The sequence below is a fragment of the Dermacentor albipictus genome, chromosome 3 (assembly GCF_038994185.2).
Source record: "Dermacentor albipictus isolate Rhodes 1998 colony chromosome 3, USDA_Dalb.pri_finalv2, whole genome shotgun sequence".
Classification (NCBI taxonomy): domain Eukaryota; kingdom Metazoa; phylum Arthropoda; class Arachnida; order Ixodida; family Ixodidae; genus Dermacentor; species Dermacentor albipictus.
In genome coordinates, this window is record NC_091823.1 from 11,349,159 (window position 1) to 11,412,998 (window position 63,840).

Consider the following 63,840-nt stretch of genomic DNA (forward strand, 5'->3'; position numbering starts at 1 on the left):
GATGCGAGCGTTTGAGACCATAACTAGAGTAAATCTTCACTCTTCGACAAATCGCATTACCGCTAAAAATTAAAACATTTTCGCAAGGTAAAAAAAAAAAACATATACTTATGGGACACCGTAGTTGTGTGGCAGGTTTCCTTCTATTGACGAGTTCTGCAAGCTGTGTGCAAGAGTAACTCCTTTCCTGCTCGAAAAGTAGATGCGCGATCTCCTTTCCCGCAGAGGAACTTTGCCTTAAGGGAGATACTCCTTTATCATGTGTCACTGCGCTTGAACGCCTTTCCAGTAGATGTCCCCTTACCTAAAGGACTCTAGAGTGCCCGTGTGACAGGGGTATAATTTAGTAAACGCAAAGAGTGGACATTTCCGTGTGCGCCTGCGGTTGAGTTTGGTTCTCCGCGCACCTAGCGGAATCAGCGAGACGCATCACCCTTCAAGATGTCGCCGCACGCCGTCGAATCTCGGAGGCCATAATATCAGTTTTGCTTCTTTTATTCTTTGTTTTGCGACTCATACCGTTGCTTCTTTCTTTTTCTTTCGTGGCATTTATTACAGTAGCATTCAACCCCACATTCAACAGTTCTGCATAATTAGAGAACGGAGGGCATAATGAAAGTCCCACATAGAAAAGGCAGCGTCATACGCCGTGGTTGCTCAGTGGCTATGATGTTGGGCTGCTGAGCACGAGGTCACGGGATCGAATCCCGGCCACGGCGGCCGCATTTCGATGGGGGCGAAATGCGAAAACACCCGTGTACTTAGATTTAGGTGGACGTTAAAGAACCTTAGGTGGTCAAAATTTCCGGAGTCCCCCACTACGGCGTGCCTCATAATCGGAAAGTCGTTTTGGCACGTAAAACCCCACAATTTAATTTTTAAAAGGCAGCGTTCACACTCCGAGCAGAAACGTTGGTTTCACTTTAGAAGGGCGATAAGGATAAGCACCTCCCCAAAATAGGGTACCGGCCTGGTTGTATATCGAGTCCACCATAAACATGTTTAGGTGTAGTGTCATTTGGTTGAAATGTACCCTTTTAGGTTTCAGCGTTTCGGTCCATTATTGACGTTTTCCACAAACTGTGCATTCCCATGAGAAAAAAACATATTGAAGGTGCACTATTATCAGATGTCGGCAGCATATATTTCACACTATAAACATTAATCTCAGTCTTTCTTTAAAGTCCGTTGGAGGACATCCCAAAATAGGATGGTGTCGGTGTAGCTAATAAAACAATGTTCAATTGTCTCTGGCACATCATAAAGGCGACAGTTAACAGAATAGACAAATATACCCTTCTTCAGTAGCTATGTTTTTACCGGGATGGTTTCACTATGAAGTTTATAGAATAATGTTTTGCAGCAAGGGTTTAAATACATTTTGTGAACTTGCTTTAGTACATCGTGGCCTGGCCATTTAATGTATAGTGATCGGTAAAATGTAGGCGGAAATAGCATGGACAGTAAATTTTTGAATAACGTTTTATGCTATAGAGAGTACAAGTATACAGTTGCTCAATCATGCCAACTGTTGAGGAAGTAGAACGTTATCGCTTGTGATATTCTACGTCTAATAACTCGCGCCAAGAGGAGTATCGTAAATAAACGTGCCATGTTCCTTAATTATAAATCAGCTTGCTGCAGAGCCAAGAACACGAAAATAGCAGACAGCAATTTATTGCAGCAAGATTGTAACAGGCAAATACATGAAAATGGCAAGAAACTGCGAAATGCAAGTAATACTGGTGTCACACGGCGCACTTTAAATCGCGATCAAGCCCGATCCGATTTGAATTTCTCGGTCGCGATTGGTTCTCTTGCGCAAGCTGGGCGAGGGAGCCAATCACAGTAGAGAATTTAGACCCGCTCGCAATCGAAAGTGCTCGTCTAGCACAGGCATAATGGAGAATGGTCAGAAATTAATATCGTGATGGCAATAACTATACACAAGCGAAACACATACAAGACGTGTTGAAACTATCCACATAGTGAAAAAAAAACTGCACAGACACGCCAGCAATTAATTTGCCCAAAACACACACACACACACACACATACACACACACACACGCACACACACACGCACACACACACACACACACACACACACACCCACCCACACATATATATGTATATATACATATATATATATATATATATATATATATATATATATATATATATATATATATATATATATATATATATATATATATATATATATATATATATGTGTGTGTGTGTGTGTCATTCTTCCCCCACAGCGACGTGGGCCAGTGGCGAGAATTATATACAGAGAAATGTACGACACAGATGCACTGCGTCAATCCAAGTGCATTTGCAGACTTCACCGCTGTGTTTGCTGCCCTCTTCGTCTTTTTCTCTGGTGTCTAAAAATATCCTTTCCACAAATTGCGCTGAATATTCAATAAAATGCTATTGCGTTTCATAGGAAGAGCCGTTAGATTTGATGAGCAAATGCCAGTGGTTTGGATATCTGTTTCATTCAAAGAAGTTGTGTTTGCGCCGGAGCTAACTCGATGGTGTGGGATGGCAGTTATTACGCTATCATTGACATTTCCAGTGGCCAGGACATTATCACTGACACAAATTTAGCCCGTTGACGCCATGGCACTTTCTATCGTTGAGATTTGCTTGGGATAGTTGAAATGCATGACTCTAAAAGCAAGGAAAGCAAATTAGCCTACGCGAATGTCTGATAAACCGCTTTCTTTTCTTGAGCGGCAAAAAATCTAATAAAGTGAACGCTGGTAAAGCAGAGTCTGATGACACGGAATCGCTCGGCGTCTACGCAAGTTGAGCTTTATGGCACCACATCATCCTTGATCTAGTCACCGTTATAGAGCGAGGCAATATACTTCAGTTGCGATTAACAATTTTTATTACAGGGGGTGTCATATACGAGAATAATACAAAAGCAGCGCCCAATGCCAGTTTCTAATGATGTTTTGATGATAGTAGTCTGTAAATGTAGTGTCTTAGAAGGTATGTGCTTTCATAAATATGGATGGGCTGAATAGCTGTAAGGCGCCGTTATCGACTACAAAATTGTTCGCACACACACAGGTGAGAGTTTGTATCATGAATATTGTTCCTTATACATTTTTTCTCACTCCTTTGTTTTCTCTGCTTATACTGTCCAATTTTTGCCTTTTATGCGTACAGTCAATAAAGAAAAACGCGGGAAGGTCTCGAAGACATCATCGTGGCGCACGCAGCGCGAAATAAAGTGGCGCGTTTCTGAACATTGATTCAAATGATGTTCTTTATTATGTTACAAGTATTAGGTGTCAATATTTTGCTTTTATTTTTATTCGTTACTGTGGCCATTATAGGTTGCTCACCTTTTGAGTCGTTCTGAGGTTCGTGATTTTAAGCCTCTAGACATAGCAGACCTATTTCCCGCCGATAATTCGATTGAAAGTGTATTTCTTGACTTTGTTTATCTCGGCAGCACTTCTGAACACTCTTTCTTTTTTACGGAAAAGGGCAACAGCGTTTCACCCAGTAAATCGCATGCTATAAAGCCTGCGCGATCAAGATAGCTTTCTCTAGCCGGTCCATTGATATGTCATCCTCTGATATGCATGGAGCTATCTATATCCTTCAAGCTCCATTAACTTTTCTTTAGTTAGCATCAATTGGGCACACCTTCTTAAAGCTGTGTGTGCATGGATCAGACAGGGGAATGCGTAGAGTATGGCGCAGTCAGTCCTGAGTTAATAACGCATCTTAAATTTTCGTGCCTTCGCCTTGCTGATACAAAGATTTACGACTTGATAAAATTAACCCCTCCCGCTCTATTTATTAGAACGAGAGGCCATGTAGGTGTTGGTAGAAGACGAAGGATGTTTGCAATTTGCGCGGGAGTGCCGACTATCAAGTACTTTTTCTACTGCTTTCTAATCAACTGCCTCTTGCTTAACTGATTGAGAGAGACCTCAGTTTGGTCAAGGAGAGTTGAGAAATGGCCCATGATCAGACGTTCCCTTTCGGTTTTGTGGCCACAGTAGACGGACAATGATACCATTTTCTGGTATTGGTTCATGCGTGCAAAGTGTCAAAAACAGTGCGTTTGCTTCGAGGGAGCAGATACTTCGCGCTGCACTTTGATTTGCGGTATCTAGCATCATTTGAAACGTCACATTTCCCGCGTATCACACCTGGTCGTCGACAACAAAAGGGTGTCACAAGTGCTATTCCACCATTTTTTTACGACGTTGGTGGTGACGAAGCCATTGACTATTAATGCACAACGTTACGTGTTTCTAGCTGGTACAAGAATCGGTACACGTGTGCGTGAACAGGACCCTTTTCGAAGCACAATATTTTCTTACAGGTCGCCAATGGTGTAAGGCCTTCTTTATCGGCTACCATGTGGTTCTGGATCGCAATTGGAGTGCTCCTTACTGTCACTTTGCTCACCGCTTTGAGGAATGGTGACAAAGACAAGCGTTTGCCGCCTGGTCCGAGTGGCTTGCCGATACTCGGCTATCTTCCGTTCATCAAGGGACCGTATCACGTTGCTTTCAAACAACTGAGCGAACAATATGGACCCCTTGTAAGGTGAGCGCCTTCAACTTGTCAAAACAGAGCAGCAATGACTGAGTGTAGCACTGTGTTGGACGATTCATCGTACTTTGCAATTATTGTCGGCACTGTTACTATTTTAGGGTGAAAACGTATCCCTTGCATGTACATGATTTCCATTTGAATAAATTTACTCTGTGCTCATTTGTACAGCGATTTCTTTTCGCTTGCGTGAGCATATTGCAGTGTCAGTGTCGTGTATTGAATTACAGATATAAAGCAAGAAAGGAAAATGAGAAGCTATATAAGCTCTGAAATGCAGTTCAATTTTCCTAAATTTTATATCATAAACTATCTGCTTTTATTGAAGACGTAGGACAATCAACTTTCGTTAGCAATGACGTTTCTTTTTATGTTTTCTTTACTTCTGAATGAAGACGTCATTTAAGAATACAAGCACAACTTTTTCGCCAAGGATGCCACAATTTAACGAGCAGTAAATCTATCATGAAGCCTCATTTCATTACACAAGGTGCTCTGTTTGATTAGTAGCGCTAACATTTCGGTGTTCGCAGGCTCAGGCTCGGATTAAAGGATGTGGTTGTGCTTAACGACCTTCCTTCAATACGGGAGGCGCTTGCAAATCCTGACGTGCTCTATCGCCCCGACAATTTCATCTTCAGAGAACTTGGATACATTGGTAAGATGTTTCATCAATTTAATGCAACTTAGACCGCAATTGCCCACACGCTAGCGCAGCTTCTAGTTAAAAAGTTGTGGCTCGTGTGTCTGAAGCCAGTAATCGTATTTTGATAACATTGCATTTCAGCGCAAAATGGCGTCTTATGGCGTGCTTGTTTATCCAAAATCATGAGAACCAACCCCGGCAGACAACATTTGATTAACTTTGTGTTAAGGACAAAATAATTTAAGGATGTAGTTCACTGGTCGATTGGGAGTTATTTTACTCTGGAGTGCTGTTGACAACGCATGTTTGTTTGGCGAATATGGTGCAAGGTTGCAAGTCTCGTCGACAAATATTTGAAGAGCTTTACTCTCAATCTATCAATAAGGCATTGCGTCTAATGTTCGTTTAATAAAGAAGATATGCTTTCTTACCAGTGGAGTGTACAAAAGCTGATCCAAGTGAATAAAAGGAACTCATCCCTAAACTTCACCTCTGTGGAGCACTCGCCTAAAGTCATCATCGGAGCGTGGTTATATACCATGCAAAATGGTAGATATGGCCAGGGAATGGCCCTTCTAGCCCTCACTCGTGATATCGGAGATTTTAGACCCGATATCCCGATGATTGATGCGATGCTCGATGCGATGTTCGATGCTTCAGCACACGCATTCAGCGCAGCTGCATTTGAATTGTCACCATTAAAAACGAGGGGAGAGAGAGAGAGAAATGCCGGCAAGTTAACCAAGGACATGCCTGGTTAGCTATCCTACACTTGTGGAGGGCGAAGGGAGAAGATCAGATAGGAAGTAAGGATAAAAATACAATAGCAAGGAAAGTATAGTAAAATGCATGTATTTAGAGAGTGCCGCTGTGAGACTTAAGTTGGGCGTGCACTTTGATGAGTAAAAGAATGAAGATGCATACTAATGTTCCCATAATGACCTCATGAGAATATGAATGGCGAGTGCAGTGGTCGCTTTTTTACCTCGATCACATTATTTAAGTACAAGTTCTTTTGATCTCGTATATCATAACTCTGGTGGTGGTCAATTCGAAGAAAAGAGGGAACGAAATAAAGCAACCATATAAAGACTCGACAGCAAGGACACGCATTCCGAACTGTAAGCAAGGAACGTATACGAACGAAACACAAAAGAAGTTGTTTCGAAATTGTGATAACGCCAAGACGCCTTTCCAGGATGGTGCTTTGAAGAGCCAGCTATGGCGGATGTGAACATTTTATTCGTGCTTGAGCTGTTGCTGGTTTTGGCAATGGATATTAACTCACCATGCACATGTTGATCTGACGGTGGAGTTCTTGAATTTCCTTGATACAGGCATCTTAGCAATGAATGGAGAGCAATGGCAAGTGAATCGGAGATATTGCTTTCATGCATTACGAAACCTTGGCTTTGCGAGTAGACCTATGGAGAAACATATTCAGGTAAGTTAATGTAGAATGCGGCAGAAAAATATTTCGACATTGTGGCTAAGGCGAGATATATATTCGTTAATGGGTGCTAGAGATGTATGCCTGGCCATACGCCTAGCATGCTACTCCTGATGACAAAGGTGATGCATGTAATGATCCAATCACGAACAATGCACACGAAACAACATGCACGACAAACGAAACAAAACAAACAAAACAAACACAACAAGCACAAGCACACACGGTGACAAGCAACTAAAGCGTGTGGTTCAGTGCAGTCTCTGACAGGACTAACGACGCCTCTGTTGCACGCAAAGCATTCGCAAAGCTGCTCCAAAGTCTAAGAATATGTTGCATGTCGAAGGAGCTGCCGCGTAAACTTCAAGCAGGTTTGAGAACTGCTCTTTTGGGGTCGGAAAGCATGTTCAGACGCAAAAAAACTTGATATAGGTCATTGCACACATTACACCCGCTACACTACGTCGATCGCGTCAATTGTAGGTTGTAAACCATAGATTGGGTAGGCAACGTTTAAACGAATGCCATGTAGAGGTGTGGCTAAACTTTCTTTAGGACACACATCACGATCATAACCTGAGGACATATCAAAAGTTAAACTGTGGAAACATCACTAGGCAAAAACATAGTTACCATTTCGGTTAGGTATATAGTAAGGAATTATATGTTTGACTTCCGCCTGGTTCCGCATGGTTCCGGAACAGCGTAGCCTTCGTTGTATTGGATTTGAACCAAGTGAGATCAACATGACCTTTAGGGGACAAAGCATGTTAGTGCAAAAGAGATAAAGAAAGAAAGAGTTAAGAAAAAAGGAAGGAAGGAAGGAACGAAAGACGGAAAGGAAGAAATGCTAAGTACAATGAGGGGAGATGCTTTTCTTTTTTTGAAGTACCACTTATCATTGTGACAATTGTAACGCGTGGGTCACGAAATTCTTCCATTTACTAAATTCATTCTGGTTGCTCTCGTTCACTCAAAGTTACCGGTTGAGAGAGCTAAATGCTGAAACATTTTTATTCACTTAGTTGAATTGTAAATATGGTTAGCTTGGGCATGATTTCTGGCTTTCTTAGGTTTTGCGCAATATAGCATTTCCCTAGTCACATTCGGATTTGCAATATTCTCTTTCTGAACAAGAACAGGTACTTTACACTGAGGAGAGCTTACTTTCTACCAATACAAGGCATTCATCGTAAGCGCCTTCTTTTCTTTATTGTGTTTTTTGCGTTTCGATTCACAAGTTTTCACCGTAATCTGCCACATGTACACTATTTTTGTGCCCCTTTCTCTGAGAGCAGCTGCGATCATTCTCATTTCTCTGACACTGGCGAGGCAGCAGAAAATTGCTTTTATATACATGGCAGATGGTAAGAAAAGACGCGAGGGAAGACTACGAACAACTGAAACGGTTGCCAATTAAGCGCAGGAAAGAATGCATAAATTGCCCTTTAAACTTCGAAATCTAAACAAATTTGGACGTTTTTCTCTTTTGACGCGATTACAGGCGGAAGTGCTACATCTGGTTGATCTTCTCTCCTCCCAAAACGGAAAGCCTACTATGGTGGCCCTACATCTTGGGTCAAGCTTGGCCAACGTGATTTCGGCACTGATGTTCGGACAGCGCTTTCACTCTGAGGAACCCGGGGGTCGTTTCCTCGAGCGGCTATCCACCAAACTCATGCATAGCGAAAGCTTCTTCTCATTCATGGACTTCTTTCCAGGGATTCGGGCTTTGCTGGCTACAATCCCTAAGACAAGAGTTCACACTATGAAGTGCGTAATGAAGGAGATGGCACAGCTTGTGAAGTGAGTGTTTTGTTGCTATACATTTAGTATAATCGCCTCGTTATGGGGGGGGGGGGGGAGAGAGAGAAAGGATGTATAGAAAGGTTAACCAGACGTAGTTACAGTTGGCTACCCTGCACAGTGTTTATTTATGCCGGCTGGTTTAGACATGGAAAAGGTGAAACAAGTCGTACCTTGGACAAAAAGGAATAGTTGTAGAGACCAATACAAAGAACGGTACAGATATGTTGCAATAGAACTTTGGTTCGGGATAGTTCGTTCATTTTGTAAGTGTACACAGGGCTGCGCGTAAAAAAAAGAACGTACACATAAAAAACACGTAAAGGAGTAAGATATACAGGGTGTCGCAGCAAACTATAACCAGAGTTTAAAAATGTGCAAATAGCACGTAGCTTGATAGAACAAAGGTCTTTGCCATAGCTTGGAGATACTGAAACAAATTTTTTTCACTCCACCTATGTAGATAATTAGTCTTAATTAGTCAACTTCTCACATATTATAATTCGATGAAAAGTATCAATGACAAAATGGCAGAGTGACATGAAAAACTCCCGATACAGTTTTCTGTTCCTCCATACGTGCCACATAAAAGTGTTTTTCCGAGCGTGAAAGAAGAAAGCGAACACACGCAAAGTGCCTCGAGCGGCAGCCGCGCGGTACTTTCGCGTGCATGCAAATATATATATATATATATATATATATATATATATGCACCTTCATAATATAGCATATTCTTGCTTCAAGATGGCCCTGTTACACAGCGTCAACGTTCGTGTCTTAACATGAATTTTGCATGCCGTTTTAAGTATATGTTGCGGCGAAGTCTGCATTGGCGTCTTATTTCTTTTTTGCAGGGATGAAGTAACAAAGCGGGAGGGAAAATTAAACAAGCACGTCGATGTGGACTTCATTGACGGATACTTAAAGACGATTCAAGGAGAAAGCACTGATCGTCGTTACACTCGTGAGGAACATTATAGTCGCCCCTGTTAAGTTAGATTATGGGGTTTTACATGCCAAAACCACTTTCTGATTATGAGGCACGCCGTAGTGGAGGACTCCGGAAATTTCGACCACCTGGGGTTCTTTAACGTGCACCTAAATCTAAGTACACGGGTGTTTTCGCATTTCGCCCCCATCGAAATGCGGCCGCCGTGGCCGACCGCCCCTGTTAAGTGCAAGAAACGATTCACTGTTCAACTGTCGCTATTCGTTGGCGCGCTTTCAATGTGCTTCCAGGAATTACTGAAAGCACCATGTGGCACTGGTCCCCAAAAGTTGTCTGGTTAAGAATTTCACGGAAGCTGCATTAGTCCGTCGCCAAATTAGCGATATACATTATCTAGAGGGTTCAAATAAAATACGCTAATGTGCCGAGGGCTGGATTGGGAAAAGAAAGAATCTCAATGTTGGGGCGACAAGGGGGGGGGGGGGCATTCGGTTATATAAAATTCTGAAAGAATCTTTAACTCGTGTAACTACCAGCGCATCATATAAAGTGCGCCGAGTTTGATAACTGAAAATTTCGATTAAAGGCCTGGAAACTTAACGCATTGCTTGTAGTAACGTTTCTCATAAGAATCGAAGTTTCCAGTTGTGAAAACCGAAGAAAAGCTGTAAATTATGAATTACTATATTAATTAGGTTTTCACACAAATAAACTTTCATTGCAGTTTTTCGTATAAATACACACCGCAAGACCAGTAATAAAGGGATCAAGCTGTAACTTTCTTGATGTTAAACAGGGGGCTTGACGGGGTTATTGGAGAATCTGCCACCGCCCCTTTCTTGTTACCGTGCTAGTGGCAGAGTATGTGAATGGGTGGGGGGTGAGTTGTGGAGGGAACGTGCATTCTCTGCATTCAGAGGTGTGATGCAGAGCCGCTGCTATCTTGAAAGATGATTAGCTTAGATAATTTGTAACATACCAGTTTACTTCGCGAATAATCCGTATGGCTCCACTCCAGTGCAAAACCTTCAAGGAAATGTGGCCAACATCTATGGAGCATCGACAAACCCGGTGCGCAGAACCATCCTGTGGTGCCTGTACATCGCAGCCGCGGATCCGGATGGTTACCAGGCCACTCTGCAACGTGAGATCGACGCCATTGTGGGTAGCGAGAGGACGCCGCAATGGGAATACCGGCACCGCATGCCATTGACAATGGCTTTCATACTGGAGACGCTGCGCTGGAGGACTATCTCACCAATCAGCGTGCACAGAGTGTGAGTTCGCGGACAGCTGCATGTGCTAGGGATAGAGAACAGAACATTCCTAAATCTATTTTAAAGGGGCAGTAGCTTTAGTTTTGGTTAAAGGTAGACATGAAGGCGCAAGGGCAGCTACACCTCGAGCTGCGGCGCCTAAGTGAGAGAATAGAAAGTGCTTCACGTTGCAGAGAAATAACTGCTTGTAGTGCGAGTATACGTAACCATTGCTAAATGTTCCTCCACACGAAATTGATTGCTTTCTTTCAACAAGTCGCGTGCAAGTAAGACGTCGTAGGAATGATACCATGAATGCTTCCAACAACAGAAGTGAGAACAAAAATTGGAAACAGAACGATGATTTTTGGAGTGTGTGAATAGCTGAAATGCGTCACGTATAAGGCGTGTGAACGCATCCGGGCTCCTCCCTCGCGCTTTCCCGCCATCTGGCGGGGCCGCCGGGAAGACCGTCCATACCCTGTGTCACCCAAGTTAGCATCAAAGACGTACATTAAAGAGCGGCGCGTACCCCGTGGCACATGTCCAATGGCACGTAGCCACGCGGCTGGCTCACATATTTACACTGCCCTACATTCGGGGTCGGCTCACATTGTTAAGCTGCAGTATATCGGGGATCGACAATTATTTTTGGTGGGATAGTTGGATATTTAGATAACTGGATAGCCGAAAGGAAAACTGGGCTGATGATATTCACATTAAAGGATAATATTCACATTAAGAGTATGCGAGAAGCAGCTCATAACCTGTTTACCGCGCATGTTCTGTCCCAAGACTTTCATCTGTTATTGCTGGATTAAGCTTAAATGTTTTTGCTACTCTTTTACATCACAGCGCAGGTAGGGACACCATCCTGAGTGGGTACCACATTCCCGCTGGTACCTTTGTGGTGCCCAACTTGTGGAGCATTCACAACGACTCTACTCATTGGCGAAGGCCATACATGTTTGATCCAGTTCGATTCCTGAAAGCTGACGGCACTGAGATAGAGCAAAAGCCACAGGCGTTCCTGCCTTTCAGCCTTGGTGAGATGACGTTGAGTTTTTATGAAAATGAAACAGCATGTCGTATTCGGATAACAGTGCAGGATATAAAACTCTCTGCTCTCACTGTTAAAAGAACGAGAGAGAGAGAGAGAGAGAGAAAGAGAGAGAAAGAGAGAGAGAACAAATCGCGAATACAGCAAAATTTACCTCTTACTTATCAAAATGGTTTTCAGGGCATACGAGATTAGAGAATGTGGTTTTCATACGAACGTCGTTTGATAGAAGGGTGAACTGCATTCTCTACGCTAGTACAGAGCTTTTTTCTACCAAATAAACGCATATGAACTTTTGAAAGAATACACCTTCACTGTAAGCTGACCTTGTGCCGATGATTTGTGTCTCTAAGGCAACAGGGGGGAACATAGGCGATCCCTTACTTATTTCTTTTTGCACAATGAGAACAGAGAGTACTATACCGTGCGCTATTTAAATACTGTAACTAACTTAAGCGATCACCAGAATTTCAAGTTTCTCTGCAAGCTCCAGTGTGTTACATTCATAACAAAAGCATCAAGCATATACATCTTGGCCACTGTTTTGGTTAGCTCCCTGTTACCTTTGTGTGCCCATACATTATAAATTTCTTCTCCTGCGGACGGTAAAAGGAGTTGGAATAAATGAAGTAACATCACTTTCTACAAAAAATTCTGAGAAGTGTACTGAGATGACCCTGTGTGTTCGTCAATTGTGCTGCGGCTTAGTGGGAGCATTACGGCCAATTTTAAAACAAATTCGGTAACCAGCATTCCTTTCTGTTACTCCAGTGGCACCACTGTTACTCCACGCGTACTCAGAACTTCCTTGTCACTTATCTACTTATTCTTGTTTTGCGTGAATATTTCTTTCACTTTTGCAGATTTTTTTACTTGGTACTTTAGTTGCGAAACCCTAAGTTAGTAGGCAGCACCCGTTTCTCATATGCCCTTAATCTCTTGTCTTATTTTTGCGCTGTTAGCCATATTACGTCATCCTACCACAAGCCCAGCTAACGTTCATTTTCCAGCACGACTTCAAGTTACGGTGTGACATTAAATTTTGGATAATTTGTTTATTAACAACCATTTATCTACGCAAAGTGAGTGCTGCTTTACAGTGAAAATATTCTCGGATCCTTTAAGCTCTTTCTTAAACTGCACTATCCACATATTAAGCACGCAACACTCATAGTCGGTGCCAGTGAGGTTTCGGCAAAGCTACCGTGAGTCTGGACCAATTAAAGAGACCTTGTGATGTCCGCCAAACGCCGTTGATCAGTTGTCATCCAAGTACAAAGAAAATAAAACAAAAAGTCCTGACCTGCATAAACCCTTGGCAGTAGCAACAAAGTCACAGCGGCAGCTGTGACGGTGCCGTGTAAACTGTTATACTTAAGAAAGGTTGGCAAAGCGTATGCAGTGCGTCTACCATGCGCACCGCGTTTTCGAAACAACAACAACATCAACAAAAAAGGATCCTTCTACATTTCAAATTTGTAGGAACACCACTGTGACCACAGTGTCTCCCTTGAGTGCGACGTTTAAATTTTGTTCAAGCTGAATTTCTTCCGCAGTGCCCCAACCGTCACATAGACGTGAATGGTATGTGAAGGGAAATGAAGTTCTCACCGGCTCGGTTGAGGTTTGCCAAGTTTGGGGGCATCCAGCACTACCGACTTGGAAATTCTTTGCGGGCAGGCGCTGTTTCCTTACAATACTGGTCTGTACATACTGTATATTCAGAAAGAAGGCACATCTTCATCGAGAAATACATAGCATTCAGAATCTACAATACGAACTCAGTCATTGAAAGAATGTCATTTTCGAACCACACACGATTGCAGGTATTGTAAAGAGTGCCAAACATGGTCAACAACGCTCCACCGAAGTGCATTGATATTTTGCCAGCGGTGGTATGCGCGCATTGCGGGAACTCAAAGGCGATGAGCTTTTTTTGTCTATTCACTGCAAAAGCAGAGCACAAAACCTTCTCTTTCGCATTGTGTTTCTGCATGCCAGGCTTTCTTTTTTCCTTGAAGCGAACTCCCCTAAACCGCGCGTTTGGGGCCCTATGCAAAGCGATTGCTATACGAGGAATGACAATGTCGGTTTACTACGGGTATCACACGCTCGCCTCTATCCGATGCTCTACTCAACATATCCTGCTGTCAACGTAGAAATAAAATGTAGAGAGAGAGAGAGAGAGAGAGAGAGAGAGAGAGAATGAAGAGGAAAGGCAGGGAGGTTAACCAGATATGAGTCTCCGGTTTGCTACCCTACACTGGGGATGGGGGATAGGGGTTAGAAAGATGACAGAGAGGAAAACGCTAAAAAAAGGAAAAAAAAACACGCACACATGGAGGCACACACACAAAAAGGCGTTCCAGTTAAAGTCGTTCACTCAGGCCGGTAGATCGCAAAAAGCGCAATAGCGCTTGCACGGCCTTCTTCTGTGACGGTAGGTCCTTTCGATGTTGTAGAATTCTGTTTTCGGATAGCGCTTGGTCGTCCAGTTTGTCAAGTTCGTGGCGAAGGCATGCCCTCTGTGTACTGTACTGCGGGCAGGCACACAGAATATGGCCAATTGATTCTTCATGGCCGCAGTGGTCACAGGTTGGGCTGTCGGTCATCCCTATGCGGAATGCATAGGCTTGAGTAAAGGCGACGCCCAACCAAAGTCGATATAAAAGCGTGGCGTCTCTACGGCGAAGCTGTGATGGCGCTCGAAGACTTAATGTTGGGTCAAGTGAGTACAGTCGCGTGTTTCTTAAATGTGGCTCATTCCATTGCGACGCGGTGCACTGCCGAGCAAGTAGGCGGAGCTTCCGTGCTGCGTCAGGTCTAGAATGAGGAATCGGGACGCAGCGCTCCTCAGTATGGGCTGAGCGGGCAGCGTGATCCGCCCGTTCATTGCCGATAATCCCGCAGTACTTGGAAGCCACTGAAAGGTTATCTCATGGCCTGCTTCACTTATATGTTGCAAAGTCTCTGTAATATGGAATATTAGTTGCTCGTGTGGTCCACGTCGTAGAGGTGACAGTAGAGACTGCAGTGCCGCCTTCGAATCACAGAATATTGTCCATTTATGTGGTGGTTCATCACCAATGTGATGAAGGGCAGTAAAGAGCGCTGCGAGCTCTGCTTCCGTCGATGTTGTCGCGTGGGTCGTCTTAAACTTGATTGTTGTAGCTTTCGCCGGTATGACGATTGCCGCCGCGGTGCTACTTGGAAGGACAGATCCATCAGTGTAAATATGCGTAGAATCACGGTAGTTCTCGTACAAATGTAGTAGCGTGAGTTGTCTAAGGGCTGGCGATGATAGATCAGCTTTTTTCGAGATACCAGGTATTGTGAGGTTGATTTTTGGTTGAGCGAGGCACCATGGAGGAATCGAAGGTCTCGCAGCCGGGGTAAAACAAGCTGGCAATGATTCGTCATATGCGTTTATCGTGCGGCTGAAAGATGTGTGTGGTCTGTCCGCTGTTAGGGAGGCCAAGTGGTGACGAGGAGTCCTGGTCAGATGCCTTATATGGGTCCTGAGCACTTCAATTTCAATGTGGGTCTTGACAAGGTGATCTCCAGCGATTGCTATCGTAGCCACTGTTGAAGCACTCTGAGGCAGGCCTAGACAGATCCGGAGCACTTGACCCTGAAGACTTTGTATTGTGCGTAGATTTGTTTTACCAGTGTTGTTTATTGCTGGCATGCTGTATCGCAGAAATCCTAGGAAAAGCACCCTGTACAGTTGCAACATCGCACTTGGCGACATTCCCCAGGTCTTGCCAGCGAAAAACTTGAACAGGTGGCAGATGCCTGTTAACCGTTTTTTCATGTATGATACGTGTGGGCTCCATGACAAGTCCCTGTCGATTATTACACCTAGGAACTTGTACGATCGGACCCGTCGTATTATTTGGCCATTTATCATTACACTGTAGTTGGCCATGGGTTTGCGCGTAAATGGCACTAGTGCGCATTTCTCTGAGGAAATTTCCAGGCCTCGATTACGAAGGTAGAGAACAGTTTGTGTGGCGGCTTTCTGGATTCTCGCTCGCAGCTGTAGGCGTGTTACTGCAGATGCCCATATGCAGATGTCATCCGCGTACATTGATACCCTGACTGTGGCTGGCACGTGCTCAAGCAGAGCAATTAGTGTTAGATTGAATAACACGGGGCTAAGTACACCGCCCTGGGGGACGCCGCGGTAGCTATAATGTAGAGAAGTATGGCCTTCCTCCGTGCTTACAAAGAAGGATCGCATGGATAGATAGCTCCGTATCCATTGAAACATCCGCCCACCCACTCCTACCTCTGCGAGAGCAGAGAGGATGGCTTCATGCGTAACGTTGTCATACGCCCCTTTAACGTCGAGGAATAAAGACGCGCAGAGACGCTTACGGCATTTCTCATGTTGAATGTAGGTGACCAGGTCGACGACGTTATCGATCGATGATCGACCGCGTCGGAAGCCCGCCATGGCATCTGGGTAGGTGTTGTGGTACTCCAAGTACCACTCCAGGCGTCCTAGGACCATCCTCTCCATTACCTTGCCCACACAGCTCGCCAACGCGATCGGGCGATATGATGAGAGCTCCAACGGCGACTTACCAGGCTTCAGCAGTGGAACAAGGCGACTTGTCTTCCAGGTTGTTGGTAGCGTGCCATTTCTCCAAGATTCATTGTAAACCTCAAGAAGAACACCTCTCGCTCGCTCCCTCAGGTGACACAGAGCTCGGTAGGAAATTCCGTCAGGTCCTGGCGCTGATGTGCGGCTACACAAAGCTAATGCTGCCTTAAGTTCGTGGATCGAGAATGGTAGATCCAACCGGTGATCACGTGGTGGCGGACAGCTGATCGAAGGCGACGAAGTGTTGGTAGCTATGAGTTGGCCGGATAATCTGGCGCAGAAATCCTCTGCCACGTCAATCTCCGATCTCTTTTGAGAGAGGGCAAGTGCCTTGAATGGGAATCGCTGTACGGGAAGTGTCCGCAGTCCGCGCACCGTTCTCCATAGTTGCGATAAAGGCTTGCGTGGATCTAGCGACTCACAGAAGGCAGCCCAACGTTGCGATTCGAGCTTGTCTAACCGGCGCTATCTTCTTTTGCGTGCGCCTGGCGGTCCGTAGATCGTCCATTGTTTTCGTACGTCGGTACCTTCGTTCAGCACGTCGTCGGATTGCTCGAAGTCTTTCTAGTTCCACGTCAAATTCGTTCAGTTTCGAAGAGCATGTGAGAGTGCGCATAGTGTCTTGCACCGCGCTCTTAATTGCCTCTTCCAAGTCGAAAGATGGATTGGCGTCGCAGTGGTCTTCCATTATAGACTGAAATTTAGGCCAGTCCACTCTTTGGATCGTATCCCGTATTTTGGAAGGGGACAATCCTCTGATCTTGATGTACGTGGGGATATGGTCACTTCCGTGCGTCTCTATGTCCGCAAACCACCCTGCACGTCTGACAAGGCTTCGTGAGACGAAAGCCAAGTCAAGACAGCTGCTGTAGGTGGAGCCACGTAAGAAGGTAGGACTTCCATCATTCAGCAGCCAAAGTTCATTACTGGAGGCGAAAGATACCAGAGCTCTGCCTCTTGCGTTGATCATCGGACTTCCCCAGAGTGTATGATGGGCGTTGAAATCTCCAATGATGACCCAGGGATTGGAGGTTGAGGAAAGGATGTCTTGCAGTCTTTTGTAATCAAATCGACTTGACGGAGATAGGTAGGCGCCCACGAAAGTAAAGGCCAAATTCTTTTTCCTTACGTTTAGGCATATATATTGATTATTGTCATTAGGTGGTACAGGCTGACGAGTGTAGGTGAGGTCACGGCGAATACACACCAAAACCTTACTGTTTTCATAAACAGTTGACGACATAAATAATTCATATCCAGAAAGCCTGATTGTGTTCGTTAAGTTCGGCTCGCAAATGACGATAATGGGAAACATATTGGCGTACACGAAGCGACGGAAATCCGAAAGGCGCGCTCTGAGTCCGCGTGCATTCCACTGGAAAATAGCTGCTTGTCGGACCTCTTCCCTAAAAGACCGTGGCTGTGGAGCCATGATCTACTCAAGGGTTGCCAGCACCGGACTCAGAGCGTCCAGTACTTGAAGCGCACTTCTGGCAGACGGTGTGTGCATGTTGCTTAGCAGCACGCGAATGGCATTCATTAAAGGCCTAATAAGTGCTATCACTTGCTCATCTGTGTTCCGCGACTGCTCGGGTACAGCACCTTGCTGCACTGGGGGCGGCTTCTGCTGCGGCTCCTCTGGCGGTCGTGTACGTGGAAGTGGCGGCCATTCCTTTGTGGAGAGAGATCTGGCAGTTTTCTCCCTTCCAACATCGGTGTTCGGAGGGCTGGAAACTTTCGCTGGTGATGCTGCTTGACGAGTTGACTGTTCTTGAAAACTTGATGTTTTCCGTCGTGAAGACCTTCGACGGTGACGTCGTCTTCGCCGTACTTTCACAGCAGCCTCTTTGTGGGTAGAGTTGTCTCTCACCATTTGTTTAAGAATGGTGATCTCTTTCTTGATCTGGGGACAGTCTTTGGAGGAGGCGCAGTGATCACCCTGACAGTTAGGACACTTCAACTTGATTGCGCTGCAGTTGTCTTCTGAGTGGGGTTCGGCACATCGAGGGCACACGGCCGAATTTCTGCAGACACCCTTCACATGGCCTATCTTCTGACAATTGTAGCATTGCATTGGTCTTGGAATAAATGGGCGAACCTGATGGCGAAAGTGGCCGACCTTCACGTAGGGTGGAAGGCAGTCGCCTTTGAACGTTAGTCTCACACAACGTGTGTTGCCGAGGCGACAAACATGCACAATGACGTTGCGTTCACTTGCTGGTTTTATAAGAACTGGGAGGTCTGCATTAGGAATTTCATTGTCAATGTCATAGATGACTCCTGTTATTGTGGCACCATTCGTTGGCATGATGGATCGGACCTTGATGTTTCCCAGCTGCGTTACATGTTGTAGTATGGTCAGCGCGCTCGGGTTCATCACATCAATTGCCAGGATGTTTCGCCTAGTGTTTATCCTGACATCCTTAATCTCGTTTGGCACAGTGTTTTCGAGATACACGGAGAGTGCTTGCCTGTTGAGGACGCGCAGGTTGTCGGTAGCGTTCTGTGGCACAAACAGGATGGAGTGAGGCCATCGTTGAGGCGCTGTTTTCACTGTGTTCGAGCTGGACGCCGAAGATGAGTTGATAATCCTTCGTTTGGCCTTGCGGTACTGGACAAGTCGAAAGCTGTCTTCCGAGGACTCGTCACCTGATGCGGAGTACAGCTCTGTGTCCTCGCTACCACTCGATGTATTTCCTCGCTTCCTCGAACCGATGTCCGCGGGTGAACGGGAACCGGGAGGATCCTCGGGGTGTTGTACATCCATCACCGCGATGGAGGGGGCGGTAGACCCCACAGGTGCAGTGAGAAGTCCAGAAAAGCACAGAGACGGGCGAGATGTGTTCCGCAAGAGAAGCACTTCGTCTTCCTCTGAATAAAATGTAGAAAATTGTGCACAACTCATTGACCTGGGATTCGAACCCAGCACTTGTATACCTTGAGAACCCCGTTTCCCCCTGCCATAGCGCGCGAGCCCATCAGCATTAGCTCAGAACCGCTTCTTCTACATGCGAGAAGCGTAATGGGCCTCTGAGAACGAAGTAGCTGTGATGTCAGTGAGTGAAGCATTGACTACAGGTGTTTTGAAAAAGGCGGTAACGACAATGGCCAAACGAGAGCAGGGAGAGGGTTGGCTTGGCGCGGAAGAGAAAAACGATTATTTGACGGCGTATAGAAGAAGAAGAAACTTTAGTAAAGAATAGTCCGGCAGTTCTTGATGTGGTGGCCTCAGGTGACGGCTCGAAGTTCTTGGACTCGAGCGGCATCTTCGGCTTGCCGGACGGCCCAGAGCTGGTCTGCCAGCTCTGAACTTCTGATAGCCGCCTCCCAGCGGCGGCGACGCCTACGGAGAAGGTCCCCGGCGGCTCCCGCATCCGGGGCGGCGTCGGGAAGAACGGAGCTCGAGCCTTCTACTCTGGCAACAGCCGCGATTATGGACGCGTCGCCAACGGAGCTGCTTTGATTACCGTTGTTGCCGGTACACTCCCAGAGCATGTGTCGCAGCGTTGCTCTGCGTCCGCATGTTTTACACGCGTCTGTTGGGTACAAACGCGGATAGCAGTGGTGTAAGATAGCGGGGCTAGGGTAGGTGTGTGTCTGGAGCAAGCGTAACGTCACGGCCTCGTTCCTGTTCAGTTTATCGTGTGGTGGCGGGAATTTGCGTCTTTCGAGTCTGTAGTGTTGGGTGAGGTCTCTGAACGTGGTTAGGCGATCGCCCCACGCCCAGTGTGTTTCTTGTTGCTGTGTTTCTGTTGTAGTGTCCCGATCCGGCAGATCCGATGCCCCGCTCTCGGGGGCGGAGGCGGCCACATAATCAGCGGCGGCTCGGCGTGTGAGACCTCGAGCCGTGGCGTGGGCCGCCTCGTTTCCCGCTAGCGGAACATCGGTGTGTGCCGGGGTCCAGAGGAGGAAGACCGTAGAATTTTGGGGTTGCGAGGGCGAAGACGAGTCCCCGTCGTCAGAAATTCGGAGTATGCGGGCCGCTTCCCGCGAGACACGACCGCGCGCGAAGCCGCGGATTGCCGCCTGCGAGTCGCTGATCACGATCGCAGCGTTCGGCACCGCGACGAGCGCTAGGGCTATCGCGGCTTCTTCGGCCGCTTCCGTGTGTCCCGTGGTCACCGTGGCGCTCGCGAGGCACCTACCCGAGCGGTCTACAACCGCTATCGCGTGCGCGCTTCTCCCTCCTCCATATCGCGCCGCGTCTACGTACACCGCCTCGTTGCTGTTACCAAACTTCTTCTCAAGGTCGCTTGCTCGTTTGTTGCGTCTCCCGGCGTGGTGCGTCGGGTGCATGTTCTTGGGAAGCGGCGGGATGATCAGGCGGTCGCGAACAGAGGCGGGAACCGCCATCTTTTCTCCATGCTGAGTGTGGTACGCGATGCTGAGCGACTCGAGGATGCATCGACCTGCCTTTGACCTGGATAATCGTTCGTATTGCGCAATGTCGTGCGCCTCGATTAACTCGTTGAGAGAGTTGTGAACTCCGAGCTCTAGAAACTTGTCGGTGCTCGCGTTGAGTGGAACGCCGACCGCCCTCTTGAAAGCCTTTCGGATCATGCATTCGACTTTGTTTTTTTCGGACCCGATCCACCTCAGGTAGGGGGCAACATACGTTATGCGGCTTATCGCGTACGCCTGCACGAGACGGATCGCGCACTCTTCACGCATACCATTGCGTCTGTTCGTGATGCGACGCAAGAGTCGGATGGTGTCATCTACCGAACGACGAAGTATTCGCACCGTCTCTCCGTTATGGCCGTTTGCCTGCAGGTGTAACCCTAGGATTCTAATTTTCTCTACGTGCGGTACGGGAGTACCATCTGCCAATGTAATGCGTATTTTGGAATATTCCCGTTCCTGTTCGCGCAGGGTTTTACGACCTCTCCTTGTGGGTTTGTAGAGTAAGAGTTCGGACTTGGTAGCCGAGCACTCGAGGCCCGTTCCACGCAAGTAATTCTGAACCGCATCTACTCCTGCCTGTAGCGTTCGCTCGACGTGACCGTCACATCCCCCTCCGGGAACCCAGAGGGTGATGTCATCCGCGTAGAGACTGTGATGTAATCCTTCTATTTCTGTTAATTTCTCGGGTAGACCAAGTAGAACTAAATTAAAGAGTAATGGTGATATGACGGATCCTTGCGGCGTGCCGCACGGACCCGTCTGAAATTCCGGTGATTCCTCGTCACCGACGACGACGCATGCGCGCCTGCCCGTGAGGAAGTCTCTAACGTAATTATACATTCTTTGGCCTAGTCCTAATGTTCTAATTGTTTTTAAGATCGCTTCGTGCTTAACACTGTCAAAGGCCTTTTTAATATCTAAGCCTAGAATTGCCTTAGTGGAGCTGGTAGTGTCGTCTACGATCTGGTGTTTAAGTTGAAGCAATACGTCCTGTGCGGAGAGGTTGCGGCGGAATCCTAGCATGGTGTGCGGGAACGCGTCATGATCTTCGAGAAAGTCGGTCACGCGGGTGAGAACTGCGTGTTCCATGACTTTGCCGACGCAAGACGTAAGCGAAATCGGTCTTAGATTATCGAGCGTAACTTGCTTGCCAGGTTTAGGAATCATGATAACGCGGGCCCGTTTCCACGCTTCGGGAAGGGAACCCTCTCGCCAGCACTCATTGACGTAGGCCGCGAGTCGGGAGATTGACTCGTCGTCTAGGTTTCGGAGAGTCTTGTTGGTAACCCGGTCTGGGCCGGGCGCCGATCGAGTGTTGAGTTCGACCAGGACTAACCGAATTTCCGATTCGCTAAATTCCGCGTCCAGTTTCTTGTTTGTGACGCCGTCGTACTCAGCGTACTGGATGCTTTCTGCTTTCTTAAAGTAACGGTCACGTATGGCGTCAAGGAAGTTATCGCCTTTATAATCTCTTAGGAGTCTACGAGTCTTGTGGCCTTGAGCGGCCCGAGTCTCCTCCGGATCTAATAGGTGTCTAAAAAGGCGCCAAGCGCTCGCCCCGGTCATCTGCCTCTCGAGGCCGTTGCACGTGTCTTCCCATTGTGCCCTGCATACCTGAAGTGCGTGTTCTTCGATGTCTCTGTCTAACTGCGCTATGCGTTTGCGCAACGCCTTATTATGTCTTTGGCATTTCCATCTCTTTAGGAGGGCTCGCTTTGCTTCCCACATGTGTAGGAGCCTGCTGTCAATTATTTCGAGGTTCGCCTCGGGCGGAACCTCGCTCGTTGCTGCACCTACGTCCCTTCTGAGCGTCTCGGTCCACTCGTCTATGTCCGTAATCGGCTTATCGCCTCGCCCCGCTTCTTTTCGTTTCTTGCGGAACGTGTCCCACTTCACGAGCTTGAGCTTACGACCTTTGCCCTCAGGGTAAGTACCACGACCGCTCGGGCCCGTGTCTATCGTTATCTCGATCAGCGCATGGTCGCTTCCCAAATCTTCCTGCGTGTTTTGCCAGTGCGCTGTTGTTACATTTGAAACAAACGCAAGGTCTGGTAACGTATCGGCACTCACGCTGTTCCCTCTGCGTGTAGGATCGGCGGGATTCGCGATCAGTGCAAGCCTTTGGTCTTGCGAGTCTTCCCAAAGGTGTTTGCCCTTGGGTGTTTCTCGGGTGTAGCCCCAGGCTCCGTGGGGCGCGTTAAAGTCGCCCGCAACAAGTAGAGGCTCGCCGCCGGAAGCCGCGCGCGCGGCCCGCAGTAGGTCCCCGAATCTGTGCTGCAGTGTGGGTTTACTATACACGTTAAGGACGAATAGTCCTCGGCCGCTCTTAGGGATTAATTCTACGAACACGTGAGGGATATTTACGCAGGCAAGCTCTCGCTGCGCCACAGTGACATTACGCCGAACGAGCACGGCGGCGACCGGCAACGGGCGTGGCGGGGGAGACGGCCGGCGCGGCACCATCGCCCCCGGCCCAGCGCCGCCCGCCACGCGGGGTGTAGCCCGTTTCCTTCTTTGCCTGCTCTCCGTCGCGGTCGCGTCTATGGCTTTGTAGCCAGCTAGTTTAACCGGATGGTTTGTCTCCTGTAAAAGGATCACGTCTGGTTTTGTCTCGCGGCTGCGTATGAATTGCTGGAGATTCCCCCGCTTCCTCCTGTAGCCCCGGCAGTTCCACTGCCAGATTGTGTATTGTTGTTTCCCAGTGTTAGTGTGCTTCGTTGCGTGTGTAGCCATGGTGATGCCTGTATTTAATTTAACCCGTCACTATCGAGGCGACTTGGTTGCTGCTGCGGTTGCAGCTGCGGTTGCGTCTCTACGTCTGTGAGCGTGTTTTGCTGCTGCTGATTGTGTTGTTGCTGTCTAGCGTATGGCTTGCTCATTGTTCTGATTGGTCTGCCTGCAGCTGGCGACAGCCTCGTTTCTATGTCGTCTATGCGCACCAAGTGCGCGGCGAACATTTGTGTTATTTGGTCAGAGAGCTTAGCTAGCGCGGTATTGAACATTTCGTTCATAAGAGCCGTCTGTGTTGTAAAACGTTCCTCGAGGCTCTTCTCAATATTGTCCACACGTTTCTGTAGTTTCTCATAACGGCCGCATCCCTGTTTGCTGTCGGGTCTTGCGGGATCTAGTGCGATCCTTTTCGCGGTAACTGGTCGATCATCGCGTTCATCCGCCGTCTCCCTCGAGCTTCCCTCGTTGTCCGTGTCCATCCCGGCCGGCTCAGGCCGTGATGGAGTCGGTGATCGAGGCGCTGAGGTCGGCGGCATCATCGTTTGACGTTGCGATGGTTGCTGCGGTTGTGGAGCCTCGCCTTTCAATTTGATATTCTCCTCTCTAAGGAGCGCATTTTCGCGTTTAAGCTCTGCAATTATCAATTCTAATGGCTCTAGACGTTGTTTTAGGACTCGCTCTATCGCTCGCTCGAGCTCGTTCCCACCGCCGCCGCCAACAGCGGGCCCGCCAGAGCGGCCCGCCGAAGCGCCTCCGCCGCCGGGAGAAGCGGCGACAGCCGCCCAGCTCACCTGTTGCCCAGTGCTCTTGTGAACTTGCTGCTGCCATGGCTGCTGCTGCTGACTTTGTTGGTTGATGTGGCCCACAGCTGCGGTGCCCAGACCGCCGCCACCGCGCGTCATCGACGTACTTCCCGGCCTCTGTGCTCGGTTGCGAGAGCGGGATCGAGATCGGGATGTTCCCGCACGGCCCTTCCCGCCGCGGCTAGTCGAGCGTCCTCTTCGGTTGTCGGTGACTGAATGGCGGTCTATCTTTGGAAAATTGAGGTAGTAGCTGTCGTTGCCATTACAGTCGCTGCTGCTGTTGTAACCGCTGCCGCACGCTGTGGCTGCTTCTTCCTCTTCTTGTCTTTTTCGCTCTAGTTGGCGACGCTTGACTACGTATGGGGTCTTGTACCTCGCCTTGCACCTGCGGTCTCCCGTGAAGTGTCCCTTGCCGCACAGTCGACACCGCGGCTCGCATTGATGGTCAGGCGACGGATTGTTGCGTCCGCATCCACGGCAAATCTTGTCGTTGGGATTGGGGCACACGTCGGCGCGGTGTCCCAGCCTGCCGCACTCGTAGCACACGTCAATCTGCTTCCTGTAGAGGGAGCATCTGACAAGCATAGGTCCGTAATATACGTATCTCGGTACGTGGAATCCGTCGAACAAAACGATTATGTTGTCGGTGTTGCTCATGCGTTTCGCGTGCAGCACTCCGGGGTTGCGCTGCGTTACTAGATTAGCGATGATGTCTGCCGGGCTCTCGCTCTTGGAAATGTTCCTAATGAGGCCCTTGGAAGTGTTCTCCGGGGCGGCTTGATAGCTATTCGCCTCGAACTCTCGGTCTCCGATGCACAGCTTGCTAATGGCTCCGTAGCGTTTGGCTCTGTCTTCAGACGGCGTGCTGAGCACCACCACGTTCTGTTTAACGTTGAGGCAGATGCTATCTTCGCCGGCCGCTTCTCTGCCTACACCCGCCGCGTTACGTAGGCAGCAGTAAATGCGATCCGTGCCGTAATCGCGCACGTTGAAGCCGCCTCGAGGGCGTACGACGATTTTGTAATCGTCCGGCGGTAACTCTGGCATTCGGCTTGCCATGGCAACCTGCTGCACTTGACGGGCGTACTTCCTTTTGTACTGCGCTGTGGTGACTCCCGTAGTCGATGTGGCTACCGTCCGTGGCTGCATGTGCACATGCTGGTTATGCGCCGACTCGGTCGCACCGTCGGCCTGTTTCTTCCTCTTGACATCGCACCACCCCGCTCCCTTGCCGAAATCTTCCGGCCTAATATCTGTTCCTTCGACCTGTACAACTTCCATTGAACGTCAGGAAAGGCCTGGCACCTTGCCGTCGGAGTCTGGGAGCTCCAATGAGGTCCGGCGGCACGGTAGGCTTGGCACGCCCCGCCGCCGCGGCGGCCGGGCAATAGTAGCCTACGTGGAGATAGGCTTAGCTCGCCCCGCCTGCGTGGCGGGACAAAAGGCGTTGCTTATCGGCCAGAAGATGGGCCCACCTGGCGAAACTTGGTGTCGGGGGAGTCCTGAAGAGTCCGCCGATCGCTGGTAAGAAGAATTACCACGAGAAGCTCGATAATCCGCCAAAAACATAGGAAAATAGAGGAGCCGACACGAAGCACGCCTGCACTCCGTTCGGAATTTATTCGGAATTTATAGCGAGTACGATGACGGGGGTAAGCTTCGCCAAAGCCCACAGAGTATACAAGTTAAAGAGCATCGCACGCGTACGCCAAATTCCGGTTACGTACCGGAACGTGGTCACAATTAAACCCTTAAAAATCACGTTGCCAGTATAACAAGCTTAAGCATATATAGTTACACAGCTTATGTATAACAACGGGCATTTTGTACCTCTACACTCCTCTCAAATACCCTCTTTCTTTCTCGCACAAAAACAATTAAAAAACATCTACCGCAAGCTCCAGTTACAAAACCAACTCTCTTCTTTTCTAGGCAGGCGTGCGTGCCCTGGTGAGACTCTTGCCTTGACGGAAATTTTTCTATACGTGACAACTTTGCTTCAGAAGTTCCGAGTGCTTCCAGAAGAAGGCAAGCTCGTGTCGCTCGCATCTGGCATGGCACCTAGGGCCGCTATCGATCACACACAACGACTGCTGTTCGTAACTCGGTGATCCGCCGCAATGTCTGCGTACGTCTAGGCACAGAATACCCCTATGAAACAGCCGTCTTTATCTAGCCAATAACACGAACCAGGTTATTTAAAAAAAAAACCAATCGCAATAAAACATCACAAACAAAGATATCTATTGCCACGCAAGTAAGATAGCTAGGGGCTTGTTGAAAACCATATATAATGATAACCATCTGGGTAATCGCGAGATAGAAAGACATAATCCAGCATAACCCATCTTTCGATGATTGTCGACGTTAATGCGATTAGCACGTAAGCAATGTTACGCACCACACCATATTGCCGGGGACGTCCTTATTGAGACTCTGCAGTGGAGATTTTCACGGCTTCGGCTATATGCGCCTGTTTGCGGGATCGGCCCTCTTTGCCATGCCTCGCCAGGGTCGGCCATAGCCATGGCGACATGCCCACCTGTATGATGACGACGCAGTGACGACGATGGAAAGACGAAGAAGAGATGTCGTAAATGTCGATGATCGAACGACGGAGGCGATGCGGCGAGGATGGTGTGACGACAATACGATGATGATTCTGAAATGAAGACAACGGTGTAGCGGCGACAGCGTGATGATGACAGCATGAGAACAATGGGACGACGACTGTGTCACCACATGGCGTGAAACAGTCACTGCAATTCTGGCCTCTTTGGAATTTTACAACAAAACACGCACATGGTGTAGTTACATACTTATTTTCTTAGCTTGCGAGAAATGTTTCGAAGATTTGTCAAAATCATTTTTCAACTTCACCGTCTTAGCTAAAATGGCAAAAAAAATCATGATTTCGAAGTCAGTCAGAGGCAGTCGTTCAAAGACCAGTCTGGCAATTTTTCAAAAACGTACTGTGGCTGACATAAATTTATCTTCCTGTGGGCCAACAGTATTAGTGGCGCACATTTATAGACAAAGAATTTTGACGGAGTGCAATGTGGTAGTTTTAGTTTGATAGGCCATTGAATATGTAAAATCTGCAAGTCGTTAAAACGTTCTTTTCCACCTTTAGCGAAACAACTTTTTTCTTCTAGAAGCCGTGCTAAGTTTCACAAAACGTAGCTGGATTCCGTTCTAGAGAGACATTTTCTCACCTGATACGAACATTTTGCTGAACAGTAATGACAGTCGGGACCTCCTTAGTTTGTCCTTATTTGAAAACACCCAGCGCACAGCACTTCGAGATCTAAAAGAGCCTTAGCAATACTGTTGCGATTTTTAATGAATGTTCCCTGAAGCTGTGCGCCAGGCAACTGGTAAGAACTGTTGCCTGCTTTTTTAACTTTAATCTCAGGACAAGCTTTTCTGGTTGCCTTGCGTTCTGGCGAGGCTGAAATTGACAGTCGATTTCAGATAATGTTCTACAGCCTGCTTCAAAACACGACTACAGTATCGGCTCGACTGTTTCATAACATTTCCTCTGTTTAAACTACCCAAAGGTGAGCTTGCGAAGTTTTTATGATAACACGCTTTAACGAGAGCCGCATAAGCTTGAAGTTTCAGAGCAAACTGTGCATTTCCGTTACTTAATATTTTCACAGTGTTTGGTGTGCTGCCCTGAGATAGAAGACAACGTGGCACTTGCAGCTGTGCAAAGGTGGTTCGCATTTGCTTAGATACGAGTGTCAAAGAAATGTGAACGAAGTATAATAAATAAATAAATAAATAAATAAATAAATAAATAAATAAATAAAGAAACAAATAAATAAATAAATAAGTTGCTTAGTAATTAATGGCGTACTAAAAAAATTGACACGAGGTTGCACCAACTTCGAAAACATTCTTCATTATCAGTCCGGCATGACGCCACTATTATAAATCCCTATTCCGTTCATTGCGCAGTAAAAGCCATTTGAGCTTACAAGCTTTCGGATGTGCCTTGCGCCGTGACAAGCAAGTTCATGGCACGTAGTAGACGCCTGAGTTTCCTAAATGGTGACGCCCCCTTGCGGTGCGCATTAATCGCCTTGGTTAAAGCTATTCATTTGGAAGTGACGATTGTAGGGATCGCCACCCCTATCCGAATTTTTTACGAAGGTATCAAGTTGACTCTTCAGTGGAACATGAAGAGCGTTACTGGCACGTTTCGGTATGGCATAACTGCACTCAGAGTCGGCGCAGTTATATGAGAGCATAATTTTAAATATAACCTGGATGTAGAATAATAAAAGATACCTTTCACGCATGCTAGCTTCAGCGCACACGTGAGTCTGAGCTCAAGACCCTTTGCTCGTAAGAGCTGTTTGTCATTAGCCGCGAGATTCTTTCCCAAGTCCCTTATCACGACAGCATGGCGCAGGTTCTTAAGAACAGTAGCGTAATTACTTGTTTGTGAATAAATGTTTTGGTTTCTGAACATGGGGCAGTAACAGAACGCTCTGTCGAAGTTGGTAACACGTGATATAAGAAAAGCTGGAGAATATGTTACGAACCAGAGTTACATTGCCTTATGTAGCTCACAGCCTCACATATCTCACTCAGTTATTCAGTTTTTTTCCGGATGCGATTGAACATTGGAAGACACGGAAGTTGGGAATGTTTTTGGTATTTGCTATTACAAATACACATTACATAAATATTTTCAAGAATGTATTGTGGTATGTTGATGGTACCAATTCAATGTGCGTGCCATGCTTTTTTTTTGTCCTCCACTTAAGAGACCTCTGTAGAGGCTTGACAGCTGTGAGAAATAATAAAATTATCAATGAAAGAGGATTCTGGCTGGTTTGCTGACGAATGGGCGCTGTCGTTGCGTGCGAGAGCCCCAGTGAAGACGTGGTGCCGCGAAGAGCACCGTATTTATTACTCTGCGTCGAAACAATTTTGAAAGTTGAAAGCAGAATATCCATAGCGCGCTTATTGTAACCTTTCAGAGCTTGGCGTGTTTTCAATGAACCCCTACGTGCATTTGTTCACACACGTATGTGTATAGTTGGGCGATATCACATGTTACGTCAATGGCAAATGTGCATTGGTATCACATGGGCGAGCCATGTCCGTGGCAAAGTGATCTATCTTTAATGCAAGAATAGCTGCGCAGGTCAGGCAGTTAGTTAATACCTGCCCTTTAAAGGTATTTACCTAGTGAACGTACTAAGGGCAACGCGCTAAGGTTTCTGAGGCAGCACTGAACTGGTACATAAATGTACCGGCAGATGTGCACAGTGTTGTGGCATTTTATGTGGCAGCACATGCTTTTTATGACTTAATACTTGATTAATGTGACTATGGAGGGTCAGGGATCAGCATATGTATATCAGTAATACTGGGGGATATGAGAAGAAAAACAACATCTGTGCCGAACACGAATTCAAAAAAACAAATAAAAATAAACCGGATAGTGGATGTCTCTAGGGTCAAAGCCTCCATCACGAGCGACATTTACATTTTTTTTCTTCGGCTGCGGTTTTATTACCTCGCAGCAGCGAAGGGCTGCAGATTCATTCCCCGCCAAAGGAAGATACTGTTGTTGCTGAATACGAGGTAAGTAACCACGTTTGTGCTAGTCCTGTATGGTGCGGCGAGCCGTGCTCTGAAAGATCCTCAAGTCCGTAATGCACAGTGGTAAGCTCTTCGTGGTCAGAATAGGCCTGATGAGGCACAGTTGCTGAAAGCGCCTTTGCAGTTTTTCCGTCATGCTTCCGACGGACAGAAGCAAGAAGAGACGCGAACTAAACTTAGATTGTAAGAACATCTTGGCGGTCTATTGGGGCTTTTCTGCTAGCGTGAATATCTTCGAAAAAAAATTAAACAAATAATAAAAACACCTACCCACGCAATGAACTGAGGTTTGACGCTTTAGAAAACGTTGATAGGATTTTAAGGCACCTCGTAGTGGGTCACTACAAATGGATTTTGACCACCTGAGCTTGTTCAACGTGCGCCCAATGCATGGCACACGAGCGTTTTTGCATGCCGCTTCCATAAGAATGTGGCTCAATTCTACAGCCTCGGGCACCAGCAGCGTAACGCCATATCAATTATGATTTGCGGTGTGGATAAACCAAACAAGGACACAACGACAGGTCGAACACAAATTACCAACTGCGTTCATAGTCTTTGCCACTTCAGATTTAGCAGTGCGTTCGCGCACACAAAAGACGAGGAAAGTCGTTATGTGCGCCGACCTATTTATGGCACGGTGAGATTATTAAGTGCGCCGATGTACCTGTGTATTCAGACGCATTGAACTCAGTTGCCAGTTTACATTCGTACTGCCAATGTGTCCTTGTGTGGTTTTGTTTCAGTTAAAATCTCGCGCAGACCATTAGGCTGGCGTAAAAGAAGATTCACTTCGGTACAATCAATACATAAGAATTGTGGTGAACATGAGGAAAGTACAGCGGAAACAGGCTCGCGCCCGCAGAGCACCCTATCAGCATAGGGTGTGGCATGACCGAGAAGAAAACGCGGCACAGTGATTCAGTCAGAAACAGTGAGGTTAGTGTCGCTGGCACGAACGACGCGCAGTTGCTGGCTTAACGCTCGGTTGCACGCTACCACAAAATTTTGGTCCAATTCTTTAGCTATGTGTGAAGCGGGGATAGTTGTTAATCGATTACAAGGACTATTAGATCTAGGGACGCCGTGTGAGATCAAACTGCTTCAGGAAGCACGATACACACCGCGGGATTCATATATAAACGATAATTAATAATTTAATTATAGCATTATTATACCGAGCGATCTCGGTTTCGGTTTCTGGGTTCCGGGTGATGCTATGACGTCGTAGGAGAGGAAACGCCACACCACTTGGTCACGTGGGTCACAAAAATATAGTTACGTAAAACTATGGTGCGTCGTCGGCTCGCGCATATGCGTACTCTGCCAGCAGATGTAAACAACTGGCGACTTGAAGTGCATGTCGTGATTATTATAATTAGTGCGAAGACCGTCAACAACGGTAACATAATATTGCAGCTTGTGAGAGTCAGTGATTCATTCAGAAGCGCCGTCAGCTTTAGCTTTGAAGTGCACCGGAAAAGGCCTAGCGACGATATCGGCGCCGCCGAACGATCCGCGGCGGTGAGCTGCCGGCGATGCCAGCTGGAGTGACCACTCCTCGGTCGCTGATTTTTAGAATGACAGAAAGCTGAGCTAGGTTGGTAAGAATTCATAATGTAATGAAGGGGTAAGGCGTTCAGACAGACTCAAGAGAAGTGGACAACACGAACGCCGCATATCCTGGTCCCTTTCGGAGCCGGCCGGCTAGTGTTACACTCAAGGCCCGTCAACGTTACCGGCACGGCAACTCGCCACACGCCGTTTGCCATTCGCGCGCCGCCGTGCGGCGTTCGTGTTGTCCGCTTCTCCCCTCTTGTGTCCGTGTCTGCACGCCTTACCCCTTCTTTGCATTAAGAAATGATTTCTATATGCCTGTAGCTCGGTCATAGTGGAGGCTATGCTCGGTCGCTCGGTTCAGCAGGCTCCGTAATCGGCATTTCATCGCTACTCATCATACGGCACGTTTTTGTGCTAGTGTGCTATGACGTGAATATTTTCGTTCCTCCACAGTGTCGTCATAACAGCCGCGCTAATGATGGGTCTCAACCACGAGAAGGAGCTTTTAATGACTTTTTGGAGCTGAATTAAAATTATTTTGAAATGTTCGCCGCGTCGAATATCTCGTTGTGGGTGTCCTCGCATACATAAGCAGCCTACAACAGACTTTTTATAGCCTCAAAATTTGGTGTCTCGGCCCCTTTAAGAAGGCTTCGATGACGTTTGAAATAAACACGCGGCCATGGTCGCTTAGTAATTCGCGTGGAGGACCATGTCGCAGAATGACGTGATGAAGAAGGAAGTAAGCAACGTCTTTCGCGGTGGTGGTTGGCAGCGCAGATGTTTCAGCATGCCGTGTGAGGTGGTCAACGGCGACAATGACCCATCGGTTGCCGTCAGGAGTGTTCGGAAGAGGACCGAAAAGATTGACTCCAACACGGTCGAATGGTCGGGCAGGGCAAGGCAATGGCTGCAGAGGACCGGCGGTGTGCTGAGGAGGTGTCTTGCGGTGCTGACACGTAGGGCATGACCGAACATACTGGTGAACGTAGTGGTACATGCAACACCGAATGTAACAGGCGTGTTCGTCCCAGCAACGGGGGCACGGCGTCTGGAAAAGCGTCACTAACACAAGGCAGCCACAGCCCGAAAAACCGACAGAGCGAGACACACACAAGCGTCAACTTCTTCCTCCGTGCTGGCACAGAACTGGCGTCGAAGTGCTCGGGTACAATTTATATTTATTTATTTATTGGCACTGCAAACACCATTACAGGGGTTTAGCAGGGTGGATTACAATGTAAAATAAAATACAATAAATGGCATAAAGAGATATGCAGAAGTTACAAAATCTGCATAAGACAGGCACATTACTACAAAAATACCAGTACTATGAAGACAAAAGGAAGACATAAAATTACGCTGAAGAAGCTACTATGTTTCAGTTATAAAAAATTACAATACAGATAATGAACGTGCTTGGACAACGGTGTTACTAAGCCCTTGACTGTTCGCGGAAAAAAATAATACTTAAAGCAGTCACTATAGGAGCGAAAAGGCGTTATTGTTAGGTTGTGTCTCCGACGTGTCGAATAATCTGAGGAAAAAGAAGTCTGCTCACCAATGTCAACTTTATGCTGCGTTTTATTTAACTGATATAAATGATTTAGTCTTACTGAGCGGTTTCTGTTGGATAAAGGGGTTAGTTTAGCATAAATGGGAGGTTCCGTAACTGAGCTGCGTCAGAAATTGTTATAAATGAACTGTACGACTCTTCTTTGAACTTCTTCTATTGTCTGAATATCTACACGTGTACTTGCATAGGGTCTTCTGTATAGGGGTCCCATATTAAAATTGGAAGTGGCTTAGCTCGGCTATGCCAGGATATACGTAGCTGAAGCAAAGACATAGCATGCCTTGGTTAATCTTGATTGCAAGTCCAGGTTAGTCTGGTTGTCTAGCTATGTTGCGGCGTTAGCCAGTCGTTCGGCGCGCTGTTCGTCTGTTTCCTGGGTGATTCGTTTCCTCTTCATCTCGTTCCGATGTGGATTCCAGGCCTCCTCTTGCTTATCAGAATTGTCGCCGTCCATCCTGTCGCCTGAACTGTAGTTGCCGCGCACGCGAGCTCTCCTTTTCAATCCTCCAACATGTTATCAGGCATGCGACGCAGCTGGCGAAGCGAGCGAAGGCGAGCGCAACGACGAGGAATGCGTTGTGATGTCATACCAAACGGCGGAGGCTGAAAGGCGCGGCGCTGCGCAGCGGCGGAATACCTGTGGCTCAGTGGTTCTAGTGGCGCATGCGCAGTAGTGACTAGGGAGCGAGAGAGAGAGAGAAACTTCCACGGGGAGGCGCGCGTTGTGACGCCATGTGCCTCCTCGGAGCACCGCCATGGCGAAATCACAAGTTCGCGGCCAGTAAAGCTTTCGCTTTAAAACAGCATAGCGTAAAATTGGGAGGACAATACCCTAATCTTCGAACAGCGGGGTTAGCTAGGACTAGTGCTACTCTCAAAAAAATAACTTACGGTATGCGTTAGCTGTAGCGTATTCGATATGTTTATTCCAACGAAGATCACTAGAAATCCAGAACCCTGGATATTTGTAATAGGACACCTCAGACCGAAACAAGTTACTAAATTGGCATTGAAACTCTAAGGACCTCTTTTTACGAGGGATCGGCATAAAAATAGTTTTGTCGATGTTTCTACACATCTGCCAATGCTCGCACCATGAAACAACACGCTGAAAATTATCATGTAACGATATCTGGTCCGATTGACCCTTTGCTGCTGTGTACAGAACACAGTCATCTGCGTACAGCATTATTTTAACATATTTTTTTTTAAATGTTAGTTATGTATACGAGAAAAAGAAGTGGCCCGAGAACCGAGCCCTCCGAGATACCTGATTTCACTAGTAACCGATCTAATTGACGGCTTTTGAACAAGCTAGTGGCGATTATTTAAGTAAGCTGAGATTCATTTAAATAACTGTGTATCTCTAAGCAAAGTTTGTAATTTAAGTGTTAGTTTTTCTGTTTGATACTTTGTCAAAAGCTTTTGAAAAAGCCATGAAAATCTCATCGATTTGCTTTACTATATTCATAGACTTGGTAAAATCATGGATGGGGGCGACTAGTTGTGTACAAGTTGAGACTCTTGGCCAACGTGCTTGCCGCGTTTTGGTTTGGCCTTAGAGAGACCCACTGAGAACGCAGGTGAGAGCTTGCGCGAACAAGGAACGCGCGGGTAACGCAGGCTTCCGAAAGCGAGCGTGACGTGGCGTCGCGGCAATGCCCTCTCCCCTAACGCAACACCTGGCGGGCTATTGCGGCTTGCAGGTGGTCCCTTTCGCCTGCTCTGCTCCATCGAGGCGCGCTCGTGAGGTGGCGTCGCAGCCAATAGGAATGTAGGTGCCGTTTTTCGCTTGTCCTAGCGGCAGACGCTGGCTTTTCCGCTCAATGGGCCATCTGATGCTTTCTCATCAATAAGAAAGGATGAAGCCGCACGGTCGCCACTTACAACTCATGATGTAAAGTAAAATAGGCGATGCATGGCATAGTGAAATTGTTTGTGGAAGAACATAATCGCTCGTGAAACCATGATAGAGAAGGTGAAATTAATGGGAGCAATGTGTTCAGAGCTATCGTACAAGCATAACTGAGCATAAAGAAACTGACGAGGGCTGCTTGCACGGTTTTGTGGCAAGAACAATAAACGTTGCCAACTATGTATGCAGTCAGTAGGGCGATGAGATGCACGTTAATATATATTTCCAGGCTGAGAACTGTAGGCAGGTATGGTTGGTTACTCTGCACTTGGAAGGAGTAGGGTGAAAGGTAAACAGAGAGAAGCAGCAATAACATAGAACACGTTATTCATGGGCAGCATACAGCGTTCATGAGTTCTATCACAGAGCGTAGATGTCATTGCATGTCAGGGGACAACAACGTAGACTATAAATGGTGAAAACGTTCCACTCCCATAGGGACAAAGCATTATCGATACAAATTCAAACTGGAACAGTTGTGAAACTTTTTTAATGTGCTGTTCAGTTTCGCGCTTTATCTGCGTTTATAACAGTGGCTTCATTCTGATTCCGATGTGTATACTTGGGACTATTCCTCGCTTGAACGGCTACAGACAAACAACATGTCCCAATTTCATGTGACAATGCGTAACAGGCATTCTAATCAGTTATCTTGGTTCGGATCTCGATTTAGGCTTAGTGCATATGTACGGGCTACCGAGCGAAGTGCAGTCGCAGTGTCAGTACATGAATGTGGAATTATAACGCGGAGGCCGTTCCCTCGTGCAAGATAGGATGACTTCGCTGGCGCGGTCATTCCCACTGATAGCGCCGTATCCCGGAAGCATGAAAAAGACGTAATGTTTCTTTAATTGAATGTGGTGACAAGTTTACTGATTATCCTTGAGAAGTTGTTCATAATTCGGGGTCCTGCAAGGGGGCATCGACGATCGTTTGCGAATAAGGGGATTCCCAAACGATCGCCGACTCGAAGCTTTTCCTCCACTCCATTGAGATGATGGTCGAGTGCAGTGGAGCGCCGCTCCTCGACTGATGAAGGCGCTACACTTCGCAAGAGTTGCCACGGATGATGAAGTGACAACTTCTGGCGAGGGGTGGCACTGCTATTTACTTTGCTGGGCATTTACTTTTATTGGCGAAAAACATTAGGTAAGTGATTGATGCGACCGGATCCACTACAGGTATAGGTAACGATGGTGGACAGAGAAGTTCTGAGGAACCGAAAAAATATTAAGATGTATACGAAAATGCTTGAATGAAAAACATAACATACCTGATTAACCCAAGCAGTCTAAGTGACTATTTGCCATCGCCCTGTTTCAGAAGGGATGCGAAGGAATGATGATGATGATGATGATGATCATCATCATCATCATCATCATCATTATCATGATCAATTGAGGGGTGCTACAAGTTAGACAAGTTTTGAGCATGATAAAAAAAAGATTAAGATGCATACAAAAATTCCAGAATGAAAAACATTTTTAAGACACCCGAATAACTAAAAGCAGGCTAGTTGACTGTCACAGCTTCGTTTCAAAGGGGATGCCAATAATTCGTCATCCTCATCATCGTCATCACCATCACTGAGTCAAGGTCACGATGGAAGAATACTTTAGGTGAGCGAAAGACGCCGGGAGCCGCAGCGCGCCAATGCTCTGCTTTCAACGCGCGCCACCAGTGGCGCTCCGAACTGAGGCCTTCGGTGTTCCGTAGGCGCCTGAAAGCAGACGGCGGACGCGAGATTTGCCGCGCTAGCCCCTGTACCGATTTAAGCTGTAACTCCAGCCGCCCGCGCAAAGTCCATGAAATATGTGTTCACTCACGGCTCTTATATGCCCACTTTAAAGAACGCCGGGCTAGGTGAAATAACCATGTATCGTCGCTGTTTCAGCCTGTGTTAAAAAGCAGCACGCAGAACTCCCGATCAAAATTTTACGGGACGCATATTTTCAGAAAAATGTTTATTGTAGCTATACAGTTAAACCGCTTTAGTTGCGTGGTAATGCTACAAGCAGATAGCGCATGCCAAACCCCTCATACCTTGACACATTCCAGGCGACTGCAGACTATGCAGCATATAAATTCTTTCCGAGAACTCGATCGCGTTCCTGAAACTTTCGAGCGTGATACTACATAGTTACAGTGGGCGCTTTGATTTCACTTACATTGTATGTGCAATACTAATTCCACGAATTACCGAAAAGGCTTCATATGTTTCGTGTACGTCTCAAAAGAATAGTCAAAGCCGTGTGCGGCATGAGGCCCTTGCTTCTTGGGCCAAGTTCATTAACTTTATTGGAATTTTGTCTATCCCACTGGCAGGCGTGCGGGCACCAGCGGGAAGCAGAGGGGGCACTAGTCTCGCGCGCCCTTTCTCGTCGCGCCGAGTTACCAGAACGCCGCCCGCGCCTTCCCACAGAGCGCTGACAGCGCTCCGTTCTCTCACCTAGCCTGTATATCTTCCACCGTGGTCAAGGTGGAGTGTTGAGGGGAAGGGATGTTGTAGAATAGGTCAGCTAGAAACAGTCCATTGTGAAGGCGGCTGCTGTCTAATGAGTTCAAGTGCAGCTCGAAGTGTAGATAGTGCTGCACGTATCGATGTAATAACTCAAGGCGTCTTTAATTTCATGTCAATCCGTTTCGCCGGGATGATGACTGCAGCTACAGAGCTGTTAGGCGAACAGGTATTTACAGACACAATCAATCAACCAATCATTTTAATTTCGACAATTTCGATAAGCATACTTAAATTCATTATAAGCATAATTAATGGCCATATGTCAAAGGAGCACGGCAAGCAAGCAAAGAAGAAAACATAGACATTTGCTTAAAGTTGGATTAGTCTTCAGGGCTCTGGAAATAAAGGACTGCAGAGGTTCAAACAATCCAAGGGATTTTTCGCAGCGTAAGCGGTAATATGGAATGGTGCACATACGTTAACACCAAATAATATTCTATAAGGGCCCGTACACGGTCAGTCCGCCCGTCCGTTCCGCCCGCGTCCGCCCGCGTGCTGATGGCTCTCTACTGGTGAGCGAGGAGCGGTCGCAACTTTCCCGTCCGCACGCTTGCTCGTCTCTCATTGGCTGGTCCGAGGCGGATGGTTCGGCTGTCGTCACAGCAAACATGACGCGTGCTCGAAGCGAAGCGAAGCGGCCACGCAAGGCCTAAGCTACAGCCACGTCAGAAACAGTCTATTTTTTCTCCTTTTTGTGATTTTTACTAGAGTTATCTGGCACCCACGGAGATAGTCATCGAAAGCAGCAAGCCGGTGTACCCTTTCAGACCTCATCAGTGCGTGCGATCGCCAACAGAAACAGACGGAGCGCAGGAAGTGTGTGTTGTGTTTACGAGAGCCCCGGAAAAAAACATTTGAAGCCGTCGACTTCGTGATTTCTTGCGCCATGCTTCGCGTGTGCGTCGCAGACGAGAACTCCATCACATTCACGTGCATTCTGAGCAGCACACACGTTCAAGGCGTGGCGAAATAAGTAGCGTCCGATTGGCGCACCCGGCGTACACGTTTGGTTTCTGCTCTATGTATGCGGATCGTTGCCGCGGAGTGGTGAACGCCAGCCCTTCACAACTTTCAGAAGTAATGATACGATCAGTAGCGATAAGTTTTTATTGCCTAGTTATCGCTGCCATTCTGCATGTGCTATACTGCGTGTGAGCCGTTTTGCCGGCTGCGATGCGCCGTGGTGACCGCGACGTTCGAGCTGTGCTCTTACTGTTATGAAGTGCGTTTGCAAGCTACAAATTGTGATATGTATGTGCGATGTGTTGCAGCGTTACTGGGTGTAGAAGTGGTCGTACTACGCGATGTTCGTGTTCTCAGAAGTGAACTGAGCGTAAGTGTTGCCGATCGCGTTTTCATATTCAGTACCCTTACAGATAAGCCCTATCACACCAGCCTTTTCTGCTTCGTACATCTATCGTTTCTTTCAAAAGTTGTTACTGCGTGGTTGAAGATGCTTCTATCGGTGGGGGGAAATTAGGGAACATCATAATTATTGCATAACGTCAGGACGTTCTGCGCTGCCGTGAAATGTGGACGCGCCTGAGAGCACCAATGTCATGAATGCAATTAAAAATTCCCAAGACAGTGTTAAGAGAACGGTTAAAAAAGAAAACATATGAGAAGGTAGGCACAGCAGCTTGTGAACCCGCTCCTGTAATACCTCTACCCGCGTCTGTTTGTAAATGTATGTTTTCTTGCGTTTGTCAATATTTTTGCTATTTCCCACATTTCTTTGTATTGGAGTTTTTCTTAGTTCTCGCGTTTGTGTGTGAATACGTGCCTGTTTCCATGCGTGTTTGCGCTTACCCTTATTTCTGTCCTTTTAAATTATATTAGCATTTGCTTTTGCTAGTTTTCTTTCACCAAAGTCATTACACATTTTCATTAATCAATCTCATTCAAAGCACTAACTCATGTACACGGCAGGGCTGGCCTCTTCCATCTCATTAAAACCTTTCTCACTCGTCTACCTCGTCTTCTCAATCTGCCTATTCGCTGTGTTTTCTGTCCTTGCTTCTTGTGTTGTTGCTGCAATGTGATTAACCAACTTGCTCAAAACAGATTTTGATCGCCTATGAAAGCAGAAATGTTTAGAGATAGATTTTCTTAAAAGCGTCGTGGGGGTTGCACAGCAACTTTGCCTCTTACTCCTGTTCATGTTTATGCATCAGTGCATGTGGCAGCTCACCAGAAGTGCACATGAAAGGGTGCCATATTGTGAAACTACACCTTGCTATGCTGTTGCATTTTTCATGCAATCAGTATTAGTAAACGGATGGTTTCACTGCCCATCACATATGATGGCAAAAAATTTCAAAACGAATAACATTGTGCAGTGGGGTGTCATTTCCTCTCTGATGCTTTCGCCGTTGCAAAGACATTCTTCAGTAAATGGAGCCCAGCAAAGCAGTGCACTGATAGCTTTTGCAACTTTCACCATTTATTACTTCAGAAATGTCATTGTCTGAACCTGGCCGTCGATCGCTATGCCGATGGCTTGTGAATTAAATAATTGCCTCAATAAAACACATTCAACTTCATTCAGCATTTTTTAGTACAAACAATGCTAGCAAAGCTATTTAGGGTGAATAATTGTGCTTACATAGGTGTTATTTGCCATCAGATAAACAAATACCACAATGGCTGCGACATGACTGCGCTTTGACGTGCAGACTGCTAATAGTGCCTTTCAAGCGTGCCCTCGACTACTGCTATTAATAGTTACCCGACTGAGTATTTTGGGCCTAACTAAGCTAATGATGTTTGATAATTGTTCTCCTATTCGCATTACTTGCCTGCGCCAGGTAACCAAAATAAACAATGCCACCACATGAATGTGTATTTGCATGCAATGCTGCCAACAGTGGCTGTCATTTTCGCATTGACTGCTGCCGTTTCTCCAACAGTGGCGATGACTTCACTGCGCTTTGATGTGCAGACTGCTAATGGTGCCTTTCAAGCGTGCCCCCGACTACTCCTATTAATAGTTACCCGAATTAGTATTTTGGGCCTCACTAAGCTAATGATGTTTGATAATTGTCACAGAGGCTGAGCCACTACGGCCTCTTGACTGCAAATGTCTGTGCTCTCACAGTGCTAATGGGAGTCTCGTTCATTTGGCTACCCGAATAGTGAATAGGTAATAGAGCACTACAATCTTTCAGTTTTACGCAGAACACCTTGTGCATTATTCACAAAACTGAACCTAAGGAACTATTCACTGGTTTGTTATAGAAATAAAAAAATGGCAATGAATGTTTCCTCGCTTTTTGTGTGGCCCTGTCTTCTGCCCTACGCACCTTCATTTCGTTGTCGTGTGCATGTTAAAACAGCAACTAAGTAAGAAAGTCAAACACAAAACTACTAACTACATCAACCTTTTCACACCACAAGAGGTCACTTAACTCACTGCTAAGCTACACTTGATAATATCGGTTTGCTTTCAAATAAATACAGGCACTGGCCAGCTGTTTATGTTATGCTATGCATTTTTCATATTCCTAAAATATGGCTGTGCATGAGATAGCAAGGTTGTTACTACATAAATACATAAACAACATGCAGCCCATGCCCAACTAACTCATATAACCTGAGTAGAGCTTATTTTTTTATATGCAGAGCAATCAAAATAGAACACGCATGTATGATGCCGACAGTATCAAACAGTCTCAAGTCGAACATCCTTGTTTGGTGCCATGGGTACTGCTTAATTTTGTGCGCTTTGGTAATGTTTGTACATTGTTGAAATGTTAAATTAGGTATGTTAAGTAGTAAGGTGGCAACATATTGGCCACCCAGGCTGGAAAGAAAGAATGCAATTGTTTGATTTCACTCAAAATAAGTTTTCTTATCAGCAATGTAAATTATATGCTTTCATATAAATACTCCCCTTCGAAACATATCTCATGAGTATGCATATATCTGCATAAGGTCACCGCAATACATACATATTGCTTTAAGCTAGTCATAATGAATTGTACACTCACTGCTTAACCTTCAATTCCTTGCTGCATGAAGTTAACCACTTATGCACAACTTTTTTGGCACACGGTGAGAACTTCAGTCATCGCTGAGCACATCATTTAAGGAAAATGCATTCCATGCATCCAACTGCTTTAAGCACTCTCTTAAAATGGGCAGAGTGAAAAAAAAAAGCACGAGCAAGCGTATCAGCAAGCTGTACTCGGGGCCTCACACACGTGCTCAGTGGTAAAAAGGTACGTCTTGGCGACCTACGCAAATGCATTCCGCGACAGAGGTGCGTGTGTTCCATATTCTTGCAAGCTGTCACTAGCACCACAGAAACCGTGCCACCGCGCTTCCGGCGACACTATCAGTTTCGCGTGACGCAGAACGCATCACATTGGATAATTAGAGAGGTTTTGTTCAACCAGCCAATGCAGCGCGCACTGAAAGTAATCATCCGAGAATACGTCGCGTGCTGCGACGTGATGCGATTGCAATACATCTGTAAAAGGTGGCGCAGATAAGACGACTGTGCAATGTTTCGATGAAGGATGACGGTGCCAATGCAACACATACGGCTGCAGAACAGAATGTGGCAGCCTAGAGTCGCATTTTCACCGGAACGCGGAAACTTGAAATCACATCTGCAAAAATAGGCCAGTGTCGTCTGCTGTCAAATGTCGTTGCCAACCTTGAACACCTTTGCTCCGCCAAACGGTTGCCAGCTGTCAACAGGCCACGTCGCGCAATAGTAGTGCGCGTGTGATCCGCCCGTGCGGATTGAGCGTGCATCGAATTTTGTGACACCTTCCGCCTTTTGGGCTTCCGCACGCGGGCGGGCTAGGGCGGAACGGACGGGCGGACTGACCATGTACGGGCCCTTAGGCACAACTTCACGTATGTCTGAGAAACCAATATCGTATGCAAACACTTTGTGTTTGTAAGTTGCACAGGAATTCTGAACTGCTACCCGCTGGACCAAACTGCTTGAGCACTTTATACCCTGGAAATATTGACCCCCAACAATTTTGCACAAATGAACTGGGCAACTAAAGAAAAGATAACATGATCCCATACTTTACGCGTTTTGCAGGTCTACGGTGGAAGTGCGATACGCCAAGAAGAGGCTGCCTGATTAAAGTTGGAACGTCCTTAAGGTTCCAACACAACGTATCAGACGAAAACACATAAAAGGGCGGATAAAAATAAAATACCTGCGTGGCGGTAAGCTCCTTAAGGCGTGGCATCTAGAGCATGGCCTATGAAATATTGCCTCCTGCTCTGCAACGACACATTGCAATCGTGAGTAGCGTTTCTGTTTCTGTGAATTCCTGTGCTCTCCTATAATTCAACTGGAGTGGTACAACTGACAGAGGCACTCGCAAACTTATAACTTGCTGCTTTTGCTGATACCAGGTGAACAAAACTGTCCAGAAAAAGGCCGAGGAAAAAAATCAGAGATAGCTACGAATCTGTTACTCGTTCGCATATTTTTATTAAGTATGCACAGCAGGCGTTCTTTTGTTTTATTTCTCGGGAATTCGTTAAAGCAATGACTCGGGCTTTGAAAACAGGATATGCAGAAAGTTTGTGCTGACTGAGAAACCATGACAGATGAACAGGTGGTAAAGTTATCCGTTTTGTGCGGCTTCTGTTTTCATTGCTCGCAAAAAACAAAACAAAACTGACACATGCTATACATTTGTGCAAGAGTATCCTGTGGACATTGTTTTGTCTTGCCAAAATGCTGAGTAAATTTTCTGAGCGGGTTCAAGGAGGTGACCTGTCGCACGCCTGAAATAGTATTTACGAAGGACACTGCATTACATATTGTCCCTACACTTTCCTTCTCTCCTTTTTTCCCCTCTCTCATTTTTTTTGAAGCGTTAGGTGGTTTTTACACAACCTCGCAGCCGCTTGAAAAGGGGTATCCACGATAGAGTATTGGTTTGCTGTGAACACATGGCTATATCGTACGAGCATCTGAATGAATACCATTAAAGTCCAATTGAAGTAACTTGTTAACGATTCGACAAGGGCAAAATAAACATTTACAGGCAAGCTGCGTTCGGAATGGCACCCAGGTCTCAAAGTCTAGGGGAGGTATTCTGTAAGAGTCCATTTAGTGGACATGTACATCTCGTGTGCTGTTGAACTTCTAATTGGCTGTGCTGGGCTGCGAGTGCACAGCAGCCAGACGCCACAGCCAATCATCCCTTCAGGAGCAGACAAATTGGACATGTCGACTAGGTGCACTCTTAGAGAATACCTCCCCAGGTGTAGCTGGGAACTTGGTGCATGAAACAGAACTTTCGATGAGTCTGCCCGTTCGATAACTGCGGGAGGGAAGTGCTGGCAATGTAGCGTCGGATAATGGCGTGGAATTGAACGAGAGAGCGCACTACTCAGAATCGAGCATGCCCTTACAAAAATGCCTGTTAACATTATTTAGAACTTCTACCAACTTTCTATTTACTTTACTAACCGCCGATTGACATTTACATTGTAGTAAAATTTGTTCATACACTATCAAAATACTTCTTTCTTACGTTTATATAAAGAATGTTTTCAATACAGCGTTAACAGACTTTCTTCTTACTTTTGTATACTGTAGAATGTTTGTATAAAGAAATTATTAAATAAATACAAAATATATATAAAGAAATTCGCTTTATAACACGGCGACAAAATTCTGAGCTCCGACAAGGTCGTGCGGTGCCCTTACGACATCCGTAATTATGGCATTCCGGGTACGATGAGCCAGGGTATCAAAGGCCATGCTTTTGCCGTGCTTCGGGTGTCTGAAAACCGGTAGCGTCATAGCCGCCACGCGTTTGGAGATCTATTTAACTTTAAAAATACTACTACAATAGATTTCAGCATTATTGTGCACTGGGCGCCGTGAAGCAAATTTTTGTCTTTGAAAGCGGCAAGTGCTAAAGAATGTTTTTGCGCAAAATAGCACAACCACATAATTTGCCTTATTTGACCTTATTTTTCTATTTTTATTACATTTGGAGAAACAAGTCGGTCTTCAAAACAATAATTATCACGAAAGATAATATTATACAGCCCCTAAATGCAAAAAAAAAATTAAAGCGGCTGTCTTGTCAGGTTCTTTTCAACCTCGGCCATCCCCTTCTGGGAACTGCACTCCTCTCTTTGAGTGTGGTTCCCAGAAGGGGATGCGCACACATAGGCCCGCCACACCTGCCACCGAATGTCTAGATGCCAGTCAAGCCTCGCAAGGTAGGGGGGAGTGGGGAGCGCATAGTTCGGCCTAAAGAGGGGCTTTAGTTCAGCTGTAGTCAAGGTGAAGCGGATGGATGGAAAGAATGTCACATGACTCTCTCGCGCATGCGCACACATTTGACTGTTACCGAGTCGAGGCAAGGAAGGAGCTCATCGCCATAAGTTCCTTTGCGACGCGGACGTGGTACAGTCGGAACGACGCAGATGTTTGGTTTTGAATTGTAGCAGCAATATAGCTATTTTTGCTGCTGTGTATGCTTATGCTGTGTTGTGGCTTGGCTGACTCATCGATGCAAGCCAGCCACAACGTGCTTGCGAAGACCACGGCGCTTTCTTCGTTACGTGATGTGAAGGTTTCTGCAACCTCACTGCCAGCTGCGATGCAGTGTCGTGTGAAGTGATAGCGATTTAATATTGGCACTGTCCGTGTTTGAAGCTGCACACTGCGCAAGTGGCGAACAGCTGTTCCTCAAGATACCACTGCGCCGAAGTTGTGTCTGTCTCCAAATCATAATAAAAGGTATGTTCTTTCCCATCATTCTTCATTAACATATCCTTTTGATGTCATTTTGATTTAGCTTTCCTATGCCGCAGTTTGGCAGGTTATTGTAGCGCGAACTTTAATTACGTCAAATGTGTTAAGAACGATTTTCTCACATTTTTGAGCTACCCCGCGTCATGCGGTTCGCTTGAAGTTGCTACAAACACGAAGCGTATAAACAATGCGTTTTCACAGCTTGTCGCGATGACCTAATGTGTGGTAAATATCGTCTGATCATGAGCTCATTTCTTGCTCTTACCTACTCTGGCTGCACCGAATGAGAGGTAATGAAATATTGATCGTATAGTTTCACGGTTCACAGTGACATAGGTTGCACTGGTTAGACAAGTGCAAGTGTGAAACAAAGTCATTCGCACTTCCATAACTACTGTAAGCTATGTCATTGTTAACTGGTATTTTTTGAGGCTGATATTTTGTTTTCGAATAAAAATAATCGAACACGTGAGATTTTAGAAGCGTTCCATATAATAAGGCTTGCTTAAAAATGCATCAGTCAGCCATTGGTTGCTATCACTGACAAAGAGTTTGTATTCTTGAATACTGCTTTAAGCTTTGTAGTCTGCTTATATGAAAATTGATGACTCGTTTTGCACTTGCTCGGTGCCGATAGCAGGCGCTTTTATGTTATGTGTCTGTCCAAAAATAAACAGTTGTGAGTAAGCACTCGTGTGTCCCCGTTCTCTGCGTCCTTGTCTATTGTGCGCACTAGAAATTTCACCATGAATAAACCATGTAATTGACTTTTTGAGTGAATAAATTATTTATGCAGAAATTTGGATAAGAAAACATTTTGGGTAACTGAAATTATTCAGACCACAGTTTTGCGGGCTAAAACAATAGTTTTAGGCTGTTTCCACTTTTGTGTGAACGACCTTGCACATTTTCCTAATTTTAATAACACGTACTAAACCCAACGCAGCAAACGATATGCATTGTAAAATGTGCCCCATCTTTTCCATTTCCTCTGCAAGTACACAGGGATGACGCCTATAATTTCAGCATTCAAGTGAACTTGCATGTTACTCTTGTTAAAAAGCTGTTCGATATATGTGATGTGCTAACCTGAGCATGATGTTAACACTGACCATCTTGTTTCTGTGCAGGGTTCACGCTGCAAGCATTCTCAGAGACATGAGCTCTGAATGTAAAAAGGAAATACATTATCATAGATGCTTGCTAGAGATTATGCGACAGCTGCCATGCCGTAATCAACTGTCATTTAATATATATTATTCTTAATAATTTCTCTATCCCCTTTCTGATAATTTTCTGTAAATATTATTGTGTGAATAAAGTTCTGTTAGTACAAATTTGCATCTGCTTTTCATGTACATGCACCTTCTAGGTTGCATACTGCCTTTTACCAACGTGTTCACACATACTGACAAATGCTTACACTATGCTACTCGGTCGTATGTAGGACAAATGTTACTAGGGGACTAGTAAAACGTCAGTAGCAAGTACATAGGACATGTAAGTAAAATATTGCCACAATGTTACTACAGAGCCTGAAGAGTTGTGTTGGCTGACTGTTATTAGAATGCTTCAATTGAAGTACGATGGCCAATTTTTCAAAGGATGTTACTATGGTGTATAAAGACAAATGTTAGTAGGTGATTTGTAGGCAGTTGGCAGAAAGTTTACGAACATTCTTCAATTGGAAGAATGTTAATATGGTATATAAAGAAGGACTGCTAATAGGGGAATGGTAGGAAGTTGGCAGAACGTTTACAAACATTTTTCAATTGGAAGAATGTCAATAGGTGGTTGGTGGAATGTTGGCAGAAGATATATGAGCATTCTTCATTTGAAAGGATGTTACTCGGCTGTATAAAGAAAATGTTGATATGAAGTTGGTAGGAAGTTTAATGACATCCTATGAACACATTTTTATTGGGAGTTGGGGGCCAATTGTTTCTAGGGTGTTACTAGAGCATTGTTGGGATGTATAAAGGCAGTTGGTAGGACTTCAATTGACTGTTGGTAGGTTCTCGTAACAATAGTCTATAAACGGTCCAAAGAATGTTGCTAGAAATCTTTATAAGGGCGTGGCACAAGGTTTCGATCAGTGTTCAGCAAGTGCCGTTGAATTGGTAACACTGCGAGGTCAGGATAAGAAGCTGTTTGGTCATGCCCTCAAGTATTTGAAAGACCAAATAAAATACCCGCATTTAAACATCAATCCCATTGAGTAACCACCATATTAAAGCCTTCCGTATACCGTAGCGTCATATTTCTCGCTTTTGAAAATTTATCAAGCTCTGTGTCTATCAAGCTGCACCTATTTCAGAGTCCACGCAGCCGTTTTGTGATGGCAACGCCACGTATTATTACAAATTTTTTCAGTGGAAAAAGTGGCACTTAAGTGATCACAAGTTGCGAGAAAGCCGAACACGTATTTCAAAAACAGGGCCGTAATAATTTTTTTGTAGTAACTACGGCGGCTGCAGCAATTAGACGCTTTCAAGAAACGCATACAAATTTCTTGCTGTGTGTATTATTGGGATTGGAGCGGTCGTAGTTGTAGGGAGGGCCTTGGGGCGACAGGACTAGGTGAGCAAGATTTATTTTCATATTAACATTTTGAACAAGACATACATCGACAGTCTAGCGTGACTCTTATATGGAGCCCGCAAGACTAACATACAGCAAACAGCTTACGAGCACACAGCTCACGAGTACATTTCGAGCACGACAACGAGCACTCAACGAGCACTCAGCTCATTAGTACATCTCGAGCACGACAACGAGCACGCACTAGCAGCCGACAATCGCTGTTTGTAAGCACTTGGTCCCCTCTTGATTCCAAGCGGACGGAAACGTTCGTCCAGTCACAGTTCGACGACACCGAAGATGACCCGCCCTTTTGGAGGTGGAGGAGCGCTCACATATACGTGCCGCACACATGCACTGGTGTAAAGGTCCGGAGCCGACGTCAGAGGGGTTTCGCAGAACTCTGCTCCGTCCCGGGTGGCACGCCATGTAGCACAGTTTCTGTTGTCTCGAAAAGCTCATGGGGAGGTTCCGCCTATTACCTCCCCTCGAGAACTCCCCTGAGCTGACTCCGCGCCACGTGGCTGCCGGTTATTCGCAGTTCTCTGAAGTGCGCCCCGTCCGGTTGGATAGGAACACGTGCAGCGGGCTGAAATAGCTGGCACGTTGCCACGCCGTACGGCTATTCCTAACAGTATAAGCCTCTCGATTTAGAACTATAATCTTCGCTGTTTATGAGTTGTAACATCAATACTTCGAAGTACTTACGGCCTCATGTTGTGAGCACTCCAAAAGGTCAAAATACTTTTCAGCTACCTCGAGGTTGCGTCTCCAAAATGATATTTCATTTTTGCTTTCAGATTGCTGCTTGGGAATGGTCATTACTCACGGCATCATTGACGATCACCTTGGTCTCTTTACTGGTGCTTAAGACCTTATCTACGAAAAATGGCACAACAAAGGGCAAACGCTTGTCGCCAGGCCCGAGAGGCGTGCCAATACTCGGCTACCTTCCGTTCGTATCAAAGCCATACCACGTTGTTTTCAAGGAATTGAGCGAAAAATATGGTCCTGTTGTGAGGTAGAGGCATTGTCACAACAACCTGTCCAGTTATCAAGCTCTATACAGTAGCTATATTGGTACTTACATATTTTGTGAATTTTGCAGGCTTCGGCTAGGCTGTAAGGACGTTGTGGTATTAAATGGCCTAAAGTCAATACGAGAAGGGCTGACAAACCCAGACCTTCTATTTCGGCCAGACAATTTCATCTTCAACTACTTTGGAGTCGAAGGTGCACAGTTCGGAATTCTTGTCATAGTAATTTTGAAGCGCTTCTTTTTCTTCTTTCCCCCAATTTCATGTACCATTAGAGAATACGAGAGAGTTAGTAGTTTTCTCTAACTGGTGTTCGCTTTGTTACATTCCAACACAAAAAGGCATTGCATCCATGAATGGAGAGCCATGGAAAGTGAACCGGAGATATTGCTTCCATGTGCTGAGAAACCTGGGATTTGCGAAGAAATCTATGGAGAAACACATACAGGTGAAATACAGATGTTTAAGATTATGTGAAAGAATGCAGATCCACATTATCGCTCGCTGATCACTTATTGAGAAAAGTCTGTGCTTTTCCCACGTCGCATATGTACATATTTAATTCAGAATTTTTGTTTACGGAAAAAATTATTTTACTTTGCATTTCCGTCGTTATCGGCAATGTTTTCGTTCACGTTGGTTGTGCCGTCCAAGGCTGCTCAAGTAAAGGAGTTTGCTATAGTATCTTTTAACAGTCACGAATTTACTTTGCTGTCAATAAGCTACTGCCTTCCTAGAAAACGATACCAAAGCATGTTTACAGGAGCAAGCATTCATCACAAGCTTTCTCGTACCCATGATCAATCTCGTCATATCGTGGATACATACTGACACGTGTACTTTATCAGGCGACTACATTTCATCGCCTAACAAATGTTATCGCACAGCGCAGGACGCGCCTGTATGTATCGGAAGTTTCTGAAATATTATCTATGGTTTCATCCGCTGTCTGTGACAGAAGCTTGTATAGTCTGATTGCATGTATGTGCGACGCGAATAATGTAGAACTTTGTGGAAGACACGCGGGTCCCAGCGATTACTCAGGAACATTCGACGACTGATGTATAAAAGCCGTCGCGCTTGATCCGCTGATCAGATTTCGACGACCGCCGATCGTGTTCGCCGCTCTTGCTCTCCTTGGAGTGTAACTTGCATTTGTGGGCCCAAGTTCGCCTAATAAAACGGTATTTTCGCTAGTCAGCGTTATGCTTTCTTCACCGTCACTACCACGTGACAATACTGTGAAATTTCGGGAAGTTAAGCCCCACAGTTTAATTTAATGAATAGAGGCCTCACGCTGAGCGCGTCGTACTTCTGTAGTCTGAAACTGTGAACAGACAAACGAATCATCACAGGACGAACTATGGCAAACAGCTGCTCCATTTTCGGTCACCGGCATCATTAAGTCAACTCTTCACATAATCATTTCACTTACACTAAACTTCATATAGAAAACTGTGCGATGTGTTCTTGGAATGTTTATTTAATTCGACATTCCTTTGTATTATTAGTGACAATAATATACACTGGTCACAGAAGAAAAAAAAAGTTAACTTTTTGCAACAAGTTGTGAATGGCGCGCTATTTTTTTTTTCTGGGAATGCGCACTTTCCCCCGCGTGTCATTAGTGTACCGTGTTGCATCTTAGAGCGCAACTGGGCCCGTTCGTGCCTTGAGTGTCGGCGTGGATCAACGGGTCTCCGCGTCGTACCTCGTAATCGAGTGAACGGGCACAGCAAACGATGAAAGGGGACGCGGAGCGCAGCGGCTGACGAAAGAAGAGAGAGCAAGGAGGAAAGTAGAGGAGGAGGCTACAGTGAAAGCATGAGGCGGAAAGCGGAGAAGCACTGGAGGGGAAACGTCCCGCGGATGCGATGAGATGCCGGCGCACACGGCATCCGCCGCCGCGTGGGCGATCTTCCCTGCGCTTCCGAGGAAGGGGTGGCGTGAGGTGGGGAGGGCTACGCTCCTTCCAGGCGTCACCTGCTGCGGTACCAGCGTGTGTTAGGGGATCACTGCTCCTGCAAGGGGCGATGGCGGGTAGCTGCGAGTAAGGCTCGATGTGACGCTCATTTGGGCATTGTCGCCGCTGACACTGACTGCACGATTTCGCCGCGAGAAAGGGCCCCTCTCGTAGTTGGTGGAACGAAAGCGTGAGAAGAAAAGCATAGTGTTACGCAAGACGGGCTGAGCGGCGACGATGGCTACGATATGGCACCAGAGAAGCGCGCATAATCTGTATGGAAACAAAGCACTGCATGAGCGGTGATCTCTCTGCGGCGGCTGGTGTGAATCGTGCCAACGCACCACCCACGCACTTCCTCTTACGATCTACCGATTAGCGAGGCCATAGTGCCACAATTTTTTTATTCCCATTACCTTACAGGCCCATTCAAGGGCATTGAGTAAGGAGGGCAACAGTAATTACATGACAAATATAGTAAAGTGCAACGTCGCACAATTGAAGATGGATGCAATGTGATCCCGGAGACCGTTCCAATGTGCAATATCTCTAGGTAGTAGTGATGAGTTAAACGCCTGAGTTTGACCAAGAATGCGCATGAAACTAATTGCGTTGTGAATGCGTCCCGATGTGCGCACAAGAGCATGAAGCGGCAAACAGTGAAAGTTATTACTATAAATGTACCTGTGAAACATACATAATATGGCAATGACGCGGCGATCTTCTTACTGAAACGCAAGGCCTTGTTTTATTCGGGTTATGCTAGAATGACAGTCGTAGTTGCCAGAGATGAATCTGGCTGCACAATTCTGAACGGCTTCCAACATACGGAGTAGATAATCTTGATATGGTGAGCATGTGGATGCAGCGTATTCTTGTTGTGGGCGAAGACAAGTAAGATATGCTAATTTTCATACATTAGAAGGCGCGTTGCGCAAGCTTATACGCAGGTAGCCGAGACATTGAGAAACTTAAGCTTTGGATGGGACAGTTGCTACATGCGTTGTCCAGGATAAATCCGATGAAAGATAAACGCTGAGATATTTGTACGATGGGGCAGTCCAAACTACGGTACTATCAATCGAATAGTGAAACACCGAGTTAGTGCGCTTTCGACTAAACGAGATTAACTTGCATTTGGAGGCGTTAATGGACATCTGCCAAGTTGCGCACCATTTATACATTAGTTGAAGGTGATCTTGGACAGTAAAATGATCATCGAAACCTTTAATATTGCGGTAGATGACGCCATCGTCAGCGAAGAGTCTAACTGGGGATGAAAGGTTAACGGGCAAGTCGTCGACGTGTATTAAATAGAGTAATGGACCTAGTACACTGCCTTGGTGGACATCGGTCGTGACGTCGCAAAGGTTAGACGAAATGTTGTTGAACACTGTATACTGCTGACGCGAAGACAAGAAGTTACGCAGCCAAGACAGTGTTAATGAATCAATACATAGGGCATACAATTTGGAAATCAAACGGCAATGAGGTACAGTATCGAACGCCTTAGCGAAATCAAGAAAGAGGCCGTCGGTTTGATCGTTAGTGTTTACGGGAAAGTGAAGCTCAGTCGTGAATTCAAATAACTGAGTGTCAAATGAGTAATCTTTTTTTGAAGCCACGCTGATTAGAGAAAAAAGTTATTTGATTCAAGGAGACCGTAGATACGAGAAGCTATAATATGTTCAAGTAATTTGCAGCCTATGCAAGTTAGTGAAATGGGTCGATAATTACAGGGCGAGTGCTTGTCATCAGATTTATATAGGGGAACTACCTTACCAATCTTCCAGTCCTTAGGCAGCTCACCTCAAGATAAAGACGGGTTAAAAAGGAGAAACAGAAAGCGACTAGAAATATCGGTAGCATTCTTCAGTATATTAGAGTTGATGTGATCAATGCCAGATGAAGTAGAAACAATAAGATTCGTGATGAGGTACGCGATACCTTCGGCAGTGATGGTGATTGGAACCATGAAAGGGAATGGTTGTTCCGGAACAAATGGCACATTCGACAGACAGACAGAACCCGCTTCCCTCCGTTTGAGGCTTCGCTCCGTTTGCAACGTGCCGCACGAGACAGGCTGTCCGCGGCAGCCAATGTGTCACGAAAGAAAAACACGCATACAGCTGCGCTCAAATTTCGCATCAGAGAGTATCGTAATCGTCACTGAGTTTTTTTTGTGTGAGAACATTAGATGGAGGGAGAAACGCATTTTGTAGCACGTTTTGCGACGGGTATGTCAAGAGGGGGGATACTTTCGCGATTTCTAATAACCATACAAGACAGCTTTGATGCCCATCTGCGATTCCAACTTTGTAATATGTGCCTGAATTATTAGCTAGCTGAAGATTCTGATTGGCCTTGTGAGCAATATGCGCCTCGTCCAGCGATCCGCCTGCAGATGCAGAATTACATGTTCTTTGACTGAGATATTTTACACCTCTGTAAAATTACAATAAACACCGGTGGCACATTCATCCGTTAGCTGTAATTCAACGATCCAAAATGTCAGCACGCAGACATCACTACTTTACCGCCAAAAATGTACACTATGGTCCACTCTTAGAGAGAACAATCAGTTAGTATATGATTGCCGGCGACAGCTGAGTTCTGCCGTTAATGCTAGCTGGCAGTTCCTTAACACACAGATGTCAGCCTACTGCATCCTATTAGCCATGGCCTTCCCTTGAGAAAGTAGAAGTGTTCCAGTTACGCTGACTCATTGTTCGCTATAGCTGTTTCGTTTAAGAGGGGACCGTAGTAATGTGCAGCCCAAAGGGAATGAATGGGAGTACATTCACCTCCGTTGCCGCATGAAAACCTGAAAACATCTGGCCTGTTTGCATGCATCTCTGTAGGAGGAGGTTCAGTGCTTCGCGGATCTCCTTGCGTCCAAGAAAGGCCGACCCACTCTGATAGCCGAGGAGCTTGCGGCCAGCGTGGTCAACAACATCTCGGCGTTGGTGTTCGGGCGGCGATACGAGGCTGGCGACCCTGAAGGTCGCTTCGTCGTGGCGCTGCTCAGGAAGTTCCTGCGACACGCGAACTTTTTTTCGTTCATGGACTTCCTGCCGGCAATTCGCGCCCTGGCCACCTTCATACCAAGCTCGAGGCTCCGTATCATGAATCATGTGTTTACGGAATTGGCACAGCTCCTGCGGTGAGTCTGAAATAGTAAACTGTGGTTCACAGTGAAGTCAGCGATTATCACCTGAGTCGGATAAACATTAAGTTTGTTAAATAAGGCATAAATTTGGGTGACACTGACATAACTTCAAGCGGGGGTGCTACAGCCGTGTTTTCCTTTAGTAATACTGATTTGCTTATTAAGTAATGCAAGAAATATTACTATTTCTTGCATTGCTGCTAATGGCGCTGCAACTGTCTAGATCGACCCACTGACACTTTAACGGTGGCCAGTAGAAGCAGAGGGGTTAATAGATTATAGGGCAGGGCAAAAAGACAGCTGAAAGAATAGACAATGAGATGTGAAATCATTTGATTAGAACTAACGCAATCGGGCAGCGCTCGCATAGTAATATTTATATTCTTTCATAATGTTTGATTCACTTTGATCTGTAAAAAGGGAGCAGCAAGTAACTGTACAAAGAACAAGCAATCAATTTTGGAGATAAAATGCTTTCGTTCTCACAATATAACTGCAGTCCTAGCTAGTACTGGTTATTCTGTCGCCAGATATTTAAAGCTATCCAATAAGGGTAGACGCGCGTTTGATTGAGAGTATAATTTCTACTCTATGAGTTTGGTTCCCATAGTGGCACCTATGGCCCGTAAATGTCGTTACCAATGTCAGTATGAGGAAACCATTGCAGTTGTTCTTACTTTTATTAAGTAAGTAGTAGAATAACCCCCATAATCCGTTAATCTATTCGATCCACATGTTCATCTTCTACATACTCTGTTACAGAAGCAAATAATTTTGTAAAAGCGATGCCCACAGCCTCTGTAACAGCCAATTTTCGCTTTCCGCATCAAAAACGAAGGCAGTGGTGCTTGTGACCAGTGCGCAAGCGAGAAAACTATTCAGAACGTTCTTTGCCGTTCTCCTCGATACACAGTCCACGGCAGTCACTCGCGACCGGCTGCTTTCGGAGCAGATAGTCGTGGGACACCGGCCTATACAGTCGTCACACGGCAAATATAGGTCCACCTATCGAAACATTGGCGAATTTTTCTCAAACACTTTATCCCCGTTTAAGTACCTTTTATCTCACAGTGAGGTACTCCATCTGTCGGCCTCCTCCTTGATTTTGGATTACAAGCCAGTCAAGACACTGCTGAAGCTTTCACGTTACTGTAGCCTATCACAGAGACTACAGTTCTCGCAGGCATGCCCCACCTGCTCATTTTTTTTTCTCTCCTTTGTTTTATCTCTCAGCTATTCTTTCCTCCTTATCTCTCCCCCAGTGCAGGGTAGAAAATGAGAAGTTGTTCCGGTCAACCTCTCTGCCTTTTCCACCTCATTTATCACTCTCTCTGTTACAGAAGCGAAGTGAAGAACCGCGAAGGAAGCATGGAAGAACATTTTGACAGAGATTTCGTTGACGGATACATGAGGAAGATTCAAGAGAACAAAGGCACCAATTCCCATTACAATCGTAAGTGAGGGTATTTCGCACTGTACTCGGTGCAAAACATCACAATTTTCAGCATCTCTGGTAAGATTACACCAACGACCACCTTCGCCAAAACTCAGCATCCGTGTGATTTTGCAGCCGTACACCAGGTCACGCATTTTATTCCTGACCACGGCGGCAACATTATGGTGGCAGTGGAGTGCGAAAATTCTTGTCTTCGGAAAATTCTGTACAGTATAAAAAACCCAAGGTGCTGAAGGTTACTCAAGATCCCTTACAACGTGTTGTTCTTCATAAGAAAACTGTTACTTAAGCACGTAGAAGCACGTGTAAAATATTATAATCAGTGACTGATAATATATGTTGTGCATTCAGTACTTCATTTTATCAGGCCGAAGAACACTATGAGGCTAAATACGCGTAAAAAGCACTGACCGTATTCAAAACTGTTCTCTTTCGTAGTAACAGCGCGACACAATACGTAGCTATTGCGTCACAAGAAAAAGCGCTGTTTAACGCTGGTGTTTAAGAAAATGTACCAATCAGCCAAAATGAACACGCTGTTCTCGTTCGTCATTGGCTGGCCAGCCATCACCATGTTCGCTAAGCCCACTCAGGGTGGAATGTTCTTGCTATGAGCTGTGGCGGGTGATGTGTTTTGTGTGCACTGGTTTACGTTTACAACTAAATCTTCTGATACCATTTTTTCCGCTTCATAAAATGGGATTACCATCGGGCATGCACTAACAAGCTATTGCGTGAGAGAAAGGACAGTAAACCCTCTGCTAACTCGTCTGCGGTTGATTAGCCGGTCAGCTGTCCCCTCCATGTGAAGTTGATACACAAGACTTCCTGGTTCATTTGATCGCTCATCGCGGTTTTGCCGCATTCAAGGGGCAATCCTGAAGGCGCAGTACTGCAGCAGTGAGCATTTCTTTTGTTGGTTTTGTGGTCATGTATTGCTTTTTTCGCTGGAAGCAAATTTTTCTCATCACATTCTGTCGCAAGGTGCTTAAATTTAGCCCTGGAACTGAGCAGGGAGGAACAATCTTTGTTTCGCTTATTCACCCACGTCCTGCGTAATTTGACGCCGCATTACATCAGGAAGTGAGCTGTCCTTCTTATGCGCACCAAGTTCCTTGCCTCTGGTGACACTATACAGTAAAAAGGCTGTTGTCCTTTTTGTTTCAGTGGAATTGTCGCTCAATATTTTTTCGCCGAAATTGAACAGTGATAAAGTATGTACGCTGGTGACACAAAAGGCTCCAAAGTGGAAGCTAGAAATCTTGACTGCACTTTACGATTATTCGGGATGCCGCAGGTGATAATGAACACTCGTTGGTCCAATAGACGCAGACCAGGGCGCGCACTAAACAGTTCACTCGCTCAGTAACAGCAGGTAATGAGTTGTGTGATGCCAGCAGCCTTGTATCTACATTCTTTTTGTTTATCACTCGCTTTAAGCTTTAACAGCAGAGGATACTCACAAAAGTGACTGTTCACCGTTGAAGATAGGGCCAGCTTTCATATGGTAAGGCCCCGATTTCGGACAGGGTAGTTGCCAATACTTAGTTTAATAATTTTATGGTACTTATTTTATGGTAACTAATAGAAAGAAAATGCTAAATGACCCTAAACGCTATCATGATTTGTAGTAATTATCAATAAGCACAGTTACCATGTGTGGTCGGCATCAGGCCACTCGTAATACCTTATATAATGTCTCACGTGTGGAGTCTCTTGATTAGTGGTTAATAATTGCGCGAGTTTAATATAACTATTCTGGGGCATTCTTACGGCACAACCCAGTTGCCACATTGTTCCGTTGTCCCTTCTTTATAAAACAGGGCTGATCTCAAATTGCGCAAGCGTACTTCGATAACCGAATGTATACGAGGTCATGTTTTCATCGCCAGTCCTTGCTTAGTGCTGTGTCATTCTCTACAGTCCGATACCTCGAAGGGCACATGATCAATTTCTACGGTGCCGCCACCAATCCTGTGCGAAGTGCCATCATGTGGAACCTACTCATCGCTGCCAGTGACCCAGACGGCCAACAGGCGCACGTGCAGCCGTAGTAGGCGCATTGACGCCGTAGTAGGCAGCCAGAGAGCGCCAGTGTGGGAGGACAGGTGCCATATGCCGTTCACCATTGCCTCCATTTTAGAGGCGCTCCGCTGGAGGACACTGACGCCCATCGGCATACAGAGGGCGTAAGTTGATTTGAATATATACACGGGAGGCCCAAAAAGGGCGAATGAGTGAGAGCCAGCAAAATAACAGGTAGAATAGGTATTTTAAGACTATTTCTCTCAGAGTGATACCATGCACCACAGTGTAACGTGGTCGCTAAACATTCCAGCATGATTGCCGTGTTGCAGCTGCTAGACCATGTGCCCTATAACGCCTGCAGCTTAATACAACGGCGAACAAAAATATCTAACGCAATAACGACATCGTTTTATACACGCACGCATAAACGCTGAGCAAACTAGGGGGAAGAATAGTCTTAGCTATAGCAGAGTCCATACAGCACTGCATACGACGGCTCTGTTCTTTTTTGCCAGTTGATTATTATTTTGAACGTATATATAAGGTTTACCAGCTTCTCAGAGTTTCATACGCTGATACTTCATTGCTGTTTTCTAGCATGGAAAACGTTACATAAGTTGCTTAGGTAACAGATTATTTTTCTCTTAATGCAGACACAAGGATTAAAATAATTTTGATCAAGCCTTGAAAGTCCACAACACAAGTCTTGCACTTGAATAACATAGAAAGCGAGGGAGTGAAACGTTATTGTATTATATCCAGGGAGAATATCGTCATAAATGGCGCGTGATGTCATATATGCTATGACCCTGGCATGCACCTTATCCGATGGCACACCGCTATGCACAACTGGACAATTTCTTGATATACCTGTACTTCTGATGAAACTAACGCTCAAGTGTACTTTTGCGTGCCATTCCAGTGTTCACACAACTGTACTCTATTTTTTACAGCGAAGCTGTATGTGGTTAGCCGATTCGTCCGTTCTTCCGTCCGTCCGTACGTCGGCCTGTCGGTCGCCTGTACGCCGAAAACACTTCCAGCGCCACGCCATGCGTATGCGCGAAAAAAAAAATAAGAAAGAGAAAGGGAGGAACGCTATCAACCTCCACCACCAGTCTAGATAGCACAAGGCCTGTTTACTCCTGTAGCGCACTACTACATGCCACAATGGTCCAGTCACAAAAGACGACGAGGACCCGCCCAGCACGCTGACGGTGTGCGAGCAGCGGAATCGGCGGAATCGACCTTTCGCTTGATTGAGCGTGCTTGGATAAAAAAATAATTTGCGGACACCAGGCACCAGCGCCTGTCTGGTTTTTGTTCACCCACACTCGGATCCATAACGTCCCGCAACCTGTCCAGAAGTTTCTATTGACAAGGCTGACATAATGAAAGCGGTGACATCAGAATATTTGTAGCCTACTCGGGAGCATCCCCATTAGATTCTATGGCAGTCGGGCCAGGTAACATGACGTCATGCATCGGAGTGACAAGGCATTGTGCTATATAGGTGGTGTTGGATTAGCTGCGCCAGTAGTAACGTCGTTGCTCTCCGTCGCAACCGAGCTTGCGCGCAGCAGTTTCTCTCCGGCTCCGAAATGGGTAGGCCACGCGTCATACGTATTCCCGAGGAGCTGGCAGCTTTCGATCAGCAATGCCGTGAGCAGAACCGGAAACGAGCTCGTTTACGCCATGCCGATGCTGCCACCCGGGCACAGGAACAGGCTTGTGCAGCCGAGCGCAAGCAGCAGCTGCGTACCGAGGATCGGGCAGTCTACCAGGCCGTCGTTTAATGAACCGTCGGGATTAACCCAATCATAAACAGCGGGGCCACACGTTTCAGTTTCGTTGCTTAAGGATCTGTACTCAGAGCTGGGGTGGTGATTTTCTTTATTCGACTACATTGTGAACTTTTCGGATTACATAGAAATTCCTCTTTGCCATCGTTGAATTTCTGTCTGCCATTGAACTGTGAACTCACTTGTTCTTGACATGTTACCTTACAGTGCAGGGAAGAACACATATATTGGCGGGTACGATATTCCCGCGGGCACCACAGTGGTAGCCAACTTCTGGGGTCTCCACAACGACCCGAGTCAATGGCACGAGCCCTATAAGTATGATCCTACTCGATTTCTCAACGCTGATGGCACGGAGGTGATCGACAAGCACCCGGCATTTCTTCCTTTCAGTCTCGGTAAATCTGGGCTCTCAATTACGTTGATCAATCACTGGTGAATATATAAACGTAAAGTAGGCGTTGTTTTGTCTGTGACGTCTCTTTCTTTCTTGAAAAGTATTATTATCAACAAGTGTAAAAAAAAGGACAGCGTTTAAGTTATTTATGTTCAGCCTATGGAAGTCAAGATTCCTTGCTTCGTAGGAAACAATAGACAACCTTCGTCTTGGGAACCTACAACTATTCAATATCAATACGAACATATAACAAGTATTCTCGCTGATACTAAGAAGGACATGTTTGAAATATTTTTTATTATACTTCTGGGTGAATATTTATGCCGCATACATCACTTGCTATAGCTTAGAACATTTCTTGAAAATTGGCTGTCTTTGGTGTTCATGTTTCTTTTTTTGCACCACAAAACGCCCTAATTGACAAAAAAAAAGGACGGCGCTAGAAAAACGCAATACACCAACTAGCAATGCAAGTACGTCTTCCATTTTGAATCTCTGCGTGCCAATACAGAATCCCGCAAATTATACGATAGTGTTTAAACACCTCCTTTCTCTATTTTCTTCGCAGGAAAACGTGCATGTCCTGGCGAATCTCTTGTTATTATGGAAGTTTTTTTGTATGTGACTACAGTACTTCAGAAGTTTCGGATACTTCCAGAGGAAGGAAAGCCTCCTTCCCTTGACGTTGATCGCGGTGTGCTCTCTGTGGCCAACGACAGGCAAGCACTTCGCTTCATTCTACGTTGACTGATTATGAACCTGGCTACAGAGCTGCGACGCCGGCGCGGCTGAGGTTTTTTTGAAAAATAAAGAAGTGTTACTGGACGACACGAGGCAAAATTCATTTTTTTTCTAGCTTTAAGGAGTAAGCGAGATCAGATATGGCTTCACGGAGGACCATTGTCAGTGACGAGGCCAAGGACGTATCCAAGATCCTGGAGGTCGACCAGCTGGCGGGTGACAACCTTGACGGCGCCCGATAGCCCAGCAAGTGTCGAACAGCAGGATATAAAGTTGCGAGCTTTATGAACACAAAAATTGCGAGAGTTTGGACGCTCCCTAGGGTGAAAGTTAACTGAATTGTACAGACCGACTTTAATTTACAGGATTTAATATACGCGGATTGACTGAAGCTTTGTTTCGCAAGGGTAAAGTGTCAAGTATAAGGAACAAACCTCAAACACATCGTTGTAGTGACCAAAAATTGCACTTTTCTACAGTTGATCATGGTGTACTTAGAAAAAACAGTTACAGTCTACACATCAGTCTTTTCAGCAAAGGAACAACGAATAACATAACAGAACTAGGAAATTATGTATTTCAGAACAACATGTAATTACATTTGATTTGGGGTTCTCCAAAAAGACACGGTGACCATAACAACTTGCCCTCGTTAGGAAAAGCTTTATATCATGAACTTTTTCCATTAATAAATTTAATAAACAGTTTTCACAAGTTTGTTTGGGTTTAAGTAAGTACGAACAATTCTGTGAAAGAGAAAAGCATTCAGCTTTCTCTCGAGTGCACAGACTATTTAGTAAAAGAATATAATTGTTCATACAGTCACCTACATGCACTCAGAAGCGCAGAAAAATATTTCTACTCGTGAGTTTGCTTTGTCAGCCTCCGGCTAGTAGTCATTTACCTAACGCTAACACATGTCGGATGAGCTAAATCATCTATATATGGGTTGCTGTTAAGACACTCACCGTGCGCTGTAGAGAGAGGAATGCTAATTTAGACAATGCATTTGAAGCTCGACTGAGGCCTATCAATGCCGCGGACTCTATTCTGGCCCTTTCTCAACGCGCATGACTTCTGCACGCCGGCCGAGGGCTCTTTGGTTTATAGTAATAAAATTTGGGGTTTTACGTGCCAAAACCACTTTCTGATTATGAGGCACGTCGTAGTGGAGGACTCCGGAAATTTTGACCACCTGGGGTTCTTTAACGTGCACCTAAATCTAAGTACACGGGTGTTTTCGCATTTCGCCCCCATCGAAATGCGGCCTCCGTGGCCGGGATTCGATCCCGCGACCTCGTGCTCAGCAGCCCAACACCATAGCCACTGAGCAACCACGGCGGGTACTCTTTGGTTTATCGAGTTACGCTGTGATGAGAATTCTAGATCAGCCATACTGGAAAAACAACGCCACATAGCTAAATGAGATATTAAAAAGACCAAATGGTAAACCTCAGTGCACCTGTTCAAATGGTCTCAAAGGCAGCAGCGGACTTAGAAATTTGCGGCTTGTGCAAACGCCTACTACAATGTTTATTTAGATAAAAAGAATGCATAACATAGAATCGCGGATAAGGCGACGGATTAACGCACTAACCAACTAGAATGCCGTTTACGACGTCCTGAGTACAACCATCCAATATTTCTAAAGTTTAAAAATAGTTGTGTGGGTTGAACAACAGGATTTATTGACTGTGTTACCGTGTAGATAAGAGCAGGAAGTGTAAATAAGGCTCACAAAAACTGACAAAGAGCAAAACCTTGAGGCACAAAGATGCTTACATAGCTGGTAAACAGCAGCGGATGATGCAGGCATATCGAATTAGTAAGGTCGCCGTACATCCCGTCGTGAGTTCCTTTTAGTTATCTTTATTGTTATTTCTTTCGTAACGAAAGCTTTTTTCTTAAACGTTATTGTTAATTTATTTTTACTGTTTTTGTTCTTAATAGCTTTCTTGTAATCTTCTCGTCTATTTTTAATGCATCTTTTAGACTAATCATCTGCAACAGCATCCCCGGAATAAATCTCCAGCTCTCACTGTTGTCTCTCCCTCTCTCTCTTGTGCTAATCTCTCAGAATGGCATTTCTTCTTTCCATCTTATGTCCTTCTGTATTACTTTTTGTCGTCGAATTATTCCATTGGTAGCTACCAATACAGATACCTTTCTCATCGAAATAATCATTTTTTCGTGCTCCCGACTGAATTCTGCTGGCTAACAAAAACAATATCGCTCACCTTCTATTTGAGTTTTAGTGCTTTAATACTGAAAGAAAAGCCCCAGGCAAGAGGTTCTAGACACTCAACAACGGTACTCTAATGGAAAACATGCTTGGTCCATAGTGGCTTGTCTGCCACCGATCTGACGAGCTGAGACAACGGAGCCTTGCTCCTCCGGAAGCTAGCGCAGCTCCACTGCGAAAGTTTAACGGTATTGTTATTCGTGATCGCCATCTTGTTTATCATGAAATTTTAAGAAACCTTTGGCGCCCCCGTCGGGATTTGAGCTGGTTGGGAGCGGTTCAGTATGTGTTGTTTGTGAACTTTAGGGCAAACCCAGGTCTTTCTAATAGCGTTACTCAGCTCTACAGCGGAGAGCATTTCCGTAATCCTACTCAGGGTCTTTTCCAATTTACCCTCGTTTTTGACGGGGGAAGCCGAGGTGGCGCACGGGGTCTCGCTGACCCCGTTATATCGTCCTCTTTTTTCTCCTCCGTGTCGCCATAAGGTGCCGGGTTGAACGCCTTGCGTTCCGACTGCCCGCCTAATGGTCAGGGGTTACTGTTGCTAACCTAACGTCAGTAAACAAGGAAATAGAGTGGTATTCCAGACAGCAGGCCCTGCAATAGTGGGGCGAGACGTGCAACGAAACGGATGGTCGCATGCGAAGAGGTACTTAGTGGAATTTACTTAAAAGCCTCCTCAACGACAAACATTCCAGGAATGCGTTAAATCTCGCTGCCGAAAGGCTGATACAAAGCAGGTCATCTCGGGCCTCACAAACGAAGTAATTGTCAACAGCCTGGCGCGAACCTACCTACCGGCCAAAGAAGGATATTCGCAAGGCAGACACCCGAGAGCGGCATAGATGGGGCTAGACAGGCCAGGATTAAACGAACATTTCACAATTTCGGAAATCAGACGCGTACTCTTCAACTTAAATGAAGATCGGTCCCGGGGCCGGATGGGGCCAACAACAAATTCTTCCGGAGCCTGGACGACAAGGCCATCGAAATCCTAACTGCAGTTGTAAACGATGTGTGGGGCTAGGGGCGAGTCCCGTCGGAATGGGGCATTGCCCAGGTGGTGCTCATCCCCAAACTGGGGAAACTTCCCCACATAAATAACCTGTGTCTCATCTCTCTAAGACCGTGCATTTGCAAAGTGGCTGAACGTGCAGTACACAGTCGAA

The 63,840-nt window shown here is 46.0% G+C and overlaps 3 protein-coding genes across 3 annotated transcripts; 2 read left to right on the plus strand and 1 right to left on the minus strand.

The window, feature by feature from the left end:
* The first annotated feature begins 4,396 nt into the window (after nucleotides 1-4,396).
* Nucleotides 4,397-26,417, plus strand: LOC135919542 (vitamin D 25-hydroxylase-like). The gene is made up of 5 exons (XM_070534894.1): nucleotides 4,397-4,587; nucleotides 5,127-5,251; nucleotides 10,463-10,721; nucleotides 11,556-11,746; nucleotides 26,239-26,417. Exons 1-5 carry the CDS (start codon nucleotides 4,397-4,399, stop codon nucleotides 26,415-26,417), a joined length of 945 nt encoding a protein of 314 aa, XP_070390995.1.
* On the minus strand, nucleotides 22,194-25,910 carry LOC139057225 (uncharacterized). Its single transcript, XM_070535077.1, has 2 exons — nucleotides 25,782-25,910; nucleotides 22,194-25,701 (listed from the first exon to the last, which is right to left on the minus strand). Exon 2 carries the CDS (start codon nucleotides 25,585-25,587, stop codon nucleotides 23,521-23,523), a length of 2,067 nt encoding a protein of 688 aa, XP_070391178.1. The 5' UTR covers nucleotides 25,588-25,701; nucleotides 25,782-25,910; the 3' UTR covers nucleotides 22,194-23,520.
* Nucleotides 26,418-32,200: 5,783 nt separating the features above from the next.
* On the plus strand, nucleotides 32,201-60,671 carry LOC139057121 (cytochrome P450 2A1-like). The gene is made up of 9 exons (XM_070534895.1): nucleotides 32,201-32,386; nucleotides 48,637-48,857; nucleotides 48,945-49,095; nucleotides 53,698-53,999; nucleotides 55,346-55,458; nucleotides 57,479-57,650; nucleotides 59,499-59,689; nucleotides 60,257-60,407; nucleotides 60,584-60,671. Exons 1-9 carry the CDS (start codon nucleotides 32,201-32,203, stop codon nucleotides 60,669-60,671), a joined length of 1,575 nt encoding a protein of 524 aa, XP_070390996.1.
* Nucleotides 60,672-63,840: the final 3,169 nt, after the last annotated feature.

What these genes read in the sequence shown, in the direction of transcription:
- LOC139057121 (XM_070534895.1), top strand. Translation starts at nt 32,201, where the DNA reads ATGTCGCAGAATGACGTGATGAAGAAGGAAGTAAGCAACGTCTTTCGC. An exon ending in ATTTCTTCCTTTCAGTCTCG is followed by an intron (nt 59,690 to 60,256) that starts GTAAATCTGGGC and finishes TTTTCTTCGCAG; the next exon opens with GAAAACGTGCATGTCCTGGC. An exon ending in CTCTCTGTGGCCAACGACAG is followed by an intron (nt 60,408 to 60,583) that starts GCAAGCACTTCG and finishes GGCTTCACGGAG; the next exon opens with GACCATTGTCAGTGACGAGG.
- LOC135919542 (XM_070534894.1), top strand. Translation starts at nt 4,397, where the DNA reads ATGTGGTTCTGGATCGCAATTGGAGTGCTCCTTACTGTCACTTTGCTC. An exon ending in CAATATGGACCCCTTGTAAG is followed by an intron (nt 4,588 to 5,126) that starts GTGAGCGCCTTC and finishes CGGTGTTCGCAG; the next exon opens with GCTCAGGCTCGGATTAAAGG. An exon ending in GTTCCTGCCTTTCAGCCTTG is followed by an intron (nt 11,747 to 26,238) that starts GTGAGATGACGT and finishes CTTCTTTTCTAG; the next exon opens with GCAGGCGTGCGTGCCCTGGT.
- LOC139057225 (XM_070535077.1), bottom strand. Translation starts at nt 25,587, where the DNA reads ATGGAAGTTGTACAGGTCGAAGGAACAGATATTAGGCCGGAAGATTTC.